This window comes from Lactuca serriola, chromosome 1 (assembly GCF_051521515.1).
Source record: "Lactuca serriola cultivar US96UC23 chromosome 1, Lser_US96UC23_V15, whole genome shotgun sequence".
NCBI classification, from domain to species: domain Eukaryota; kingdom Viridiplantae; phylum Streptophyta; class Magnoliopsida; order Asterales; family Asteraceae; genus Lactuca; species Lactuca serriola.
Genome location: NC_136408.1, coordinates 49,305,302 through 49,377,390, shown reverse-complemented (window position 1 = coordinate 49,377,390; position 72,089 = coordinate 49,305,302). Strand labels below are relative to the sequence as shown.

Here is a 72,089-nt window from a genome sequence, read left to right as displayed (position 1 = left end):
CAGTTCCGGACTTCGGTCTGATGCAGTTAGTTCTGGACTTCGGTCCGATGCAGAGGGCAAGACCCTGGTTAGTTTCCGGACTTTGGTCCGATGCAGAGGGCAAGGCCCTGGTTAGTTTCGGACTTCGGTCCGATGTAGTTTCCGGACTTCGGTCTGATGCAGTGGGCAAGGCCCAGTATGTGCTTTATATGTTATTGTATGGTATGTGGTAGTTTGGGGAGACTCTCTAAACTTCGTGCTTACAGTTTTCAGTTTTGGTTTCAGGTACTCAGTTTTCAAAAGAGGAGCTCGGGAAGATTGCAGTGCACACACCATTTGTTCAGCCTGGGATGTTTATACTATGATATAATTGACAGTTTTTATAATATTTTGAGATACATTGCTTATGATTTTTATATGAGGTTTATTGACTATGGTTTTTTATTATTAAATTAAACGAAATTTTCAGACTGTGTTTTTTGGATGTTTCAAACCAAAATCTAAATCCCCTAATGATTGTTTAAAGTGATAATGTAGGGTCTGAAAGGTGTTGCGTCTTGGGCTCGCTCTTTAGTCCATTTTATCTCTGGATTGGGCCTGTCCATCCGAGGGTTATATCTAGGGTTTTGTATTTATAGGTGCTTGCATGCATCTTAGTACGTAAGATTTAGAAGTCGATTATTTCAAAGATATTTTCTCTATCGTTTGTAACCCTAATAGCCTCTACAGCAGAAGTTCTTTATCGAGCTCTGCTGAGGCTTGAATCGATTGAATCATTCAACATATTTTAATTCATTCTTGTGCTTTATATTGCTGTTTTCGTTTTAGTGATTAACCTGTTAAAAGATCTAAACGATCAAAGAGTTTCTTAACTCTTCAATTGGTATCAGAGCAGGAGACTATGTAATTCATACACATCTCTTCTGTGAAAGAAGTGATTAGGGTTTATTCTGCATTTACTGATATTTATTGAGCCATCACTCCATAATTGACGTATCTCATTATTTATTCATCTTCACCTAATATTACATATTACAAGTCTGATCTTATAACAGGTTAAACGATCAAGCATGGACGATTCTCAATCCAATCCTATCAACATCTCAAACAGTATAGGATCTACAACCAAGATTCCAATTCTCTACACTCAAGATTATGAGGTTTGGGCGCATCACTTTGAAGACTACGTCATTGGATCTGAAGATAATGGGTATCTGATATGGGAAGCTATTGTGTCTGGACCATTTGCTCATTCAGGAACATCCAAAATTATTAAAACTCAAAAGGAGTATAATGATTTGTTGAAAGATGTGAAAGATGTTGCTCAGGACGAAAAGGAGAAGTTTCAGTGCAACATCAAGGCATTGAGACTAATTCGATTCGCTCTTCAATTTGACACGTTTAGATTGGTGAGTTCTTGCAGTACAACTAAAGAAATCTAGGATCGGCTGCGAGAGCTGTATTCCACAAATGAAGATCTGGAGCACTCAATTCAGACCCTACTTCTGTCTGAATTTGGAGAGTTCAAGCAAAATCCTAATGAGTCTGTTACGCAGACATTTGATCGCTTCAATCATCTTCTCAGCAAGATGATCAAACATGATATTGAAAGGAATCTCATCGAACAGAAGGTCACTTTTCTGAATGGTCTAAGATCCGAATGGAGAGCTGTTGTGTCAACGGTTAAAGCACACGAGCAGTTCAAATCGTACTCGCTAGCGAAACTGGTGGGGATTCTGAAATCCCAAGAAAAGATAGCGCTGCAAGAGAAAAGCATGGTATCAAATCTGGGGTCTCTGGCGCTTCTGTCTAAGGGAAAAAGTGTAGAAGAAGATGAAGATGATCTAAATTTGGGAGATCATGATCTGACAGTCGAAGACTATGCTATGATGGTGTCAAATCCTAGAAGGTTTATCAAGAAAAATTTTCCTTCCAACAAAAATCGTAATTGGCAGGGAAGCTATAGTTCCGAAAGAGTGAAAGATGAACCGAAGGTTGAGGAATTGAAAAAGGAAGCGAAAGGTGAAGCTGACTCTGGTGTTAGTTGCTTCTATTGTGGGGGAAAGAATCACTACGCAAAAGATTGCGTACTGAAGAAGATGGCAGAGAAAGATGAAGAGAAAGATGAAGAAGCAAGTCTTATGAAAAGACTGGAAGAGATAAAAAGGAAGAAGGCTGCTACTAATTCTTCTATGAATGCTCTTATTGTGCAGGGTTCGGCAGATGATAATGAGTTCGATGGCGTACAGGTGTTGTCGATCGATTCAGAAGACGATGAAGTGAGAAAGCCTTCTCATGGAAAGGCTTATGTTGCAAAAAGTGGTGAAACCGATGGAAGATGTCTGATGGTGACCAATGTATCTCAGATGAGGGGATATAACACTGATGGTGGAAATGAAGAAGCCAAGGAGCGAGAGGACTTATGCTTTACAACAAAACCTCTTAGTGTGCAGATCAGTGAACTTGATGAACTGATCAAGAAGGTACAATCTGTTTTTGTCTCATTTAAAATTCCACAAAAATCATATGAAAAGGAATTAAATAACTTGAATTCAAGAATTTCAAATCTAGATAGTCGTTTAACTCAAACACGGGTCACGTCTAACTGACCAAATAAGCAGGGTGTCATCCAAGAGTGAGGAGCGAAGGGTGTGGATAGAGCAGAAAGAGTTGGAGCTGATTAAGTCTAGGGATGAAAACATTTATTTGCAAAGAGACAATCTTAAATTGTTAAAACAAAGGAATGTTTTTTGTTTGATCGCCAAAAGGCTTTATGCTAACATTACTCAACTGCATCTAAATTGTGAAATATGGCAGAAGATACATCGCATGATTCTACCCTTCCTTGAGTTCAAGGAAGATGAAATCGATGCCGAAGCATACAACTGTGAAAGTGTTGTATCTTCCAATGATGTTAATCCTACTTACATGTATGGTCTGGACAAAATAGAAACTTTTATAAAGTCCAAAGACCATAAGGACATGCTCAAAAATCTTTTGGATGAAAATGATAAGTTGAAACTCAGGACCGAAACCATACAAAAATTCGACTGATTGAGTACCAATTTAAGTTCAGAAAACAAAATTGATGTTGAAAACGCATCTGAACTTAATGAGGACAATGATATGAGTGAAATTTCTGTAGATGACGAAGTCGACTGTTCTAGCGAACCCGAAAACCACAAAAACCTGATTTCTGAAAATTCTGTGGAATTCGCTCGTTTGTCCAAAACTAAGTCCCCAATCCTTAAAGAAAAATCCATTGTGTTTCAGAAGGTTAGAACTACTCCCAATCAGGTGTATAAGGTCACAGGAGTAACCGAACATCAAACAGCCGAACTCACTGCCATAGTGAATGAAGATAATGTAGATGGTTGTGATGAGTTTTTCTGGTCAGCACCTATAGACAATGTAGACGAAACGGTTGGTCTGTCGGAGCGAACATCCTGGAAGGCCAAAGGTAGATATGTGCCTGAACCATTGAATAAGCCTACCAACTTTGACGTACCAAGTACCAGTGGCACAAAAGAAACTCCTGTAGAAGAAGTCAGCTCCACAAGCAAAACCTCATCTATGAAGAGTGAATCGGTTGCTAAGAAGCTGAAACAAAAGGCTAATATCCACAAACAACCAAAACAGGTGAAAAATCAAAAGCAGCAGAGAAACCGGAGATACAAGAAAAATCTCTCAGAGCGAAAGCAGTTTTGGCGCTCTCAAAATCCTCACTACTCTTACCTTGATAAAGATTCTAAGTCAGAGAGAAAGACTTTCGGGCCATACGAAGAACAGAACCGAAAGGATAGGTTCGGTCCCGAAAGCAACAACAACCGAAAAGCTAGTTTCGGTCCGCCAAATAACAACAGGCAAAGACCTGATTTGTAGCACCTGGTTCCTGGTATGTAAATCTTATTGAGTATTTTCCTTCTTTTTAGCCTTGGACTCGGCGAGTCATAGGTCCGACTCGCCGAGTAAGGACGGGACCCGGGACATGTTTAAGTTGGCGACTCGGCGAGTCCATATTCTGGACTCGGCGAGTCACCGCTGTTGGATGAAACCCTAAGTTTCAGGGGTTGCACCCTATTTAAACGATGTTTTGTGCCTCATATCCGCCCCCATTGCGTCCAGAACACTCCCTCTCGAAGCTCTAACTTCTCTTTTGGTAATTTGGGTGATTTTGGTGCATTTCTTTGAAGTTTTGGAGAGAAGAAGAAGGTAGATCAAGAGGAGAGGAAGAAGATCCAAAATCTTTGTGCCATTTCAGAACTTTTAGAGGTATTGGACTCGAAACCCTCTCTGTCCCTTCATTATTATCTCATTGAGAGCTTGTGATAGCCATTTCAAGGCTTCTTCTAGTCTTGACGTTTGCGTAATGAGCTTATAGTGTTGAGGGACTTCGGATCTAGGCATGTTTGGGCTCTAAGGGCTCGGATCTGTAGCCTTTATGGACCCTCATTGCTTGAAAACCTTGGATCTACCATTTTAAGTACATTTTGAACCGTAAAATCCGTATTGGTGAATATCTACACGTAAAGTTGGAAACTTTACGTGTGATTCGTGTTCTGGGAGTCCAGATCTGTGAATGGCATGGACTGGAATCGAGCAAATCTGTGTATTTAGTGGGTGCATGGCAACGACTCGGCGAGTCGTTCATGTGACTCGGCGAGTCTGTTCGCGAGTCTCCGAGTTTGTCCCCTTTTCGTAGTGTCGAGTGAGCAGTGAATCACGGGGTGTGACTCAGTGAGTCGGAAGCTGAACTCATCTATGGAGGAACTCGGCGAGTCAATGCCCTGACTCGGCGAGTTCAAGGCAATCTCCTTAGATCAAGAACAGACTCGGCGAGTTATTCATACAACTCGGTGAGTCGCAGCATAAGTGTTCTTCGGATGAAGATGGACTCGGCGAGCTGTTCATACAACTCGGCGAGTCTTAGCATAAGTGTTCATCGGATGAAGATGAACTCGACAAGTTGTTCATACAAATCGGCGAGTAGGATGAAGGACTTGAATATCAATTTAGAAGGAGAACTCGTCGAGTTGTCGCCTAACTCGACGAGTAGAAACGAGATTCAGGACAATCGTTTGGGTAGGGACTCGGCGAGTTGGAAAGTCAACTCGGCGAGTCGGGTCAACTGAAAGTTGACTCTGACTTTGACTTAGGGCATGATCAGGGGTAAAATGGTCATTTTACCCAAAGGACAGTTAGCAGTGTTTGATTGATTATGTTGTGGGAATTGCAGCCGGAGGATTTCCGGAGCAGCAGCAGCAACAGTAGACAGTCAGTTCCCGATCAGATCAGCAGCTACTTCGAGGTGAGTTACCTTCCAGTAGCGGTGGGTCTACGGCCACAATGCCGGCCCACCAGTAGGAGTCGTATGTTAGATGATTGTCTTTGTGATATCATCTAGGTTTGCTACTACCTGATATGTTATATGCTAGCATGATATGTTATATGAGATAGAAGTAGAGATCGGTTGATAGGACCGAAGGGTAGTTCAGACACCCCAGAAATGTCTGACAGTACGTGATGATATGTTTGCATGCTGGCTTGTTATGTTATATGCGATAGAGGTAGTGGGAGGGGACTAGTCCCCGAGGATCGGTTGTTAGGACCGACGGGTAGTCAGCACCCCAGAATGGCTTGACATGGGTAGGACGACACCCCAGAATGGCCGCACGGGTAGTCGGCGCCCTAGAATGGCCTTACCGGGTAGTCAGGCACCCCAGAATAGCCTGACAGTAATTGTGTTATGTGTTTGCATGGTATGTGGTAGGTTGGGGGAACTTACTAAGCTTTGTGCTTACGGTTTTCAGTTTTGGTTTCAGGTACCTCTTCAGCTAGGGGAAAGGAGCCGGCGCGGTAGCAGCATGTCACACACACACACACACTCTCTTGTTTCCGCAGTTACAAGTTTATTCTGGGATTGATACTCTGATATTTGATTGATCGAATGTTGTGGTTTTCAACTTGGTTTTCGATGTGAAATGGTTTAATCAAACAATGTTTTAACTATTGATGCTTTTATGTAATGTTTTATAATGAAATTTTTGGACGTGAAAATTGGGTCGTTACATGATTTCAGTCCATCAAGCTTTTACAATAAAAGACCCAGTTTCAGACCACCAACCAACAACACCCAAAAATCCAACTTCGGCTCATCATCAAACGGCTACCGAAGGTCCAGGTTCGGTCCCTCAAATGAGCACAAATGAAAGGGTCATTTCGAACCTCAAGTCAGGAAAGACTCTCATTCTAATTTCTTTTCCTCTAATTCTTCTCGTTCTCAATCTTCTTCTAAGTCCAATTCAGTTCCTACACAAAATTCAAGATCATCAAGGGATTTGAAAGGAAAAAGGAAGAAGGAAGATTTCCTCAGCTAAGGAAGACCGAAAGCAGACTAAAGTCCAAACACCAGAATCTGAATCCAAAATGCCTGCAATTAATTCTAATAAAATCAAAGTGTTTACTATTAAAAGAAAATATGAAACAACCTTAATAAAACGAACATATCTTGTTGATGTTTCTCTTACTATTCCTGTTCCTGTGAAAGGCTCACGTGGACCCAAGAAACTTTGGTTTCCTAAATCTGCTTAATTTTTGCAGGTTATTAGTGACGAGCAGTTTGACGAAGAATGGTACATTGACAGTGGCTGCTCACGGCACATGACAAGAAGGAAGGAAGAGCTAAGGGAGTTTCAATCACTTCAAAATGGTGGCAATTTCAAGTTCGGTAACAACTCCTATGGAACAATAAAGGGTTATGGGATGATAAGCAATGGAGACTTCACAATAAGAAAGGTGGCGTATGTAGAAGGGTTGCAACATAATCTCATCAGTGTATCTCAACTGGTGGGAGGTACCGGTCTCAAAGTTTCATTCGACGACGAAGGTTCACAAATTATAAAGAAGAAATCCAACAAGGTCATTCTCAAATCAGATCGAAAAGGCGAAATGTTTCCTCTGAATCTCAGACCAATCAAAGGAAATCCAACCATATGTCTTTTGTCCAAAGCTCATTCAGACGAAAGTTGGTTGTGGCACCGAAGACTCTCACATATCAACTTCAAAGACATCAACAAGCTTGTCACCGACGGTCATGTTCGGGGTCTTCCATTGCTCAAGTTTGATCGAGAACACTTGTGCGCTGCATGCGAAATGGGGAAATAGAGTCGTCAAAGTCACCCATCGATTATAAACACAAAAGTTGTTGAACCACTTGAGTTGCTTCACATCGACTTATGTGGTCCATCATCAATCGAGAGCATTGGCGGTAGCAAGTATATTCTTGTTATTGTTGATGATTTCTCACGTTTTACATGGGTACTTTTTCTGAAGCACAAATCTGAGGCCACTCCTAAGCTGAAGATGTTTATCAAGCAGGTCGAAGTACAACTGAGAAAAGTCGTTCGAAACATTAGGAGCGACAATGGACTGGAATTCAAGAACAAAGAATTCGAAGACTTCTTGGCAGAAAAAGGAACCAGTCATAACTTCTCAGCCCCCTATACACCTCAATAGAATGGTATTGTCGAAAGGTGAAACCGATCCTTGTGTGAGGCGGCCGGAACTATGCTAAGTTTTGCTTCTCTTCCCTTATATTTATGGGCTGATGCTATTGCTGCAACATGTATTACGCAGAATAGGTCTTATCTCAACAAGTGTTTCTCTCTCACTCCTTATGAGATCATCAACAACAGGAAGCCGGATGTAAAATTCTTCCATGTGTTCGGTTCAAGGTGCTTCATCTTCAACTCCAAAGAATATCGCAACAAGTTTGATGTCAAAGTTGACGAAGGAATTTTTCTGGGATATTCTCTTACTTCAAAGGCATACAGGGTTTTAAATAAACGTTCTAGAAGAATTGAAGAAACCTATTATGTGACGTTCGATGACAATTACGTCAAGAAACTAAAAACTACTGAAGAAGCAATTGGAGAGATTTTCTCTCAAACAGGTCAAGTCACAGCTATGATTGCCAATTTATTTGATTAGTTCATAGACTTATTCGATGAACCGAAGAAAGCCACTCTCTCGGAAGCCAAGGCAGCAGACAACAAAATCGATCGTCTGAAGCAGATTATCGAAGATGCAGCCAAACAAATGGGAGAAGGAGAACCAGTTCGAAAGAACCTCCTCAGCACGACACTTCGGTTGAGGGGGAGAATCAATTCTCTTCAAATCAACAGGACTCACACTTTCAGGGGGGGAATCCAATCCCTGTAGCACCCGAAAGCCCAGCTACACCTGAAAGTCCTGTAGCACCCGAAAGCCCGGCTACATCCGAAAGTCCTGTAGTACCTGAAAGCCCGGCTACACCTGAAAGTTCAGTAGCACCCGAAGGTCCAAATCAACCTGAAGATCCAAATGATTCATCATCTGTCGAGGGGGAGAATTCTGATATGTTCTATGATGATGATATTTAATCAGAGTTGGAAGAAATGGTCAATGCTGAATTGGATCCATCCTATGATCCAAACTTTCCTCCACTCACCAAATGGACCAGAGATCATCCTGTATCTCAGATAGTGGGTAATGTGTCTGAAAAGGTCCTAACTCGATCTCAAGTGAAGGCAAAGAAAACCTCCCTATTCCCTAAAGTAGAGTTCTGCATGTATAATTCCTTCGTGTCCAAAGTTGAGCCAAAGACCGTCAATATTGCTCTTGATCATTCTGATTGGGTCCAGGCAATGCAGGATGAACTCAATGAGTTTGAAAGAAATAAGGCATGGCGTCTCATTCCAACACCGAAAGATGCCTCAGTAGTTGGTCTCAAATGGGTATTCATAAACAAAATGGATAAGGAGGGTAATGTGATTCGAAATAAAGCTCGTCTTGTGGTGAAAGGATACTGCCAGGAAGAAGGAATTGATTATGAAGAAACATTTGCTCCGGTAGCAAGGCTGGAATCTGTTCGAATATTTCTTGCCTATGCTGCTCACAAGAACTTCGAGGTCTACCAAATGGATGTGAAGTGCGCTTTTCTGAATGGGGAACTTGAAGAAACGGTTTACGCGGAGCAACCTCCTAGTTTTGTGAATGAAAAATATCCAAATCACTGCTACATTCTAGATAAGGCAATTTATGGTCTGAAACAAGCGCCTAGGGCATGGTATGAAACACTAACTAAGTTCTTGAAGATGTCTAAATTCAAACAAGGTTCGGTTGACCCAACCTTCTTTCGTAAAAAGGAAGGTAACCACCTTATGATAGTTCAGATCTATGTCGATGATATCATCTTTAGCTCAACGAATCCTAGCTTAACAGCTGAATTCAGAAAGCTGATGGAGACAAAATTTGAAATGAGCTCAATGGGTCCGATTAACTTTTTCCTTGGTTTAAACATTATACAGGGACCCGAAGGCATCTTTATCAACCAGGAAGCATATACCAAGACTCTTCTTGCTAAATTCGGCATGATGGGAGATTCAAAGATCAAAGTTCCTATGGCGTTCGGCACCAAGCTCACACTATCCTTGGAAAAACCGGGAGTCGACATAACGCTATACCGCCAAATGATTGGTTCCCTGATGTACCTCACAGCTAGCATGCCTGATATAATGTTTTCTGTGTGCTATTGTGCTAGGTTTCAAGCGAATCCCCATGAACCACACATGCTAGCAGTGAAAAACATTCTCCGATATCTGAAGCGAACCACCTCTCTCGGTCTCTGGTATCGCTCAAACTCAGGTTTCTTTGTTCAAGCCTACTCAGATGCAGACCTTGGAGGATGTGGTTTAGACAGGAAAAGCACTATAGGAGGCTGTCAATTCCTCGACGGGAAGTTGGTGAGCTGGCAATCTAAGAAACAAACATGTGTTTCTCTGTCTACAGCCGAAGCAGAATATATTGCAGCCGCTTCTTGTACATCTCAAGTGATTTGGATCCAAAGCCAACTCCGGGATTATGGACTCAATATGAAAAAGATCCCTCTATATTGTGACTCAGAAAGTGCAATTAGGATCTGTCATAACCCTGTGCAACATTCCAAAACCAAACACATTGCATTGAGGTATCACTTCATTAAAGATCACGTGGAAGACGGAAACGTAGAGATTCATTTTGTTCGAACTACTGATCAACTGGCTGACATCTTCACCAAAGCTCTTCCTGAAGCAAGTTTTAATAAAATTCTACAAGGGATAGGTATGATGGAATCGGAGTCCGTACCAAAAACTACTTCTCAAAACTAAAAGTTGGAAGCGAAATGAACCGAACGTTCGGTCTATTTCGGGTTCGGTTCACGTAGGTACCGAAATGAACTGAGAGCTCGGATTCGGTCCTATTCACTTGTCTTTGCTTATCACTCAAAGGTAGTTTCTTTGGTTGTAAACTTATTTGTACTCTTATTTCTCATTTATTTCTCACTTATTTCCCAATTCTTTTTCTTTTTCAAAATTTTTTTTGAAACTGAAATGAACCGAGCGTTCGGTCTATTTCGGGTTCGGTTCCAAAATCTTTTTTGTTTGTTTTTATTTTTGTTTTTCTCTTTGAATCAAAAACTCCAAAAAAATCTGTTCATTTTTTTTACCATTTGTGGATGATCAATGGGGCAGGTATTGTTCTCACACCTTTTACTAGTTAAGTGTCCCTAGAAGCATGCTGTTGTATGTTGTCCAAAGCCTCAACTGATTCTAAATAAATCCTTACTGACTTGGTATATACAAACCTCGTCTTCCCAATTAGGCTACTATATTTATTCTAATCATGAGCTACCTTACTCTCTTCTCACATGAGATAAGAGTTTTCTGTTTGGTCCTTATTTTAACAGCAGAGGTACTTTGGTTTCTTTACACCATCTCCAATATTTTTCTCCATCCTATTCGCTTCATACACGTAACCCTTGAGACTCTCAGAAATTACCACTGAGGTTTATGGTTACACAATTTCTGTGTTTATGATCTTAGCTTCGTGCCACTACGTGCTAAGTGAAACCCACAATTCAATACCTACTATGCATTGACGGTGAACAATTAAATTTGCTCTAGTTTTCACTAATGAATTAACGAATTCACCCAAGTGGTTGTACCTTGAAATCTCTAATTTTTCTTTTTGTGTGATTCTTATGAAATTGTTAAATCCCATAACACTTCTTCCCTTAGAATCCAGTTTAATTTTTTTTTGAGATTTCACCTAAAAGTTATTTTCAACATGTCACTTAAATTCTCTTCACACCTACTTGTTCAACAGGCCACATTGGTCTCACAAGTACTTCAATCGATTTTTGTCTTATGTCAAGATCAGGAATTCTGAACTGAAGCGAAAGCCTCCCAAATTAGCCTTATTAAAAGATGCCTTTCAACACTTCTTAATTAGTGTTTGATCGTAATTCAACGGGAAACTACACAAACACTTTAAGGTCTCTCTTGACTTTGAAGGAAGAGATTCGTGCCCAGGATCCACTGTTTTGTGTCTTTATTGACATCACAATTTGCCACATATGTGTTGCTTTATTTCTTATTCTTTGACACTCTATGCACGGAAATCTTTTTGATTTTCCATAAATCTGGTTTCGTTAATTACAAGCTATTTTTGGCTATGGGATTTAATCTTATAAAAGAGATGCGGTTAACAATGTTACACGTGGTTCTCTTGATCTATGACGATAGCTGATACTAAAAGGATAAGGTGCTGACTCAACCGAAAGTCTAATCGTTTTGATATTTCAAACGGCGCTTGATGGGAAGGCGTGTGAAGCGGAATCGTTTTTGACATTTCAAACGGCGCCTGATGGGAAGGCGTGTGAAACGGGACAGTCTTTCTCTCTCCTGTGTAATCATCGGGGTTCTAAACTGTCACGCGTCTATCACCTAAGGAAACGCTTCGTTCTTTCTTTGAAGATTTGGGAACATATTTTTCTCTCTCTTCTCACCACGGTATAAAAGGTAAATTCTACAGTCCATTACCTCTTTACTGCACCAAATATTCAGAGAGCAAGAAAAGATTACTTTCTCTTACTGTTCATCATCTTCCCCAACATCTTCTCTTCAATGGCGGACTCCTCTTCAGTTCATTCTACTTCTCACATTTTGCCAATCCGTCCTCAACAAAGCCCGATCATTGATCTTACCCCACAAGTTTACGATGCTTTCATGTTTCCAATCGTGGAATGTCTCAAGTATTCGCCACTGGTTCAAACACTTACCAAGGTCGAACCTGTTCCAATGGAGTGTCTGTCGCAAATCTTCTCCACAGCCCACTATGACAAGTCTGTCGATCGAATCTTCTTCGACATTCTTGATAACAAGTCCTCCATCTCCAAACATCGATTCTGTTCGCTTTTAGGGTTTGAACCTGATGAGTCTATGGTTAACCCTGAATCCATTCCCGTGGGACAGTTGTTTTCCATGTTTTACAACATGGGTTACACTGAAATTCTGACCACCGTTACAAAGTTCAAGAAATCATGCTTACCTCCTCAGTGGAATGGCTTCTTCACTGTGTTGTTTAAAGGGCTATCGGAACGAAGTGCAGGTTCAGATGGGGCGAGCCGCCTGTTTATGACAATTCTCTATGGGTTGTACCACGACATCAATCTTGATTATGGATCGGTTTTATGGCAGCAGCTGATTCAGAGCCTAGCGTCTACTTCTCGCCATTCAGAGATCTCTTATGCCAGATTCTGGACGCTGGTCATAAAGTGGGTGATGGACAAGTATCATGTCCCTATTGTTGCTGATTCTCCACTCTCCTTGATAGGGACTTTCCACACTACGAAGATCATAGTGTCTGATTCCTCCAAATTTCAGTTCGTTGGCTCAATTCCTGAGTCAATGTATGGGTGTGTTCCAAGCAACAGTCGCATCATCGGAACTTACAAGGAGTTTCGTCGCTCAGGTCCCAGAGAGCTCACTCCTGAAATGATTCAATCAATCCATGATGCTGATAGGCCTGCTCCCAGGGGAAAGAAACATGACAAGGGAAAAGACAAGAAGGTTGTCAAAGGAGCGAAAGGTCCTTCTCCAAAGAAACGCAAACCTTCCAAGGCAGCTCAATCCCCTCCACCAAAGAATAGGAAGACTCAACCCAGGCGTAAGGTTATTCTTGCATCCTCCTCCAGTGAATCTGAGGAAGAGAGTTCAGACTCAGAAGAGTCACTTCGAGGTACTTCTCCACGTTCGCCTACCCCTGAGGTACCTATTTCTTCTACACCTGTCTCTCCTCCCCCAATCTTCATCTCTATTTCCATTCCCCCCATAACCTCCACTACTCAAATACCACCTACCTCTATTCATATACCACCTCCCATTTTCACCGAAGCTACCACAACAACCACAGTTGGCGTTCGAACCAACGTATCTGATACGGGGGCTCCTACTACAGCACCCGAAACCACTCTCACTACCGAACATACATCCGCACCCGAACCTACTACCACAACTGAGCCTCCACCCTCGCCCTCATCTCCCGCTCACTCAGCAGAAAATGATGAACCTTTTCTTGGAGGAGTGGACATGACGTTTGACTCGGTCTATTACAGTCCGTATCAAATGCAAAGTGATGATGACGATGATGCTCCAGTCACCAAGAAGCATCTCAAGGAGCTTCATGAGAAAATCGATTCTCTCATTGCTTCCTCCTCCTCTTCCTCTCGATCTACTATCTCAGAGGCTGCTATTCAGGGGCTAGTTGATACGTTTACCAAGGCGCATGAAGCTTCTATCAACTCTGCCACCGCCGCTATCGACGTCTCTACCAAGGCGTGTGCTGCTGCGACCGAAAAAGTCGAAAAACTATTTGTTGATGCTAATTGTCTTTTGCAGTCTTTACAGGGAGCCGCTGACTCCAATGCAGAGAAGCTTGACTCTCTTGTCAACAAGCTGGCCACTTCAGTTGCCTCTGAACTGCAGTCCTTTGCCAGTCTTCGTCAGTCTCTCAACGATGACAACAAAGTGTTTCAGGTGACTGTTGAGGAGCGCCTGACTAAGCTGCAAGAAGACCTCGCTTCATAGAACTCAGTGATGGATGCTCTTGCTCGCAAGACCACTGCTCTCAAGGTCAAGAGTCTTCATCTTTTCCAATCTCAAAAGGAATTCGCATCTCTTCGATCTGAGCATGAGGTTATTTCATCGTGTGTTTCGGATGTCCACGCCGCCCTTTCCAACATCATCGAAGCACATGATCCTATCCTGAATTACTCAGTGAGGCGCACTCTCGCAGAGAAGCTTGCTCCTTCCCTTGCCCTACTAAGCAAAATTGAAGGGCTCCTTGAGTTCGTGGCCTATCCGAAACAAGGGGGAGAAGATGTCTCTCAACCGCCTCCCACTTCCACAGCAACTAAACAAACCGAACCTCCTCCAGCAGGTCAAGCCTCAGGTTCGGGTGTCAAAGACAAAGGAAAGAAGATTGCTGAAGACAGTGATGATGATGATAAAGAGACCATCGCTGATCTCTTAAAGAAACAAGGCCGGGATAAAGATGCTGACATGAGCGCTCGCGTTGCCAGAGAGTTTGAGGTGAATGAACGAAAAATGAAGGAGGATCATGATCTTCTTGAGAGTAGAAAAACTATTTTTCCTCCGTCGACTCTCGAGAAGCTTATAAAAGAAGAAATTGAAACTCCCAGCATCCTGTGGCTCGAACCAGTGATTTCCTTGGATCGAATCAATTCTGTCGATTCTCAGTTCGACATGCCACTGACCCGAAAAGCCTTCATCTTCCATGCGTTTGATAATGTTGCTGATGTCCCTCATCCTCATCCAAAGGTTGATAGGGAGCTTGTCGAATTCTATCTGAAGTCTGCTCAACCTCAGTATCAGACATGGAGTGCTCAGAAGATCGTCAACGTTTGGGTCCTCAAACCGTTTCGTGAGGGGAACTTCATGAACGTTCGGTTCAAAGTGTTGAGGGGTTCTGCTAAAACCGAACACGCTATATCACTTGCTGATCTTCCCAACCTGAATCCACATGATTGGATTATTTTGCATAACATCCTCCTCACCAACGAAGCTGAGTATGGTCCAATCATTGATCACTTCAAAAGAATGCTTGTATGCTACATTATGGAGGTTGCCAAGATGGATCAAGAGATCGCTAGCATCTTCAAGAAAAAGCCTACTATCTCTCCTGTGAGCTCTGCTAGTGATTTGAACATGATGCAGATGGGAAGAATCGACCCGAAGCGGAATTCTGTCATGTTTACAAGGAACGAAGGCCAAAAATGCCTGTTCGCCCTGGCAGATAAGCACCTTTACACCACTGCATGCTTGGAACATGTTCTAGGAATCATTCATCGTTGCAAACAGAATTCAGCAGATGACAAGAAGTATTTTGATGACATGATCCAGTGGTACATTCGCTTCAGACAGACCATCCTTGCCCTAATTCCACGTCTGTTTGAAACCACTAAGAAAGTTCCTGCAGCTGGTCCCAGCAAGCCGAAGTAGAAGTCTCGCTCCAATTGACGCAGAGGGGGAGAATGTAGGGTCTGAAAGGTGTTGCGTCTTGGGCTCGCTCTTTAGTCCATTTTGTCTCCGGATTGGGCCTGTCCATCCGAGAGTTATATCTAGGGTTTTGTATTTATAGGTGCTTGCATGCATCTTAGTACGTAAGATTTAGAAGTCGATTATTTCAAAGATATTATCTTTATCGTTTGTAACCCTAATAGCCTCTACAGCGGAAGTTCTTTATCGAGCTCTGCTGAGGCTTGAATCTATTGAATCATTCGACATATTTTGATTCATTCTTGTGCTTTATATTGATGTTTTCGTTTTAGTGATTAACCTGTTAAAAGATCTAAACGATCAAAGAGTTTCTTAACTCTTCAGATAATACATAATATTACCTTCTTCATCGCAACCTAACTCCTCCATCATATCATCAATGTCATGAACCTAGAACAAATCAATGTCGATCAAGTCCACAAATTTCTGTTGTCCTTGATGTATTTTCTCCATGAAATTTGGTAAAATACCCTCCATAGTGGAAACATGTACTAAAAACAGTTGGATTCCCACCTTCAAAAGAAAAAAAAACAACAAAAATTTCAAAACCGGGGTTGAAATAATCAAGAACAGAGCATAAAATAGTTGGACTTCCTTACTGTAACTGCGTTCCAAATCGATTTTATCCATTTGTGGTCGTACTCGCCACCCACTCGTCCTCACTTTTGACGGAAAACTAGGTTTTTTGCAAGAAGAGAAATGTTTTGATTGGGGATTGGGTATGCAACGTTTGGTTATATCAGATATGGTGCCATACACAGTCGATCATATACACATGACTTGAAATGACGAAAATACCCCTACGTGCTAGGTACGTGGGGCACCCAAACGAAGAAAACAAACAACTAATGTCGATAGAAAATTAATTTTAAAAAATAAGGACTGAACGTACAAATTGACACTTGGAATAAGGACGATTCATGTAATTTACTCTTAAAATTACTTATTTAAGTAGATCATGATTTATAGAAAGAAAAATCAAAACTTACATCAGCATCTTGTTTTGTTTAGAAGACGTTTTTTAAGTTCTGTAAGACATTGGGCCATGTCTTTTTTTGCATAACTCAAACCAAAGAATTAAGAAGGAGAAGATTTTGGATGTTCTTGAGGAGATTTTGAAGACATTTGTTCATCTCGGATGATTGTTACATGTTTGGTGCAATTAATCATTTCTTTTCCTTCTTATCCATGTTTGATTACGTTGTTATCTAATCAACATGGAAGTATTCCATTGATAATTAGTTTATTTTCAAGGTTTATGAACGTATGTTTTTAAATCTATGAATGTAATTTCTACTTAAATTTTAAGACTATTATGTGTGGGCAACATGTTATTACATGTTATTACACCTAAAGTGTCCACCCATCATCCTAGTCACAATTTGATGTTATAACACCTAAGGTGGAAATGGACAACACCAAATAAGATAGGATAACACCTATTATTTTATGTTTTTATTTTTATTTTTTCTGGAAGTTTTTAATTTCTATTATTCTAATTTTTTTTTATTTTTTTTATTTACTTCATATATTTCTAATTTGTTTTTTTTATTTATGCCATATATCTATAAAAAATTCATGCATACAAATTAATAAAACATAATTTCATTAAATAGTAAATTAAAAATACCATACAAACTTAAAAAAACATTACAAAGCAAAAAAAAAAAAAAAAACATTGACCAAAAAGCACACGATAGTCCTAAAAACACACAATAATTTAACAAAAAACATCAATAAACTATTCGTCGTCCAAGTATTTGCTCTCGATCTTTGCCTTCATCCTCTGTATCACTTCAGCTCGTCTCGGTGACATATTTTTTCGTTTGTCGTAAGAATTGCCAAATCCTTCGATATGCGATCTTGCTCGGCTTCTTGATGAAGGAACTCAAAATGCTGACGTTGCAATTCATATATTTTATTTGCGATTTCCGTGTGGGCGTCGAATTTTTGTTTCATTTCCGCGTGCTTTTGAAGCCGACTTTCATTCTCCTCCGCATGTCGTTGAGCGCGCTTCGCTTTGTCGCGCCCCATCGGTTGTCGTAGCAAAGAGATTTCTTTGATGTCGCGTTGAAGTCGATGTCCGTGCGTCCTTCGGAAACGTCAACCGAACCCGAACCACGAGACCTCTTTGATTGTTGTTCCGATGATGTTGGCGTTTTTATCCATTTTGAATCTTTCCTTACGATCTCCCAAATTTTTTTGTGCTCAAATACATGACCCATTTGCACGTGATATTCCTCCTCGCAACTCTAAACACATCGAACTCATTCGCACAACTTTGCCATTGCGAAGAAAGTTTGTTATAGATGGAATTGAATTTGGTGCACTTCCGGCAAATTTGAGTCCATTTGCCACTAAACATATCGTGATTGCGATATATGTCATTATTGTTTAAAATTGTGCGGAATTTGACAATTACGGCTTCCCAAAAAGCAACTCTCCTCATATCGTTTCTCAAAGTTGGTTGTTTTGAAGTCCCGCACCAAGCCACCGCCAACACATGCTCTTCCACCAGTGTCTACCATGTTGGAGGTGCTTAATTCCGTTTGCTCCGCCCCGACCACGACCTCTTTCCCTTTCTTTTTTGATCTCCCTTTTTTTCCTAAAGCATTCCGACTACCCCCGACTTGCGTCTCAATAGCCGTTTCTTGCGTGGGTGGGGGTTGTGTGGTTGTTTGTCGCATAAAAGACGAGGTATAGAATTGTAGTGGGGGTGATGCGGGATTGAAAAAGTTGACGGAATATGGAATTTGTGGTGAGTTTTGCATGTTGAGGAGGTTTATGTAGCCCTCGTATGCCGCAAAACCTATTGGAGTGGATGTGTTTGTGTTTAGAGGAGGAGTATTCGGGTTTGATCCATAGTTGGTTGATTTTTGTGTTTGTGTTTTGAGTGATTAAGAGAAATATATATATATATATATATATATATATATATATATATATATATATATATAGAGAGAGAGAGAGAGAGAGAGAGAAATAGATGTATAGGTAAAAAGAATGTGGTATATATATATATATATATATATATATATATATATATATATATATATATATAATGTAAAAAAATTTAATTAGTAATTTTTTTTATTGAAGTTACCGTTTTAAATGGTTTAATTTTGAATATTGTACCGTTTTTAAACGGTAAAAAGTTTGCTACCTTTGAATTTATGCACTTTACGCCCTGTTACCACAATAACGAATGATAACATAACGTGTAATAACGGGAGGGTGTGGCGGTGTTCGCCTGTTATGGCGCGGTTATGGTGATGCCATATCGGATAACGCCATAAGGGTGTTGCCCATACCCATCTATCTAGTGATTTTTTTTTAATTACTTTTACAAGTTTATTTGGCTAAAAATGGAGTTAGGTACGGATAAAATTTATGTATATAATCTAGAAAGAGCGCTTAATAGATTAGGTCGGCCAATTAAGTCGACTAAATATGTCAAAAATAATGCAGTTAAATAATTACAAATTGGAGAGGGTAGGGAGCCACAGCTTCCACGTACAAACCAACGTTTAGGTGACACCTGTTAACATCCTTGTTGGCATGACACCTGTGAACTTCTTGAGATCTTTTATCAAGAACTTCCTGAGCTTTAATATAAATAACTGCATCTGTGTTGTCAGTTGTCACTAAGCCAAACCACTACCAGTTTCCTACTGTTAACGCCCTTTTTTTCTTCTTTCTAACTTCCTATCTTATGCAGGAATAAATTAAGGCTACTAAAGCTATATTCTTCAGTCATTTTCAATGAAGATCTTTCATGGGTTTTCAACCATTTTCCTGACCCTGCTCGTTTTCACCATGAATGTGGAAGGAAGATATCTTTTCCACAAGAACCAAAACAAAGGGTCATCGTCTTTAAACTCTGTTTCATCATGTGTTTTTGACGTGAAGACTTATGGTGCCATTGGAAATGGTTCCACAGATGACACTCCTGCTTTCGTTGCTGCTTGGAAGGCAGCTTGTGCAGTAGAATCTGCTACTCTTTTAGTACCCTTCGGTTTCACTTTCATGATAACTTCCACACTATTCTCTGGACCTTGCAAACCAGGCCTTGTGTTTCAAGTAAGAAAATTCTATATATAGTTCGAAATGCATGATCGATGACAGAAAAGCATTCGCATATACATAACTAATTATTTAATTAACACTTGTTTATTTGAATTGAATGTGTTTTTGTATGTAAAAAGGTAGATGGGATCCTAACACCAGCTGTTGGACCAGATAACTGGCCAAAGAAAGATAGCAGAAGACAATGGCTTGTGTTCTATGAACTTGATAACATGAGTTTGACTGGAACTGGTACCATTGATGGCAATGGCCAACAATGGTGGGACCTCCCCTGCAAACCTCATCGGGTAATTAATGTTATACTGGGAAATTGAACATATTCCTGGATAATTATACTTAATTATACATGTACATGTATATATCAATATGATGTTTTAGCAATAAATGTGATTTCAGGGTTCTGGTGGAAAAACATTCCCTGGACCATGTGATAGCCCTACAGTAAGTACAAATATAATTTCCGGCTTCATTAATTGACATGTTGGGAAGATGCATGGATCAACATCTAACTAAATTTCTTGTCTGTATGTCAGTTAATTCGGTTCTTTATGAGCTCAAATTTGCGTTTGAGTGGACTACGAATACAAAATAGTCCAATGTTCCATGTGAAGTTTGATGGATGTGAAGGGGTAATGATAGATAAAGTGTTCATTTCTTCTCCTAAGCTTAGTCCGAACACCGATGGGATCCATATCCAGAACACAAAGTCTGTTGGCATTTACAACTCAACGATAGGCAATGGTATATATGGTGATTATAGCTTTGATCAGTTATATATGTTTAATTTTTATAATAAGTGTTTTGTTTTTATGACATACAATAATTGTTACAGGGGATGATTGCATTTCAATAGGACCGGGTTGTGTGAATGTTGATATAGACGGTGTTATCTGTGGACCTAGCCATGGGATCAGGTGGGTTATAGATGGCAACTCTTGATGTGGAAGTTTCAGCTGTATTATTTTGGAGAAGAAGTTTAAGGGTTAAATGCAAGAAATATGAATGCAATTTCAAAATTGATATAAGCTAGAGTCACTATATCCTAACCATAATCCTTTTTAAATTAGTACAGATATATACTTAACTAACTTTAATATCTAGTATATTTAAGTAATAAATATTAAAATTAGTTATTATCTTAATGAGATATTATTTGATTTCATATGATTTGTATGTATTGGATGTGCCATTTTTTTTTTGTTTTTTTCATTTTGGATGTGCCGTTTTTTATTTTGTTTTTTTCGTTAATACATTATTTTGAATGTTCACATGTTATTTCTTTTACATCTTTTAATTTCTTATTTATTTTGTTTCTTTTATTTTTATCATATTAAATATTATAGTTTTTCTTATATGAAATAAATATATAAATATTTTTTATTTAGACACAACGTAAAATTTTAACATCTCTTTTAATTTTATTATTGTCGACGATATTTTATCAAAACTCTCAAAAGTTAATATAGTTACTGGTTTTCTATAGTTTATAATTATGATTTTATTGCTATTATATATTTTAAAATTATAAATTATTAACTGTTATCTTTATTATTGGTTAATTAGGATATGAATCTTGTCCCTATAAGAGGCAGGCTTCAATATATATCTTATTATATTTATAATATATATCATACTTCTTCTATTTATTCTATACTTTGAGGAACTACCTAATTATGACGGTATCAGATACAAAATAATATTTAATGCTATAATTTGGTAGATGTTACAAAGGTCGAATGTTCATAATAAAAAGAAACTGAAAATATAATACTATATTTGGGTCATAGTACAATGTTGTAATAAATCAACTTAAATGAAAGTATGGTGCTATAATAAATATTTAAATGAAAGTAGGTGGATATATCTTTCTTTCAACCCACAATTCATTATTCCACGTTTCTAAAAAAAAATATCAAAAACATGATAAGCACCTCTAGGACTCAACAAATATCTAGACTAATCTCATTAAGTCCTTTATCTAAAACATGATAAATCTACTACTCACATCAACCTCTAAAGAATTAGTTGTGTAATTTTGCAGTATTGGAAGCCTCGGTGTTCGCAACTCTCAGGCATGTGTTTCCAACATAACAGTACGCAACGTGGTAATACGTGATTCCGACAACGGAGTGAGAATCAAGACATGGCAAGGTGGGGCCGGATCTGTAACAGGGATAGCTTTCGAGAACATTCAGATGGAGAATGTGAGGAATTGCGCCATTATAGACCAGTACTACTGTACAAACAAGAAATGTGTTAATCAAACGTCAGCTGTGTATGTTAGAGACATATCTTTCAGAAACATAAAGGGGACATACGATGTGAGAAGCCCTCCGATTCATTTTGCTTGCAGTGATAGTGTTGCTTGTGCCAATATAACAATGTCGGATGTGGAGCTGTTTCCGTTTGCAGGGGAATTGATTGATGATCCATTTTGTTGGAATGCTTATGGGGTACAGGAGACTCTGACAATCCCTCCGATTAATTGTTTACTGGATGGTATGCCACATTTGGCGTCAGAGGAAAACGTATATAGGTGCATTTGATGGACATTTGGATTGGGTGTAAGTTTTTCTGGGTATTGTAGTTGAGAATTATGCATAAAGTTAATTAATACTGTATAGAACCCGATAGCAATATATAAGTATAATTATATTGTTTAATTGTTTAAATACTATTATATTGATCGAAGTCAGAAGAAGTTATTTAAGAATTTCTCGATTATGGTATCTTTCTATACAAATTTAATCCCAGAAAGTTACGAGAAACTATCCTCCTTGGCGGTGTTTAATTACACCGTTTGGTTGATTCCCATGTTTGAAATAGGTGTGACTTATTTCAGTGTTTATTGTTAAACGTATTACAAAAATATAAATACATTACAATGCTAAAGAGCTAGAATAAAGTGAGCTAACTATACAATGGGCCACATTTTGATGCTAAAATGCCACATTTTGATGCTAAAATACATACATGTACAATACATGATACGTCTAACATGTATTGCATGTGTATGTACTTTAGCATTTAAGTTGGCCCATTGTATGGTTAGCCCATTTTATTCTATAGTCCTTTATAGTCCTTTAGCATTGTATTGTATTAATTGTGTAATATGTCTAGCATTTTTAACTTTGAATTTTTTTCTCAACAGATTGCATCTTGATCATGTGGGATTGATTGATATATGATTTGTTGAAAATAAATTTTATTGAGAGTGGAGATATAAGGTGCAATCGTTTAGAAAATTATTTAGCATGAATTATAGCCAACCAAAAGCTTGATTCTTATAAAAATGGAGGGTCTATTTACGTTTTTCTACTGCATAAAACAACACTCAGTTGCTTTGTGGTAGATCATTGGGGTTTAATGTGAACATGAATCCATTTTGAACTTATGTCGTATTTCAAATTATTGAGGAGATATTAATTTAATGTGAACATGGGCAGATGACTAAATTATGATGTTTGTACTATCTTATTCATGAATAAATTTAGGACATTGAGAAATTTTATTCAATATGAAAGTAGTCTTTGATTTAAAGTTACAAGTTTGGGTATATTTGGGATTAAAGAGGTGTCTATGATCAAGATTTTAAAACACATGCATGATAGTTTCCATCACCCTACTTCAACCCGAGCCTAAATTAGTGATTACCAAAGGCTTTTTAAAAATTTAAAATATCATATTTATCCATCAACGCAAAGTATAACAAAGAAATATAGTAATCAAACAATGTATCTAGTGGATTAAAAAAACAACAGAAGTAAACCGTAAACTGAATCCTTCTTCAAGCGATGATCATGTGTTGGAGAGAGGTGTTAGAAAACAGGGATACTTTGTGGACGCCGAAAGAAATTATGCGGATCAACTTTGGCCTTGATTCGAATCAACTTCTTGAAATTGTCCCTTTTCCAGTATCTCTCACCCCAAAGACTGGCTTCTTCATAATTAGAACTTCCAACACCAAAATCTAGATCATTGTAGTTGGAATATGCCTCTCTAGGGTTCTTCGACACATAAGGCGTGAATACCTCCTCCATGCTTTGCAGCCACGCTAACCTCCTAAGCGATGTAGGGGTTGTGCCGGAAGTTTGTCCGTTAAAATTGACAGTCTTGAGAATCTGTAACAACACCCCAGCTCTATGAGGATAAGGAATTGCTGTCTCTGAGTAATCAGCCATCCTTCCGCCAAAAGGATTGATCATGAAAAGTGCTGATCCGTCGTTTTGCATGAGCTTTCTCCATATCTTTCTTAGACCGCTCATGGGAATTGGTGTCCGAAGGAAGTCTGATTTACTTTTATTGTTCAATTTGAATATAGCAGACCGGTTCGTGTGGATCTCGGTTGGGATGGAACTTGGGAAGCCCCAAAACACAGAGGTCGACTGGATGCTTCTAATTTCTTCACATATCTCTCGTGTAACACCGAGCTCCGGAAATTTTTCGTCCAGCAACGGCAGCAATGTGTCCCTTGTACCCTGGTAAATTCCTTCAAACATAATTCGTATGGTTTTCTTGGTGGTGTTGCCAATATATTCAGCAAACACCTGAGTTCTTATATGTAGATTTCTATCAATAGTTGGCGCAACGTATTGATATTTGTGGAAAATTTCGGTCACCCCTTCTTCCGAAGTCTTATTCAATATAAAGACAGTTACTTTTTCTGGAACCGGAACCAACCTCAACTTCCATGCAAGGACGATTCCAAAACTGGAAGCACCGCCTCCTCGAATTGCCCAAAACAAATCTTTACCCATCGACTTCCTGTCCATGATATTTCCATTGACATTCATAAAGCGAACATCCAATACATTATCAGCAGCAGTACCATATTTCCTCACTAGGTTTCCGTAGCCTCCACCTCCCACGTACCCACCAACACCCACCGTAGGGCAAACACCTCCTGGGAAATACAAGGTGTCGGTTTTCTGAGAAATACTGTAATAGAGTTCACCAAGTGTAGCACCTGGCTGAACCCACGTGGTCCTGTTGACTACATCAATGTCTATAGACCTCATGTTGGTGAAATCAAGCATAACGAACGGAACATCAGCAGTGTACGAGAGGCCTTCGTAGTCATGGCCCCCACTCCTGATCCTCATCTCGTACCCATGTTTCTTTGCACAGAATAGAGCCGTTTGGATCAGTGTTTCATCCACAGGTGTAATGATGACCGATGGTTTAGGAGTGGAGGGTTTAAGGAACCTAGTGTTTTGCACTGCAACTTGCCAAATAGGAGTGAAAGAAGCATTGGCAGGGGTGAAAAGGAGTTGAGAGATGGAGGTGACGTTGTTGGAATTGGATTGTATGCATATTATGAAATTTTCGGTACTAGGTGTAGCATCCACAAGGGAAGACAAGTTTGCCCATGAATTAGAGAAGGAAAGAGTTAGAAACAAGAGGAAGACAGAAGAGCTCATTTGGAAATTCTTCATGTTTAATTTGGTGGGTTTGAGTATCTATGGCAGTGTCTTATTTATATAGAGTAGCCAGAGAGCATAGAGTTGACTGCAAAAAGTATTATAAAAATGGTGAATTTAAACGAGGTTAAAAACCCTAGTAAAAGCTTACTGGTCAGAATTTATCAAAAGTTTTTAAATGAAAAGTGATTTTGATCATAAGTGGCGTCTATAAACTAAAAGCTAAATAGATTTTCTCTTTGTATCTCTGTGTTTATATAAATCTACAGTAACGTAAGCATCCACAAAATAACATTCTTTAGTCAGCATGATTAATTGCTGATCTAAGCCAAGTTGAGTTGAATAAGCAAAATGCGACCTGGGATTGTGATTTCAGATGGAGTATTCAATTGCGCTCTCTCTATATGTGAGGCTTTCTGTGGACTACCAACATTCAAAATTAACTACAAGTTTGAAAAATTCAATATTAATAACCTTTGAACTTTGAACTGGACGGTATAGCCTTAAAGAAGAACGTGCCTTTTTTTACAATGCATCAAACCCAGGTCCTACACATGTGATAGATCCTTTCGTATACAAACATTGACTTAGGTTTCTAATAAACGAATCCTAGCTTTTAATATTTAACTTTTAATACTATTTCATATATACTAGTAAAAAAACAGGCACGGTTCGAATAAATTTAATGAACATATACTAATTTCAAAATTTTATGTTGTCTTCATCTTATTAAACAAAACAACAAATTAATACGCGTGACTAAAAGAAGTATGATATTCAAATCTATAAATATTTTACATTAAAAGATGGAAAGCGGGAAATTAAAATTTATAATAAATTACACAAATTATCCTTATGATTTAAAGTAATTTATATGTTTGGTCGTAGTTCAAACATTGACTTTCGTCCCTATCACATCAAAAAAAACTATATTACCCTTTATTATTATTATTTTTATTTTTTTAATTTCTTATTGTTTATTAAAAAAAAGTTTAAAACATGACGTGGGTCCCATCCCTAACCCGCCCATCATCTACACATCTTCAGATAAGCTTCAAACGAACAACACTTCACGCCTCATTTTCTTGCTCACTGTTCTCATCAGCCACCTTCACCGCCGAGCTCTTCTTCCTCCCTACTCATCTCTCTCTACTGGAAACCTCAACCACCAAGCCCTTCTTCCTCATCTTTCTCTTGATTTTTCCGGTACCAAAATCTCCGCCACATTCCGCCCAATCTTCTCCAGATACTCCGATTTCTTCTATTCTGTAATACCCAATTCCACCGCTAACAATCACCACTTTCTCCACCATCTTCTCCTCTATCTCCGACATCCAGTACAACACAAATCATCTAGAGGTAAAATGCACAGTGGAAAACAAAACACTGGTATATAAGTCGTCCCTCTCTGACCCTTGTGACGTAAACGGGTAAAACCTAATATCAAGTTGCAGATTAAACCCTGCATCTTCATTGTTTCTGGTTTCAAGTTGTAGATTTGTTATGTTGCAGGATTTCTGGTTTCAAACAATTGAATTTCTCTTTTTTTGACGATGATGAATACGGATTTTAGGTAAGATGAAGGAGGTTGGGCAGGGTCGACACATGAGGTGGTGGTGGACTGGTGGTTTGCTGGATTTGGGGGGTGGGATATGATGGTGGGACCAATCTATGTATTTCATTGTTTAATTATTTATTTGATTAATTACAAACATAAAAATAGCTGGTAAAGGGAAATTTAGTCATTTTAAATGTAATAGCACTCGCAACAAAATCAAATTAAAGGATGGTGGGAGTTTTTAAAAAAAAATTATAAATCAAATATGCAAATTACCTCAAACCACAATCACCATTTTCTGTAATATATTCTAAAACAAGTGCTGTTTAACTCATCAGAAATTTGTTAAGACTATTGAGTCAGTTTGACATGAATTATAAAGTCAACATTATTACAAAAGGTTCTAAATTTCTATCATTATCAAACATCAAATACACTAAATTGATAATTTGAATAATAATAATATGAAGCATAAACTAACATGAAACTTGGTTCAATAAGGCATAAGGAATTGAAATTTCAAATTTTGAGCCTTGACTACATTTCCATTTAAACTAGCCTCTTGACTCTTGTCTAACATATATGTTACAAGACATCTATCGCCATGTGACCCTACTGAAGCTCTTAGATTCCTGATCTCCCATGAAGAAGCTATCAAAAAAATCATGGGGTTGGCATGTTACTATCATAAAACAGAAAACTATATAAATTTCAAGGGAAAAAAAGTTTCTTATGATTAACCTTTATTTGTTCATGTTGAGATTTTGAAGGATGCTTCTTATGCATTATAGGAAACTGCAGATTGCTCCATCATATGTTCAATAGTTAAAAGAGAATCGTTTTCATATTCCCCAATATCTAACATAGAAAGGGTGAGTCATGGGTATATATGTAAATTTACTTTTTATATGTTCCATCTTGTCCACGAAACCTTTGTCTAGAGAAAATAAATCACGTTTATAGTGCCATCTATGAGAATAGCACATCAGTTTTCGACTGAGGGAGATAATAGAAGAGATGAGTTAAAGGCTAAAAGATATAAAGGAAACAAACACAAAAAACAATCGGAGAGTGACCCACCTAGTTAAGCATTTGGAAATTGGAATCATAAGACTCATAAACAACATCAGAATGGCCATTTAAAGAAGCATACCCAATATAGGGAGAGAATCGGCTTTGGCTCATACATACGAAATACAATGCAATAAATACTACAAGTATACAACAAACAATCAATAAATTATAAATTACAAAATACAATGCAATAAATACAAGTACTTAATATATATTGAAACATTCAAACATATATCCTTACTTTCCCATTATAGAAGATTTAAATTTCAAACAAATGTACCGCTAGAAAGAGTTAACATTATTTTTAAAATTTAAATAAAAAATTCCCTCATATGTAGCCCAAATATCCTCATATAAACCATCCAGTTTGTTTCCTCTGTGACAATATCGATCATCACCAACACCAACTTGCCGATGACTTCAAGATTGCTCAATCATTTGGTACGGTCATGATTACATTCATATTTTCACAAAAAATCAAAATCATTTACATGAAATTGTGATATAACATTGTTTTTCAGGCTCAGGTCTACAATTGAGTTCTATAAAAAAGATGGGGGCTCCACCATGGATGCAAACACACACACATTTTTATAGCTACAACCATTATCTCCTCATCTCTGTTCCCTTATATCTCTCATCCTCTTTGCTGCAAGCTCATTCAGGCTAAATCACATTTAGGTTTCTCTCACATTCTTTCCAGTCGCCCTTCTTTACTATCCCAAACTCTTGATCCCGACAATTCTTTATGGTGTTCCAGGCGAATTATGATTTTGAACGCATGTATAGCGAACAATATACATAACTTCTTCTTCCACCTTCAACCAAGTCAACCCTCGTGGGTGCATATTGTATGATTTGACCACCATCCACTGCCGTTAGTAACCACCATAAGTCAACATTGAACCACCGTTATCTCACCTTCAGAAGATTCAGATCGTTTTATCTCCCCATGTCTCCCACCTATATCATTTCATGAAACTTAAAGGTTTTATGTGGATTACTTACGGATTTTCTATAATTAGTTCTATGTGGGTTACTTGCCCTGCTATGGATTTGCTATTTGTTTCCATCTCTTCTATTGTATTTGTCCAAACGATACTATTTCGTCAATTAAACGACTTTCCTTTTTTATTCCCCCAATCACGCACTATTATCTACCTCTTATTTGCTATCAAGGCTTCCACACTTTCTCTGCTCTATAAACCCTAGAACGTAGATGGATGAAATTGACCGCTATTAGTTTATAGATTTTTCTAAAGGCAAGATCGTATAGACAATTGCTTAATTTTTAATCATACAATTTATGTTGTTTAATTAGCTTTTACAGGGTTGTGAACGGTTGAAATCAAATGCAAGTACAACGAATAGCTCACCGTGAAACTCATAGTAGGTTAGAAGATTTAAGGTAATACCCACTTCCTTCTTTTCCATAGTCAAGCCATCCCTGGAAAAAACACCCCTCGTCACTCCTCGAAAACCCTACCCCTTTCTCTCAAATAAACCCCTTTACATCATCATGTAGCAGATGACAATGAGATTAGTTTTGGTTTTCAGTCATCTCTTCATTGTTGGTTTTAGATCAATTTTAATAAACTTAAAAAATGATATTTTGAATGTTTTTGATGACACGGGAGGTAGGGATTTTGTTTGATTTGCAAAAGAAGACCAGTTGATGCTTTCATTTCCATGGTTTATCGATATGTTCAATCAAATAAAAGACCATATGATGGTCACTCTTTCATTTTTGCCGTTATTCCATTGTTGTAGATGTAAATTATTCAACATAATCTTATGTAGCCTCTAAACTTCACAATGAAAGGCTTACTTAATGGAACATACTTTTTTGGGTCACAAGCTCTTGTGATTCCATCTTCTGTGAGATATTTAAGATAGTCATGTCTATATGCTAAATATTATAATGATCAACTTTTGCCCTAAATGAAAATTTAAATGCTAAATTTTGATGTATTCAAGGTTTATAGTTGGTTATTCAGGTGTTGCTGGTGCTGGTCAAGAACGTCCCAGATATAGGAAATTAGTCCATATTAGGTACGACCATCACCAAACCAAATATCATGTTCTATAAGTGCATTTTCTAATATTGGGGTTTTATTTATTCTGGTTCCTTCTATGTTTTTGCTTATTATTTTTTGTAATTTCCATGTAAAGAAAACAAGTCTCAATTTTTCGTTCATGTGAAGTACATGACATTTTGGCTTTTGCTGATTCTATGAACCTTTAGTATTCTCATTTCACCTCCATGACATTTTTAGATATTGATGATTTATCAATTGTATATGGTTTTGTAGGGAATAAGGTTGGTGAAGTATAGTGAGATTAGATAAATCTCCTTTGAAGGTTAGTGTTTCATGTTCAAAGTGTATGCCCGAGTTTTGTACTTTATAAAAAATTATATATCTATGTAATATATGGTATATATGCCAGTTTCCCTCAAATATTGGATTCTGAAGGTCCATAATTAAATTTAAATTAATAAGTAAAGATAAAGATGATTTTCTCTTTATTTGTCATTGTTATTTATATGCAACTATCAGAAACGTCCTCTAAGTTATCTTCAAGATCGACAAAAAAATTCAAAGTTGATTTGACTTCCAATTTGGATCATTTTTTCAGTCTTATTAATTAGAGTTGTCCGATCTACAACAAATATCAAATAAGAAGTCGGAATTTAACTGCAGATGATTAAACAAACAAGTTAGTTGATGGAGAAAAAACAAAACAATACTTACTGTTTTAAATGCATTATTTTACAAAATAGTCATTTTTTCTTTTGTATTTTTTCACATACAATCATTGGGTGTACAATGAAAATAGTGTGAAATCACTATGAGTTGACACTACTAGAAAAAGGCCTTTTACGACGCTCATTGCGCGTCATAAAACGCTCAGACGACGCGCAAATGCGCGTCAAGAAAGGCCCTGTCATAAAGAGAGACGACGCGCTTTTACGACGCGTAATTATGACACGCCATGCGTATCATTAAAGCCGCTGTCAAGAAATGCCATGTCATAAATGAAGATGACACACATTTTTGCGTATCATAATTTTTATTTTTATTTTAAAAAAAATTATTTATAGATTTACTAATTTTCAAATTAAATTTGCATTTCTTGTCTCATAATAGAAAATAAAATACAATCCATTGCACAAAAGTTCATGTCATACAAAATACAAAATAAAATACAATAAATAAGAAAGATAATTCGTTGCACTAAAATGTCAAATACAAATAATCATCGCTTAACTATATAACCTAATACTACATTGCTATTAAGGGACATCATCATAACTCACTGAAGGTCTTGGAACAATGTTCTCATCATCAACTCTTACACCAACCTTGCTTTAGTAGATAACTTTCACACAATCAATATTGAAATAGATGTTGCCCGGGCCACCATAGATGCTGCCCAAACTTCCCTGACCAAAACCCAAAACCAAACAAACACCATATCAGACACAATATTTAAATCAAAAATAAAAATATAACGAATAGAACCTTGAAAATCATAAAACAAAAACTTAAAATTTACATGAATTAACCTTACAAAAACTTAAAATTTACATGAATTAATCTTTTGTTTTATGTTTTTTTTTTCCTATTTCACTTTTATATTATTTTTTTTCGAAAATCTTTCTCAATCTAACAATCTATTCTTGCATTACAAAGGTTTTACTCCAAAATGGGTTTTAAGCTCTTCACAACAAAAATATTTATAGAAAATTATGATTTTCACAATAATATGAATAAGTCACATTATATATATATATTAAAAAAATCCCCATCTAGAAAGAATAGTTTGCAGGATAATTTTTCTATGGTGGGGATCATACAAAAACATAATAGTTTGCAGGATAATTTTTCTATGGTGGGGATCATACAAAAACATATTTCACAGTAGTATTGCAATGTTGATTGGTTCTAATGGTTAATAAACAAAAGACCTGGAAATGGGACCTTATCGAATTACTTATATTACTTAATTTGATAATGATAATTTTTTTATCTTTAAAGAACATCATGATCACACTCACAACTGCAATCAAATTACTGCTAAAGAGGCTTCTGAATTTCACAGCACCGCAACATCATGGGAACTAAACCCCAAGGGCAAAATGGTCAAGTTCAAATTTTGAACCAATTATAGTAGTGTAGTTCCAATTTATTTCTTATTTGAACCTTATACATTCATAAAAATATTATTGTACGTTACTTTTTTGTAGTCGATTCAGAAGATGTGATCCAATATATATTGCTATATTAGACAAAAAAAAAAAAGTACATTGACATAGTTAGAGATGAAAGTGGGTCCAAACCAGGCCTAAATGGACCCGGACCCAAAAACCGGAAATTAAGGATTCGTAGACCTCATAACCTGACCGGGTAAAATGGATATAGACCTTTGAATCGGATTTTGGTACTTGAAACTGATTTTGGGTTTAGTGTCAAATATAACACATGCGTTATTTTTCAGGATATGAAGTAACCCCAATCCATATCCCACCTCTGTTTATACATTAGAAGCTAATAAACTTGCACATACAAGGAAATAGACAAGGGTGAAAGGTTATGGATGTCTAATATACTAACTTGCAGCCTATTTAAAGTTTTTTCTGCATGTGCGTCTTAGTGGCTATATCCTTTCTTTTGGTTCATCCCATGTATTTTGTGTATTTTCAAGTTTTCAAAAGCTCATCCATGTCGGTTTAATTAGTCTCATGTATTCTTCATCTGTTGATGATGCTTAGGTGACAGAAAGAAGGCTTCATCGTAGAACTGTTATCAAACCAACTTCGGCTATTAAAACAGGTTTTGATTCTTAAATCCGGTTTATCCAGACTTGAAGTCCCCAAAACCGTTCTAACCAATTCTGGTTCGGTCTGATTTTCCGGTTTTAAATTTCATCCCTAGCCATAGTAGACATTAAGATAAAATAATAATAATAAATAAAAAAAAATGAAAGTAAGATGCTATATGAGACAAAACATTTGAAAGGACATTGCTATTTCTTGCATTTAGTGCAATCATCGACTAAATACAATATTTAAAAATGTAATTACATCTATTTGCCTAATATAAGATCTTTAATTTCAGTTTTTTATTTTCTTTGATTATTTTTTATCTTATTTTATATGAGTACTTTAAAAGTACAATGACATAATTGTGTATGTATGTATGTATGTATGTATGTATGTGCATGTGTGATTATTAGTGATTGTGTCTTTGTGAATATGTCCATGTAACTATGTGTGTGTGACTAAATGTGTTTGTAACTGTTTGTGATTATGTATGTATGAATATGTCCATGTGACTATGTATGTGTGACTAAATAGTAAAGACTTTGGTGTGATCCAGTTTAGGAATCCAAAAGATCATGAAAACTAAAAACACCAACAAATCCACTTCATATATTATCCAATTGGTAAAAATAAGGTTTTTTTTTAATATGTTATCATAAATCAGAAATGATATATTTTCGACACAATGAAGCTAACATATGAAAACACATATCCAACATACACAAAAGCCACAAATACATTAAAGAATACATTGTTCGTCGAAATGAATGAATCATTGAACTGAATAAATGTTTAGTGATACTTGTCAATACATTGTGTCTTATTATTAATATGATATGTTTCTTAAATCAAAATAATTGTTGAATTGAAACTAATGGTTCGCCGAAAAAAAAATTAATTGTCGAAAAAACTATTTGTTGTCCGCCGCTTTGTGTGTATATATATATATATATATATATATATATATATATATATATATGTTTAGGTTCTATGGAAAACAAAAAACCCTAAAAATCATAAAAATGCATAAAAAAATACTTAGAGATCACAATTTTTTTTTTAAATTTATAAATGAAAAAATCACAGCTTTTTCTTCAAATTTGCTTAATTGTTTTTTGAAAAAACCAAAAAAAAAATCAAATTTTTGTTTTTTTTTTCAGCGATTTTTATAAAAAAAAAAAACCTACGATTTTTTCATATATAAACTCAAAAAAAAAGTTTTGTGATCTCTAAGTACTTTTTTTATGTATTTTTATGATTTTTAGGGTTTTTTTTGTTTTTCATATAACACTTCCATATATATATATATATATATATATATATATATATATATATATATATATATATATATATATATATATATATATGTGTGTGTGTGTGTGTGTGTGTGTGTGTTAAATAAAAGGAATCGGTGTTTTAATATGGTTTATTCTATTCAAAACTTGAAATTAATATAAAAAGAATACATTATCATCTTTTAGACTCAATTTTAAATTATTTTAATGATGTAAGATAACATCGTGTGCAACTTAAAATAAACAATTTAGTTAAGAATGTATACATAATTACATTTTGTAATCGTTTGAAGAATTTTGCCATATATTCACATTTTGTATATTAGTTGGCGTATCCTAAAACAAAATCATAGCTACGCCACTGCCGGTCAATACATCCCACCTGAAAATTTATTTTTTAGTCAGCATAAAAAAGATATTATAACCCATGAAAAGACATGAATTTATCAACATATTTATATCTTCTATGTCTATCAATATTCAAAATCACCTCAAAAATAGTACCGAGAGTTGCATCCATAACACCAACAACCTTCAAAAGTATTATTTTGTTGTGTGACTAACATTATATAAAAATAATCAATACATATAACTAATACCAAATTTAAATTCATATTGGAATTCATTTATCTGTATAAATATCTAATCAAGGTAATATATTTGGGATAAAAACTTATAAATTTATCACCATATGGTTAGACACATACAAGAATTTGACACCTGGAATTCAATATATGGTCAAAGAATCCAATTTAATTCCATATAATATATAAAACAAAGTAAGAGCAAAAAGGGGATTAAAAAAAGATTGTACCTTTGACTGTCTACTCATGTGTTCAATGACATCAACGACATCACCTCCTTCCATGAACTTATTAGGCCAGAGGGAATAGTGTAACAAAAGCTGCACTCATTTCACTGCCACGTAGGCAACATGTCATCCTTTACCACAAATATATGTTTTCATGTTACACCCAAGGAGTGGTGGCACACTTGATTTTTTTTTTTCATTTTAATTGAATAAAAACTATATTTTTAATAAAAAAAAACATTCATTTCATTACTTCAAAATAAAAATAACATTACATTCCATTGCCTAAAAAAATCCTAAAAACTTCCAAAAAAAAACTAGAAATTTTCAACCTACAAACATAAAAAAACATACATCAAACGATTAAAAATAAAACACACTACATGAAGTCGTCCTCCGAGAATTCGTCTTTTGGGTCATCATCGGGATCCAAGTTGAGGTTAATGTGTTGAATCCCGTAAATGTGTTCCACCAAGTCCATACGAAGATTGTGACATGTTTCATTGCAATAAACCTGTGACATCCCCAAATTCACGGTCATTTTAAAAATTTTATTTATTATTATTTGAAAATCAGATTATTCATTTTTAAAGAATAAATACATTATCAAAGCATTCCCGAGGAAATGTATTTTATTCATTTTAAAACATTAGGATGTCATCGTGAATACATAAACATAAGCATAAACAGACCTTACATTCGTTTATACTAGTGATTTACATCTCTTTTAATCTCTCAGTGCAATGTGTCTTCGTATCGATACATGTGACACAAATAAACTGAGTGAGTCAGACTGGGAAACCTAGTGAGTACATAGAGATTTAAATCTCACAATGTTATATCATACATATATATTTTAGAACTAAAAAATATATACAATTTCGCCATATATAAGCAAATTTACCCCACCACGTCGATCCTCACAACGATACGATCTATGCTATCGGATCTAAAACTAACCTATTTACCTAATCCATACTCCTGGATTGGGTATGTTTGATCCATACTCCCGGTTCAATAACTGTGCCCATTCCATACTCTCGGACTAAGGACAATTAACTATGTCTTAATCCATACTCCTGGATTAATAACAAATAATTATGTCCTATCCATACTCTCAGACTAAGGACAACTGACTGAGTCTAATCCATACTCTTGGATCAATGACAAATTTTAAAGTTGTTCCCTCCATGTATATCTCACTTGTACTTACAAGGAGATACTACCCAATACCCCTCTTAATTTATTTAGGTCTACTCTGGATCCCAAATCATCATATGTTTATCATATATGCTCTTAACATGTATTTCAGGCAATATCAAATATTTCACACATAAACATATAATTCAATACTTTAATCAATACTTGTGTTAAAATCAAGTTCATGAAAGCGAATATGCACTCACTTTAGTAGCGTGATTGGATAGAATCTAACTAGAAACAGTGAGCGGTTTGTGATCGTTGGGCTCAGAACGCGGAATGCCTTCAGCAAACGAGAGATAGATAGATAGATAGATAGATAGATAGAGAGAGAGAGAGATAAGAATTTGATGTAAGGAAGCTTAGGGTCGAACTTGCTATTTATAGGGTACCAAAAACATGTCCACGTCATGGAGTCTTATTTCCACATCGTGGAACATGGCTGAATCACTTCGTTGGCTTGCTATCTGCGTTCTAGCTTCGAAAGGTGTTCGAATGACATTTCCACGTCATGGCCTTTATTTCCACGTCGTGGAATCTTAACACATCACTCCCGTAGGCTTAGCATGTGTTTTTCTAGCCTCGATTAGTGTCCTTGACCAATTCCACATCGTGTACCTTATTTCCACGTCGTGGAATTGAGGCTGATTAGGGTTTCTGCCATGTGTCATGCCCTTAGACTGCTACATCTTTGGAAGGTCATAACGTTTGCATATGAACTCCGTTTTTGACGTTATTTATATCCACGTGTAGGTGGAGACGTTCTCTACAACTTTTATTTAGACCACTAAGGCTAAAAAGTAGTTTATCATAAACTCACTTTTTACGATTCCCGGTGTCGTGTTGGTTTTGTCGCGAAACTTCGACAGGTCATAACTTCTTCGTTATAACTCGAATTTCAACATTATTTATATGTACGAAAACCTTGTAACATATACTAAAAATTAGTTAAGATTATTTATTCTAAATAATCCTCTATTAAAAAGTCATTTTTTACGTTTATCATCTCTAAATTGACTAGCCCAAATTTGCGGATGCTACAATTATCTCCCCCCTTAGGATGATTACATCCCGAAATCATCAGCAAAACGGGGTTTGTATAATGACTCCATAAATTATCTCTTCATGCTAGGTAATAACCGTAACTTCTATGTTCCTTTGAACGAGTATCTAACTTTTGGACTTCTTGACTGCAGGCGATGCTCAATCTTGCACCCGCTCTCTATCGCATGTTGGACTTTCAGTCGTAACCTTTGACTTACATAATCTTTATTGAAGACTCCTTCTTCTTCTTAAAAGACTTAAGATAAGTTCTTTCCTTCATTTATCGTAACAGACTGATGTGTCATTTTATAATAACCTCTCATCGTATGATGCAACGCTTAGACTCAGGTCTTTTAGAGTCAAATTACAGAAAGAAAGATACCTTCCTTCATGATCTAATGTGATATAATCACATTCTAGTGTGTAGTACTTCTAACTACAAGCTCTTACAACGATCACGATACTTCTATTGGTCGCTTCGATTTTCTTTTACTTCAATCCCCTGATTTAAGTCGGATGTGACATCGATCTTGGTTCTCTAAACCATGTAACATACTCCTATTTGTCGGAATCGATTTGATATGACTACTAGGTTCGGAATATCAATCATCTTCTTAGTTATTACTGAAACAATGGTAACGACGGACATGAATAAAACAGAATCAATTAATAGCGCCTTGGTAACCTTGTGACTTTCCCTGATCCAAGTGTGAGTCTTGTGCTTCCGGTAGTATAGGCCTCTACTACCATTTACACCTACTCATACTCGTCCCAAGTATTATCTCATAGTTTTTTTTAAGTCACCACACAAGAATTTCACATAGTTATTTAACACATCGGATAACATAACTAAGGTTTATATTATTTTTTGAAAAGATTAAATAGACTTTCAAGTTCATCCTACACTAGGCCTCTTATAATAGTCTACACCACATGATTCTATTTATATGGCTACTTATTATCCTGATCTTCGGATATATCCTCACTCCTGATCTCTTGCATTGTCACATGCTTCATCAAGGATCATCTGGAATGCTCTTGCCTTTGGCTTTGGTGGTATGTTTGGCTTCGTAGCTCCTTCCCTGTTTGGGCAGTCTTGCTTGAAGTGTCCCTCTTCACCACATTTAAAGTAGACTTCTTTCTTGGCCGTGCATTCACCGGCATAGTGACCAGTCTTTCCACAGTTAAAACAAGTGACTTCTCCGTCACATTTCCCGAAGTGTTTCTTTTTATACTTCTTGCATCATCTTGCTTCACCTCCCCGTCCTCCTTCGAACTTCTTCGAACCAAAATTCGAGAATTTTCTCTTCTCATTGGACCTTGAAGATCCTTCAAACTTCCTCTTTTCGCCAACCTCAACCTTGCTGGTGGCTCTTCCCTTTATCATTTCCTCAATAGACTTGGCAGCCCAGATAGCTGCCTCCAGAGTAGGTGCCTGACGTACTGAAACTGCGTATTCCCATGGAAGTCCTTTTACGTACATGTCGATTTTTCTCAGCTCGTCTGAAACTCCATTTTATCTGTGAAGTTATTGGTGTATTCATCGATGGACATGCCTTCCTTCTTCAATGTCAGGAATTGGTTCTCTAGCTCAAGCACATTTTGGGCCGAGTAGTACTCGCGCTTGAAGTGCACTAAGAACTTTGCCCAAGTTAGTGGTAGGGGCTCATTGGGACTTATGGTCTTCCCAGAGTGTTCCACCAGCGAACAACACCACCTCTGAATTGACGCACTGCAAATGTGGTTTGTAGCTTGCCTTTGCAACCACATGTCATGAAGGCTAATTCCATCTCCGAAATCCAATCCATTACTTTGATGGGATCCTCCTTTCCAGTGAAAGTTGACGGCTTGCAAGTCGTAAAGTCTTTGTACTTGCATCCGCTTCTCTCGACTTCGTCCTCTTGGTCATTCCTCCTAACCACAGGTGGTTCAGCTTGACCAACAGTCATACTGTAGTTCCCTTCCTCCAACTGTCCGTCATTCAATTCTGGTTGTTCAACAGGCATCGTAGGTTCATACCTATTTTTCAACAACATCTGCCTCATATCTTCCCTCTGTTCGGCCATCATAACCCGAATCATGGCTTGTACTCCGACCATTGTGATTGGCTCAGGTGCAGCTGCTACTACAAGCACTTGCTCAATCACTTGGGGTTGAGGCTGCTGATTGCAATTTACATTGGCATTTCCAATTCCACTTCAGGTTCTTGCCATTTCGATCTATACACTAAATCAGACGTTCGGTGTGCAGTGACAAGAATTTACATAGGAAGGCTTTATTTACGATAGATGTATAAATCTCCTTATCACTCCAAAAAGTTACATGCCAGTTCTAATATCATAATTAAACGTTTAGCAATCTAAACACATAAAATTTTCAGATCTGGTCGGCAATAGACCATGGATTCGATCAAATAATAGTATCATAAAGCATATAATGCTATAACATAAATCATTTAGCACATAAAAGCAATTTAAGCATCTAATCCTAAAGTAAACTAGTGATTGTGTCAATTCAAGTGTACTACCTAAAATATAATAGACACACTACTCACGATCATCACTTAGCATTCTAAGTTTAAGTCTAGAAATTTCCTAAAATTTCTAGTTCGTTTAAACTAATGCTCTGATACCGACTGTGACATCCCCAAATTCACGGTCATTTTAAAAATTTTATTTATGTTTATTTGAAAATCAGAGTATTCATTTTTAAAGAATAATGTTGTGGAATTTGTTCCCAGAAAAACATGATAAATACATTATCAAAGCATTCCCGAGGAAATGTATTTTATTCATTTTAAAACATTGGGATGTCATCGTGAATACATAAACATAAGCATAAACAAACCTTACATTCATTTACACTAGTGATTTACATTTCCTTTAATCTCTCAATGCAATGTGTCTTCATATCGATACCTGGGATACAAATAAACTGAGTGGGTCAGATTGGGAAACCTGGTGAGTAAATAGAAATTTCAATCCCATAATGTTATATCATATATATATATATATATATATATATATATATATATATATATTAGACCTAAAAAATATATACAGTTTTGCCATATATAAGTAAATTTACCCCACCACGTCGATCCTCACAACGATATGATCTATACTCTCGGATCTAAAACTAACCTCTTTACCTAATCCATATTCCCAGATTGGGTATGTTTGATCCATACTCCCGGTTCAATAATTATGTCCATTCCATACTCTCGGACTAGGGACAATTAAGTATGTCTTAATCCATACTCCCAGATTAATAACAAATAACTATGTCCTATCCATACTCTCGGACTAAGGACAACTGACTAAGTCTAATCCATACTCTTGGATCAATGACAAGTTTTAAAGTTGTTCCCTCCATGTATATCTCACTTGTACTTACAAGGAGATACTACCCAATATCCCTCTTAATTTATTTAGGTCTACTCTGTTTCCTAAATCATCATATATTTATCATATATGCTCTTAACACATATTTCAGACAATATCAAATATTTCACACATAAACATATAATTCAATACTTTAATCAATACTTGTGTTAAAATCATGTTCATAAAAGGGATTATGCACTCACTTTAGTAGCGTGATTGGATAGAATCTAACTAGAAACGGTCGGTGGTTCGTGATCGTCGGGCTCGGAACACGGAACGCCTTCAGCAAACGAGAGAGAGAGAGAGAGAGAGAAGAATTTGGTGTAAGGAAGCTTAAGGTCGAACTTGCTATTTATAGGGTGCCAAAAACATGTCCACATCGTGGAGTCTTATATCCACGTCGTGGAACATGGCTGGATCACTTCGTAGGCTTGCCATCCGCGTTTTAGCTTCGAAAGGTGTCCGGATGACATTTCCACGTCTGGCCTTTATTTTCACGTCGTGGAATCTTAACACATCACTCCCATAGGCTTAGCATGTATTTTTCTAGCCTCGATTAGTGTCCTTGACCAATTCCACATCGTGGACCTTATTTCTACGTCGTGGAATTGAGGCTGATTAGGGTTTTTGCCACGTGTCATGCCCTTAGACTGCTACATCTTTGGAAGGTCATAAATTTTGTATATGAACTCCGTTTTTGACGTTATTTTTATCCACGCATAGTTGGAAATATACTATACAACTTTTATTTAGACCCCTAAGTCTAAAAAGTAGTTTATCATGAACTCACTTTTTACGATTCCCGGTGTCGTGTTGGTTTTGTCGCGAAACTTCGACAGGTCATAACTTCTTCGTTATAACTCAGATTTCAGCATTCTTTATATGTACGTAAACCTTGTGACATATACTAAAACTTAGTTAAGATTATTTATTCTAAATAATCGTTTATCAAAAAGACATTTTTTACGCTTATCGTCTCTAAATTGACTAGCCCGAATCTGCGGGCGCTACAGAACCTCTGCTTTCTCTTCAGTGTACTCGTCACCCCAAATTTCTATTTCTTGTGTCACGGGAATGGTTTTCTCTTCATCATACCCACACATCGCTCTTCCTTCATTTTTGATAATCATACTGTGCAGTATTATACATGCATACATGACTTCATGCATTTTTTCCTCGTTGAAAAAATTGTTGATTTTTTTTATATAAACCAACGTTTCTTGGTAGCTCTAAAAGCCCGCTCGACATCCTTCCTAGCTTTTTCTTGAGCTTTCTTGAATTTTTTCTGACGAGTATCATTCGGACACGTAAACGATTTAACAAAAACTACATACTCGGGATAGATCCCATCAACTAGATAATAACCATATTTATATGGTGTTCCATACAATTGGAAAGAAGAATCTGGTGCAGATTCATATTATATGTTGTTAAATATATGTGAGTGATTAAGAACATTACTGTCGTTAAGGGATCCATGAGAACCAAAAAAAGAATGTCAAATCCACTGATCCTGTGATGTCATCGCTTTAAGTATAACCGTCGGATGCCCATGATCACCTTCTGTAAATTGTAAATGCAATATTGTTTCCAAAGCATGAAGCCTGCAACTAGCATACAATTGACATAAACAACATAAAATTGAGTTATAGAATTACCTGTTTGTTGTAGCTTGTAGTTTTGGCTTTTAAGAACTTAGCACCTCAAATGGTTCACAAACACCATGAACAAATGGAGGACTTTTGAGAGAGAATGTGGAGCACTAAAATTCAGCTATGTTTCTCTAAGAATACATGTGCAACCAATTTTAGGCAAAATGGGTGTCATATATATAATGTAGGAATCCAAGAGTCATGGGTAAACCCTAATCCATACACTTGGGTTATGATCCATATTTCATGTGGGCTAACTCTTCATGAATACTTACATAAACTTATCTCATCATGGATCAATACCCCAAACTATATATATATATATATATATATATATATATATATATATATATATATATATATATATATATCACTGATTTACATAATCAGTCCCCTTTAATTTAATTAGTCTTATTTGATCACTAAATCGATTCCAAATTAATTCTTGATCAATACTAATTAAATAACATGATTTCGTATTAATATATTAGAACTTATAATATATTAATAAATCATAAATAACCTTGTAACAACCCAATTTTCACGTCCAAAAAATTTCATTTTAATTAATTAATTCAATTAAAACATTCGTAGGAAAATATTGTCAAATCATAACATCTCATAAAACTATGTATAATGTCTGAAAACCCAAATCGTAAAATAGTGATAATGTCAGAGTACAATCCCAAGGAATTTCATAGTGCGGAATCTGAGATGTGTGTATGATGTGCAGCTACCGCGCCAGCTACTTCCCCTTCGCTGAAGAGGTACGTGAAACAAAACTGAAAACTGTAAGCCAGAAGTTTAGTGAGTTCCCCCATAGTACCACATACCATACAATATACTGTCAGACAATTCTGGGGAACCTGACTTACCCAGGTCAAACCATTCTGGGGTGTTTGACGTACCCAGGTCAAGCCATTCTAGGGTGCTTGACGCACCCGTCGGTCTATTTCACCCGACTATCGGGAACTATTTCACCCCTACTACTACCACATAAACACATATCATAACATAATATACTGTCAGACAATTCTGGGGTGTCTGACTTACCCAGGTCAAGCCATTCTGGGGTGCTTGACGTACCCATCGGTCTATTTCACCCGATTACCGGGGACTATTCACCTCTGACTACTACTACTCCTACCACATAAGCACATATCATGATAACACATAAAAATAACAGGTAGCACCAAACCTAGATGAATATCACAAATACAATCTTCTAACATACAACTCCTACTAGTGGGCCGACATTGTGACCTAGACCCACCACTACTGGAAGGTAACTCACCTCGTAAGGTTGACTGCTGGAAACTGCTCAGCAACTGTCTGACTGCTGCTCCGGTAATCCTCCGGCTATAGTCCCCACAAAACACTCAGTTAGAATCTGATATCTACTCTTAGGGTAAAATGAGTATTTTACCCCTAACCAAGTCCAAGTCAAAGTCAACTTCCAGTTGACCTGACTCGCCGATTTGGGCCACCAACTCGTCGAGTCCCAAACTATTTACCCGTCTTTATCCACGACTCTACTCGTTGAGTTTAGAAACGACTCGACGAGTTCCCCTTCTATATGAACCTTCATCCGACTCCCCGAGTTGTATGAACAACTCGTCGAGTTTACCTTCATCTAATAAACAAGTCATGTCCTTGACTCACCGAGTTGTATGAACAACTCTTCGGGTTTATCTTCAACTATAAGGAGATTACGTTGGACTCGCCGAGTCTGTCCTAGCACTCGTCGAGTCCCATGAACTCCAGGTCTAAGGCTAAGTCCAATACGTTGGGTCACTCCCTTAAACCCTCTAAGAACCCTTCTAGCGCCCAACTGGGTTCCTTCAAACCCTAATAGAAAAGGGAAGTCTCGCCTCGGACTCACCGAGTCCTAAGAACGACTCGTCGAGTCGAGCATGACCAAGTCTTATTTCTCAATTTACAGCGTACAACTCTCGACCAAAAGATAGATCTAAGTTCCTTCAATCGTTCTAGCACGTAAAGTTACAAACTTTACGTGCATGAATGGGACTTTGAGCTCAAAAGGACATAAGATAAGCCCTCATGATGCATGGGACCTTACATGGGTGCAAAAGCAGCCCCTAACTGCCTTGTGACTCCCTTAATGACCTGATTCTGAAGCCTCAACCCCCAACCATGCTTGCAATCATGGTTGGTCACCAAAATAGCTTATAAAAGCCCTAAATCTCCCCCAAAAGTGATCTATTAAATGAAAGAGCAAGATAACAATTTTATACCTCCAATGAACTGTGGATGATGCACAAACTTGGGTTCCCCTGGTCTCCATTTGTTTCCTCAAGTCTTTCACATTCCTCCTTATGGGGAGTTCTAGAAGCATTGGGGACGAAAGGGAGGCCGAATAAGTGGTTTAAATAGGGTGCAAACCCTCAAACTAGGGTTTTTTCCGGACAGTGCCTACTCGCCGAGTCCGGACGCCGAATCGTCGAGTAGGTCATTAAACTTCTACGTCTAAGACGCTCCAACTCGATGAGTTGGACCTCAACTCGCCGAGTCCAAGACCAAAATGCAAGGTACTTGAATGAAATAGATACCAGGAATCAGGTGCTACAAACCTCTTCTCAAAAGTCCATCTTATCAAATTGATCTAGTGAAGTTAACCCAAATGGACCATGCTACTCTCGGGTCAAGTACATACCAATTATAGTTATGGGCTTAGACACCTAATCCAACAGTCCCCCACTTGCATAAGTCTAATAACTATTATTGCAAGTATGACTTAAAACCCGAATAGAAAACGTAGCTCTTAAAAGTCGCTGTCGAACTCTGACCTAGTCAATGACGCGTCCATTAGATAAGGAATCATATATTCCTCCATTCTAGATATCGTATGGACATGAGACATGGATTATAATCATTCTCTCTGTCCATTTGTTGTTTCCCGATTTTCGATTTATGACGACTGACTAATTGAACAAATCACATCAGTCCAGGCTTGGCCAAGTGCTTTGGGTTGTCATCACTAAATCATCGAGGGGCCCACAAGTATTGTTTTTATCCCTATAAAGGTAAAAGGAATGGATAAACTTCAACTCATATTCTTGCTCTATCTATTCATCAAATCACACACAACAATATGTTTTATAACACCAAGTTACTGGTGCGTTTACATATTATCAATGTACAACCGACTTGTAAACTGCAACTCATATCTCTCCGTTTCAACAATATAATATATTATCGTCTCACCAATCACTCGTGATAAAATCCATGAAGTGATTTTGATGAGCGTGGGTTTAATCCAATACTCGAATATTATTCCTGGAGTACTCATGAACACTGCAACAAACTTGTGCTTTTTCTAAAACACCTAGACAATCTACAGTCAGATTCATGACAGTCTTGCCAAAATACCCACTTCCAAACTATAATCGACTGTGGGTGGTTTGAATAATCTTATTATTCGGGAAGTCAAAACATACAAAGTGAAACACAAGGATAATCGAATCCAATATGGTCTCAGAACTTATGAATATAAATAAAACACCTTTTATTTAATCATCATATAGATTACACATTATTACTTGTATAGTGTTTCGATTTATCAACTTAATACTTGAATTAAAATAATAGTTATGCCTTGCTCCAAGCATGCACACTATGTTTGTCTATGGTCCTTACTTTGTGAAATAGATCAATCGAACACATCTTTAATGAAACTCATTTCACAATTCCAAATCTTTATTGCAAGTGTAAGAATTCCAAATTCTTGTCACTGCTAGAACGTGTTAGATTCTAAACTATCATGCAATGATTCTTTTGTAATGTCTAGGTACAAAAAGTCACAGAGACTTGACCAACAATATTACAAAACTTTTCACTGGAAATTGTTACAAGACAATTCTAAGGAAGCAAAGTCTCAAATTCAAAAGACATTCATTTGAACATCCTTCTTGCATAAAAGTTTCTAACTTTCTCATATATTCTTAATATCCAACTCCCATTATGAAAAAAAACACTTCCATATTTGCCATATGACAACTCATTATTAATAGAATCCTGTCTAATCATAATAATGTCAATATGGTCCATCAATTACTATACTTCCAACCGTCCTTAAGCGACCAATCCTTGACGCACATTAGATTGTCATTAACAATTGTTTAACCACTTTAGTGGTATCCGGTTCTATTCCTTTTTACCTCTTAATGCCCCAGGCATTTGGAAAATTAGAACACAAGAATATTATAACATATGCAATCGATCCTATACCCGAAGCATATGGGACACGATTCATAATGTCTTACATAAAGACCTGATATTTGATCAGTCTTTTGGTATAATATTTCCATATATTGAATTTCCAATGTTGAAGCATTTCAACATGATACTTATATATATATCCTTGACTAAATTTGACTAAAATCTTACAATATAAGCTTTTAGATTTGAAATGAAGTATGAATTCATGTCCCTTAATTATAGCAAAACAACTTTTCAAACTTTGCAACTTTGCGAATTGAAACTTTTATTTTCTATAATTAACATTGCTAACTCGCAACACTTACTGTAATTGATTATGCTCCCACTAGCATAATAATTATATCCTTATTAGCATAACACTTATGCTCCCACTAGCTTTGACATGTACTCAGAAATCAGTTGGACTTCTAGATATCAATACTTATTGACTTTCATCACCAAAGTTTAGATTTCTGATACGAGATGATTCGATAAGACTTTATCTAGGCTTCTCAGAATCATATACCTTTCCTTAGATGGCTCGCATGTGTGTCTTAACAAATTTAGAACTTACAACAATGAGTCTCAAATGTTTAGACCTTTTGCCATTTCTCACAATTCGAACTATGAAGAGGGATGCCGTAATCATAATCGATTTTGAGAATGCAAATATCACAACTGCTATCTCCTTAAAATCTACTTAGTGAAAGCGTTTCCTTACAATCATTTTCATGAAGCGGAGAGAACCTTATGACACTTGGATTTTATGGTGTATGTGTTCCTATCCATGTGAATTTGTCATAACCATAATCATAAGATAAGATTAGTGACAAATCCAAACTCATATGGACTGAACATGTTTAATCTTAATTTCTTGCCACCTAGCAGCACAAGGGCCTACCATTGCTTCGAAGTAGTTATGCACAAAACTGAGTACTCTTAGAATTCACATGCATAGTCAACTTTAACCGGAATGGGCATAGAAACAAGAATATGTCAACACGATAGGTTACAAACCTCAAGTTGTGTGCTAGTGATAAACAATAGGTTCATTCTTGATTAGTTCTTGAAACTTTTCAAGATCTTTAAGACTCACATTGACCTCTTGACATATAAGATTCTCTTTCAAGAAACATTACTTGACAAACAAATATTCAAGAGTTAGTGCAAATCTTTTTCAAGACAAACATTTCACACAATTGGTCTTAGTTGGTCTTTGTCTTATCCAACACATCACAACTTACCAAGTTCAAATGTGCAGGAGTAAGAAAACATATTTTCTATTCCACATTTGATGAGTGTGTTATAAACCTTCTTAAGATCATTTCACTCAATGTATAATCTTGGAGTATGACTCTAAGACTTGATATTGGAACGAAGTATGACTCACCTTTTGATTTAACCATTTCAACAATTCATGATTCCTCTTCTTAGTTATACAAATGCACTAAGATTTCCTTAGAGGATCAATTGTGATATGGTTCCATTATCATTAAGATGATCATAAAATACGATACTCAAGTACTCTCCCTTCCTTTCAGATTGGAGAAACTTTTATCTTTCTGCCTAATTTGATTCTTCTTATTCGTTCTGCCACACATTGAAACTTTTCCAATGATTGAATTATACTTAATCTTGTAAGTATAACCATGTTTACTAAATTTTTAGTAAATCATAACGAATATTCTTATCGTTCTTTGTGGTGGACCTGACCAGCGCACAACCAAGTGTACCTGATCCCCTAGTCCTTCACTTGACTAACATATACATGTGAACAATAAATTAGTCTTAATTTTTCAAAGACGAAAATTCTCATTCATCACACAATACAAGTTGCATGATTCTAAGTTTCTATCCATGTGAAACTTGGGTGATGAGAATCTTTACTTATTTGGTAAATTTTGACTCTACTACAAACGAAAGAATCAAATCCATTTTCCAATATTGCTATCAATGGAAACATATAAACAACAATTTTCACAAAAGCCATTGTAAGGAGACTTAAAATAAAATAAAATAAAATTTTTATTTATTTATAAAATGCGGAAAAAAAACTTTTCCTTAGAATGCAATTACAAATGAAAACTATGTTACAAAATATTTCCTAAGCAATCTATCATAACTCCTAAGTAGTAGCTCAAAAATCCGATCCACGACCAGATTCAGCTTGCTCTTCCTTTAAGCTTCCTTTGTTGTCTTCGATCCTACAAAACATAAAAATGTAATTTCATTACATAATGTATTAAGAATCTCCAAATAAGAACTTAATAGAGTTAGATAGTGGACTTTCCTGAATCAAAGTCAAACTTTTTGACTTTACCATCATTGTGGTCCTTTAGGCAGATACGGAAGCTTCGCAACCAATGCCCCTTCTTTTGGAAATAGAAACATATGGACTCTTTGGGAATAGTACACGAGACTATCTCAGACTTAGCCTTTCTCTTTATCTTTTGGTCAAATGACTTGACCATGGCCGATCCTTTTCCATTGGGAAGAGAAAATTTTTCTGGACTTCCAATGTTACCATCATCAATGTTCATGGAAGTTTGAGGAGTAGATCTTCCAATCAAGTTTGCTTTACCATTGTGCCAAATCATTGCTGATTCAGCCGTAATTAGCAGATAGGTAAGATGGATAAGGTCATGTCATGACCATAGTTGGGAAGACCATAGTACGCTAGCATGATGAGATTGCAATTTAATGATGTCATTGCGTATAGGCATACGTAAATATTTTGGACCATAAAAATGAATAATAGTTTTGCAAAAATAGTGTAGACTATCTCGTGCAGGTAGGACATCATGTATGACCGTCGAATGCCCATGATCACCTCGGGTAAATTAACCATGGTGTGAGGTAGGGCAATTTTCCCATGCCCAATATAGACAATCCAAACTTCCTAACATTCCAGGAAAGCCATGTACGCTAGCATGATGAGATTGCAATTTCATGATGTCATTGCGTATAAGCTTAGTAAATATTTTGGACCATAAAACTGAATAATAGTTTTGCAAAAATAGTATAGACTATCTCATGAAGTCGTCCTCCGAGAACTCGTCTTCCAGTTCATCCTCGGGATCCAAGTTGAGGTTAATGTGTTGAATCCCATAAATGTGTTTCACCAAGTCCATACGAAGATTGTGAAATATGTCATTGCAATGAACCTCTGCTCTCTTTTCAATGTACTCGTCACCCCAAATTTCTATTGCTTGTGTCGCGGGAATGGTTTTCTCTTCATCATACTCACAGATCTCTCTTCCTTCATTTACGATAATCATACTATGCAGTATTATACATGCATACATGACTTCATGCATTTTTTCTCGCTGAAAAAAATTGTTGGTTTTTTCATATAAACCAACGTTTTTTAAGAGCTCCAAAAGCCCGCTCGACATCCTTCCTAGCTCTTTCTTGAATTTTTTCCGATAAGTATCATCCGGACACGTAAACGATTTAACAAAAACTGCATACTCATGATAGATCTCATCAACTAGATAATAATCTTATTTATGTGGTGTTCCATGCAATTGGAAAGAAGAATACGGTGCGGTTTCATTTTATATGTTGTTAAATATATGTGAACGATTAAGAACGTTAATGTCGTTAAGAGGTTCAGGAGAACCAAAAAAAGAATTTCTAATCCACTGATTCTGTGATGTCACCGTTTCAAGTATGACCGTCATGCCCATGATCACCTCGGGTAAATTGACCATGGTGTGAGGTAGGACAATTTTCCCATGCCCAATATAGAAAATCTAAACTTCCTAACATTCTAGGAAAGCCATGTACGCTAGCATGATGAGATTGCAATTTCATTATGTCATTGCGTATAGGCTTACGTAAATATTTTGGACCATAAAACAGAATAATAGTTTTGCAAAAATAGTGTAGACTATCTCGTGCAGTCCTAGCTGATATCCTAAAACTCTCGTCTAACTCATCAGGAGGGATGCCAGATGCTAATTAACGAAGTGCAGCTATGCATTTTTATAAAAGGATTCAACCGGGTGTACCTCATCAGACTGTTGCTCGAAAAAATTACACTTCCTCGTTAGATCTTCGACTATACGTTCGTACAAAAGTTTGAACATTTTGAAACGCCTTCTGAAGTAGTATCCTTGCAAAGTGACATTTTCTTGAAAGTAGTCTTGTATCAAACGTTGGTTTTTATCTTTACGATTTCTACAAATAAATCTTCGGGTTCTGCGTTCAGCACTGTCGGATGCGTTACTATATGTCACTCTATATGTTTGTTCTGCAAATTTAGAAGCAGTGACAAAAACGTTGAACATAACATCAAATTCTTCAGAAGAATCAGACGAAGACATTTTTTTATTTTTTTGAGAGGTGATGTAGTAGAAAGATAAAAAAAATGTGAAGGTTTGAAAGATTTATATAGAAGTTAAAGGTCAAAAGATAAAAAAAATTAAAAATAAACAAATTATTACTGTTTGCAGCAGTAAAAAGGCGTGACCAATCAAAACCATGCGAGAAGTGCTCTCTCCCACAGCCGCACTGCGGCCTCATTCGCTGCCATACCGCACCCAAGGGGTGGTGTTTGTGCTTATGTGGCATAAGGAGTGCAGCCTCAGCCGCGACCACTCCGCCTGGTCTTAGCCTTTGATGTCTACCTAAGTTTGATGATCTTATGACAAGTGACTCTCTGCACCTATAAACAAAGAGTAGATCATAAATTTTTTACGATGAAAGTATTGTAATTTATTATAAATATGTGGAAATGGTATATTTAGTATCTCACCATGTATTATAAAAAATAACCTTTTATTTTTATGAAAGAATTAAAGTTTTTCAATGGGACTTGAGACTTTCATGGTTGCAGGAGGAATGTTGTTTGATTAAAAAACAACCATATGTTGTAACCATGAGGCAATTGGCAACATGAATTAGAATATAATTCATTTTTCAAAATAATCATCTTAAAACTAAAAGTTGGTGTTCATACAAGCTAAAACTTTCAATTGTGTTTCTAATGTTAATCAAGTAAATGATCAACACCTATCCCATGTCAATTTGGTGATTGGGAAAAGATTTAAAATTTCCCTTATATCATTATATCAGTTTAAATTGAATTTTAAAGCATAACTTAGGTGAATGGTTAGCACATTAAACCTGATATAAAAATAGACATTAGAATCACTTTTAGATTCAGGAAACAAAAGGTAGAATAAAAATTATTTAGAGCCACAAAATGCAATAGTTTCACTTGCATGTTCTATGATAGCAGGAGAAAGTTAAAAAAAATCTAAAATATAAAAGATTAAAAAATACCTCTCACTTCACTGATATTTCACCAATAAGGTAAATAATGCTGTAACTCTACAAACCAATATTAGACGTGGAAAGCTGAATCAAAACTTTGGAAGGAAAAAGCAGTGTAGTATACAACGATTGATGAGAGGTGATTACCAACTTCATCCCAGGCAAGGCACAATCACAAATGGTCTTGTATTACATGAACTAGAAATGGAAAGACCGAATATTCTTCATTACTGAATCTAATTACATCCCTTTTCTATATATACAGCAAGAGTAAAACAGGAAATAGAATAACTTGTATTGTAAAATTACTAATCTGCCCTTCTCATTCTCTAATATTCCCCCTCAAGATGTATCTGAAGAATAAATACTCTTGAGAAACATCTTGGATATAAAAGGTATAATCTTCGTAGAAGGCAACGGTTTTGTGAACATATCAGCTAGTTGAAAAGCTTATCGAATTGGCATGAGTTTAATAGATTTGTCAAGCACTTTCTCACGAACGAAATGGCAATCTATCTTGATATGCTTAGTACGTTCATGAAACATGGGATTAGTTGCAATCTTGACAGCAGCATCATTACCACAAAACATCAATACAGGGGCATTATGGGAAATATTGAAGTCTTTTAGCAACTGTTTTAGCCATATCAATTCACACGAAGTAGATGCCATAGCCCTGTACTCTGCTTTTGCAGAGGAACGAGAAACAGTGGGTTGTTTCTTGGATCGCCATGAGATCAATGAATCTCCTAAGAATACACAAAACCCAGATATGGATCTTCTGGTGTCTAAACATCGACCCCAATCTGAATCACAAAAAGCCTTCAATTGAAAATTTGATTGTTTGGAAAATAAAACACCTTGACCAGGACTTTGTTTTAGATAGCGTAGAAGATGTTTAGCTGCATTCATGTGAATATCTCTTGGATTCGACATAAACTGGGACAATTGTTGTACTGCAAAAGCAATATCTAGACGAGTTATGTTGAGATAAATGAGTCTTCCAATTAGACGTCTGTAAGAAGTAGGATCATCCAAAAGAATGCCATCAAATTCATTCAAAGTTTTCCTTGGATCCATTGGAGTATTAACTGGTTTGGAACCCAATAATCCAGCATCATCAATTAGTTGTAATGTATAATTTCTTTGGGACAAAAAATTCCTTTAGATGATTTTGCTACTTCCAATCCCAAAAAGTAACCCAAATTGCCTAAGTCCTTGAGTTTAAAAACATGACTTAATTGTAACTTGAGCTTGGCAATTTCAATGGAAAACGAACCCGTGATGATAATGTCATCAACATACACCAACAAAGCAACATAATTCTCATTTTGACCTTTGTGAAATAGTGAATAATCTGATTTGGATTGAGTAAAACCCACTGAAAGCATGAAATGAGAAAACTTCTCAAATCATTGTCGTGAAGCCTGTTTCAACCCATAGATAGATTTGTGAAGTTTACACACAAGCTTAGACTTTGAACTTGTTGGTAATTGTTCCCCTTGAAGATGAATACCAGGTGGAATATCCATGTAGACTTCCTCATGCAATGTGCCATTAAGAAATGCATTATTAACGTCCAGTTGGACTAAATCCCATGACTTTGCAGCAGCTATAGCAAGAAGCATCTTTACAGTGACAAGCTTGGCCACCGGTGAATAAGTATCAAAAAAATCAACCCCTTCTTGCTGTGTAAAGCCCTTAGCCACCAAACGAGCTTTATGTCTTTCCACTTGACCATTTGATCCACATTTGACTTTATATACCCAATGACATCCAACTGAATTTTTACCAGGAGGTAAGGGCATAATGGTCCAAGTGTTATTTGCTTTCATAGCAGCCAATTCAGATGACATGGCATCTCTCCATTCTTTAAAATGACTTGCTTTAGCATATGAAGATGGCTCAACATTAGCTGAAACATTCATAACAAAAGCTTTTTGTGTAGAAGAAAGCTTTTCATAAGAAACATAATCTTGGATAGGATAAGAGCAATGTGTATTTTGAACTGCATTACAGTGAAAATCTCGAAGATATGATGGCTGTCTTTGTGGTCGAGTTGACCTTCTAAGAATTGGTTGAACCTCTGTAACAATTGGCTCATTATCTTGATTATCAGGTGTGTGAGTGGTAACATTTGGAACTTGGAGATTTTCAATACTTTCATCTGAAAGAACTAATGGCACCACAATATGAGAAAAAGGATCATTAGACTTGATCACAGAACCATCTTGAAAAGGAAACAAATCTTCATGAAAAACAGCATCACGAGAATAAAACATCTTATTAGATGTTAAATTTAAGAATTTGTATGCTTTCATCTCTGGTGGATACCCCATAAAAACACATGTTGTGGCTCTAGGGCTGAATTTTGTTCTTTGTGCAGTAAGAGTAGATACATATGCAAGACAACCAAAGGTTCGAAGATGTGAATATTCTGGTTGTTTACCATACAATCTGAAATATGGTGATTGATTCTTGAGTAACTCAGAAGGTGTTCTATTGATAAGATAACAAGCTGTAAGAACACATTCATGCCAAAATTGATCTGGTATTGTAGCTTGAAACATTAGAGCCCTTGCAACATTTAATAAATGTTGGTGTTTGCGTTCAACAACTGCATTTTGTTCAGGTCTAGCAACACATGAATGTTGATGTAAAATGCCCTTCTCATGAAAGAAAGATTGAAAATCCAATTCTTTTGCATTATCTGAACGAAATTTCTTTATGCTCTTATTGAATTGATTAAAAATCATGTTGTAGAATCTTGGAATAACTTGTTGAACATCTGACTTGTTTTTAATGAGAAAAATCCATGTATATCTAGTGTAGTCATCCACAATTGTTACAAAATAACGAAATCCTTGAGGACTAGGTATATGAAACGGACCCCATATATCACAATGGATCAAATCAAACGATTCATTACACATATGATTCATAGAAACAAATGGTAATTTCTTCTGTTTAGCAAGAGGACAAACTGAACAATGAAATTGAAAAGAATTTTTAACAGCTACATGACCCAATTGATCTTTAACAGATACAATTCGTTTATTTAAAGGATGGCCTAATCTTTTATGCCATATATCTAATGAAACTGCATTAATATTTTGATTTGTACATGCTCCAACTTGGTTCAAGATGTACAAATCATGTACTTTGTCAGCCTTGCCAATCATCTTCTTGAGCTGAGTATCCTGAATGAAAGCATGATCACAAGTAAACTGGATCATCAATTGATGTGCCTTTGTAAGAGAGCTCACCGATATCAGGTTGAGATTGAAATTTGGAACATATAAAACATCTTTGAGAACAAATAGATGATCAATTTTAACATTCCCAATAATGTGAACAAGAACCATTTTATTTGGCAAAGTCACAGTATAATTGTTGACCTTTCTTTTGTTAAAGACCATGTCAAGATTATGACAAATATGTTGAGTAGCACCAGAATCTATAACCCAAACTTGAGAGTGATTACCATTATGAACAGATAGAGAAAAGAATTTACCTATAGTAGTCTCCTCATTTGGATTAACAGATATCATGTGACTTGAAAGAGCAGACATCAAGTGTTGGCACTGAGCTGGAGTGAATCCTTGAAACATATCATTTAAGGATTGATTAGTTTGACTTTCACCATGGTCAACAGCAGCAGCAGCATGATTGACTTTTCCTTTTGATTTGTATCCAGGTGGATAACCATGTATTTTGTAACACTTATCAATTGTATGCCCTTGAATCTTGCAATTAGAACAAAAAGGACGATCTCTGCGAACATTGATTGAAACTTGCTTGCGATTATTCGATTTAGCAAGAAATGCCATTGAATTGTTGTTTTGAGTATCATTAGAAATTGATTTCTGTTTCTCTTCTTGAGCCACCAATGAGAAAACACGGTTGATAGCTGGTAATGGATCCATTAACAATATTTGTCCCCTAGTATGAGAAAACGAATCATTTAATCCCATTAAGAAATTCATCACATGTTCTGTTTTGAAATATTCCTCTATCTTCTTGACACCTTCACAATCACATTTTCCACAAGAACAACGAGGCCGATAATTGGACAATTCTTCTGATAGAGATTTGAGTTTGGTGAAATAATCGATTATGAGGTGATAATCGACTGTATGGAAGGGGTTCCTTTAAAAATTAGCTTCTTTTGTTTTTATAACTTTTTCAGTCATTTCTATATAACCTTTTTACAACGGTTTTAATCAAGGTTTTAAGAAGCTTATCATGACATGTCATGACTGCAATGCTTATAATCATCGTCAATTTTTAAGAAAATGTCATTTTAAGTAATATATGTATATAAAAATAAATAATAGTAGAAAATACATATAAAAATATTAATTTATACAAAATTATCTCCTTAAGACGTTACAAACGACGTGACTTGCGAATGTTCGTAAAAGCTTGAGACTTTACGTTATCGTCAAAGTCACGTCTCTCACAACATTTGTGTATAACTTTTTTATTTTTTACAATCTTGCAATTTTTTACAATGTTTTATATGCACGTGCTTTAAGTGTTTTACATTGTTTTTAAAAATTGTAAAAATATTGTAAAAATGTTTTCATGTCAATATCTTACTATGTTTTTTTTATAATTATTTTTACAAATGTTTTATATATAGAATTGTGGTCACGTCGATATCTTACTATGTTTGCTAATCCACAACTAAAATTTAATTAATATCTATATTTTCTTTTTGAACCGGCAAAATATAAATATATAATCTACTTTTAAACTAAAACCTAAATTCCACCTTCGACTTAAATATAAATATAAATATATGACGGAACTTGAACCTTCGACTTCAAAAAGGTAAAGACACCACATGATACCGCTGGACTAGAAATCTATATACAAATGGAAGTAAAAAACCACATAAATGCACTACGTTTTAAAAGGTTGTGAAAAAGCATTGCAAAAAAGTTGTAAAAATGTTTTAAAAGTTTGTACAAAAAGCTATAAATTTATTAAAAAGTTCAAGAAAAGGTCATAAAAAGGATAATTTGTAAAGAAAAATTAAATTTGGGTGAATTTTTCAAAGAATATAGTTTGGACGAAAATTGTAACAAATTTTAGAACTTGGCCAAAAGGTATAAAATGGTGAATGATCCGTTTATAACATGTAATATATATATATATATATATATATATATATATATATATATATATATATATATATATATATATATATATATATATATATTATAACCCGTGGAAACCACGGTTATAAAATTTATTAAACTTTTTTTAGTAAAAACTTAAAATTATTTATCAATTATTTTAAATAAATTATTTTAAATATATTAGTAATTAAAAGATTTTTTTAGTTATATACAATTATAATCATTGATTTAAATAAATATGTGAAATATATCATTTTATAATTTGTATTAATTTTTATTCTATTGTTATTAATTTAACTTAATTAGGGTGAAGAGTTCAAATTTTAAAATTTGAAATGGAAAATCATTATGTTGACAAGTGACAGACATTAATTACAATGAATAATAGGATGACACATGGTAAAAAAAAGAATAAAATATGCATTAATTAGGAAGCTAATAAGATGACACATGTCAAATGGAGAATAAAACTATTCTTTTATTAGAATAGAGATATAAGGTTAGGTTATTTTGTTTTCACTATCTATTGTGTGTATGTATGATTGATTCTGGACCAATCATTTTAGTTATTTTAAGAAAATAATTAATGCATATTACATGTTGAAGATATAATGAATATTAATTATATCTTCAGCATTTAATATGCATTAATTACTTTTTTAAAATAACTAAAATGATTGGTCCATAATTAATCATACATACACACAATAAATAGTAAAAACATTTGAACCTAACTCTCTCTCTCTCTCTATATATATATATATATATATATATATATATATATATGTATATATATATATATATATATATATATATATATATATGTGTGTGTGTGTGTGTGTGTTACCTTTTTATACAGTACATTTGATTTATTGGCAATTCTAATACATTCTAACTAGTTTGTTCTCTAAAATTAGTGATCACCCTATAACAAATATCTACTCAATAGAAACTCTATTACTGTTTAGCATTGACGATAAAAAATTTAAATTTCAAAACCCCCAGATAAAAGATTATATAACGTTCAACTTGTTCCAACAATTCTAGTAATATTACATCTTTTTTTATTTGTTCCAAGCTTCCATCATTTTGTCCATTCCAGCAACAACATTTTTTCTAGTCCTCTGTCCAAAGAAAAATGTGACATAATATGGTTTAGTGGTTAACTACTACTTAGTAACAATAAGTGACCATATCAAGAATCGAACAAAATATAAAAATTAAAAATAAAAATAAAATAAAAAAATTGTTTGCTAATACTCAGTTTAAACTAGTGGTCAAACCATTCAAAGTTCAAAGCATTCATGAATTTTAAAGATGAAATTATATTTCCGTGAAAGTGACAACCATAGCAACCCATTTCATATCAATATTTATATAATATACATAGACTATTTTCTTAGACTAAATTCAAACAATATATAGCAACCTAATTTCATTTTTGATATAAAATAAATATTATGAAATACGATATTGAAAGACACGAAAAAGACCATCAATTGTATTCTACATTCAAGGTTTATGGTAGAACAGTCAAACAGTCGTATAACGATTGACATCCCATGTGTGCATTGGGAGAAGTTAATGTGAATCGTTCAGATCATGCGGTTTATCATTTTTTAATCAGTCATCCTCATGGTGTAATACCGGATTAAATGAATTGTCACCATAATACAATTCGGAAAAATCAAAAGAAAAACTATGAGTAGGAATTGCAAAATATAACTTTTAAACAACTAAATACAAACAAAGTCTATCAGTTCAAAGTTGCAAAGCACACACTATAACAACATACGAAATTTCTGCTTAGAAAAAATAAATATTACCAAGTTTTCCGGATAATTGCACTACTTTTTCAAATGCAGATATGTTGCAAATTTTACATTTTGTTCACCAACAAAACCTCCATTATTAAGTTGGCGATAATCATCGTTGAATATTGTACGTACACTCACAAATATCTAAATTAAAAAGACAAAATTTAGCATTTTTTTTTTTCAAACTGTGTGAAGATCTTAAAGTGAATATATATATATATATATATATATATATATATATATATATATATATATATATATATATATATATATATATAGGGGATAGGGAATATACATTACAGCCCCACCTAAGCTTAGGTACTAAACCTCTAAAATATGTCGTTTTAACATGCTAAATATACCCAATTTGGTTTCACTTGGTAAATATATATCATTCTCCATAACATTTATTTCTTTCATTATCGTTTTATCATCTCCGTTTTCCTTCCTCAATTATCGTTTATTACTTCATCCAAGTGAACATTACTAAACACTAAACCTAAACCTAAACCCTAAATTTAAACCCTAAACACTAAAGCTAAACCCTAAACCCTAAACCCTAAACCTTAACCCTAAACCATAAACCCTAAACTCTAAACCCTAAACCCTATTGTGTCGATCTTGAATTTACATCTTGAAGTATTAATCGTGAATCCATTAACCGTAATCTTTATATAGTAAAACAATGTATTTTCAAGAGGTTTAGTACCTAAGCTTAGGTGGGGCTGTAATGTATATTCCATTTTCCTATATATATATTTGCATACCTTTCCATAAACATATATAATTAATTATGGTGTTGTTGTATCTATATTTTTTACATAAAATTTCTTCACTGTATTTTTCTTTTTTGTTTTTTGTTGTGTTTAAACTCATTTTGATTTGACATAATTTATTTATTTTTTTGTTGTTTTTATTTTGTCTTTTTTTTCGTGTGTGTTTTTGTTTTGTTGTTTATTAATAACTATTAGACCCTGTGGTTTTTCATATTTGCAATTTTAATTCCTATGTAACGCGTATGGGCCCTTTGATTTGCAAAACTTGCATTGTTGGTCCCGGAGCAATATAAAATGACATTTTTACCCTTTTAATATCTTTTATTTTTTCTTTTAAGTTTCACCAAAAAAAAAATTAAAAAGAACCCCAACCTACCCATACCCCCAAATCCTCTCGACTCTCTCATTCATTTCTTATATACCTAACTTAATGTGTGCTAGTATCTGTATACTGTTGAAGAAAACGAGGGAAGAAGAAATCGAGCGTCAAACCAAAATTGGTTTGAAGGTTAGTGGTAACGAGCTGGACTGATCAGAAATGGGTGTTGAGATAGTATGGGCATCTAAATGGGTACCAATCGAGTTTGATGACAATGCCAACCATGGTGGCGACGAAAAAAAGCTCATAAAAGGTGTTAATGATGGGTCTGAGAACCAACACGACATCACCTTCCCAATGCTGAGACACTAGTACAAAAATGACCTACGATCACATTTTCCGAAAAACGATCTGTCACACTTTTTATTAAAAGTGTGGCCAAAGGTCATGAAAAAAATTTACAAACTGTTTTTGGATACATTTAAATTAGTTTGTGTGACCATTGTATAGATAATCAAAACTTTAACCACACTTAATTATACAAAATGTGACAAATATTAGTCACACTCGAACATTGAAACCATAGGTCACAATCAGCCACAGGTATCAATTAAGATTGTCATACTTTTTTTTATTAGAGACAGTAGATAAACATATTGTGACATTAGACAGTTATATATGTGTATATAACCTGGTGCGTTTTTAGACACATAACAGACAAAGTAACTAAAAGTTGATACATATGGTCACACTAAATATTTATGTGTCCATAAGGCGGTTTTGTACTAGTTGTACTTAGTTAATGCAAGAAAAAAAAACAAGTTAATATTGGTTGTTTATAGTCATATACCTTTTATTATTTTGTCAAAATATGATGAAGTGGCTTTGAGAAGAAACAAATATTGTGAGTATAAGTAGCGTTTAGTTATGATTACAACTATTATATGTGTCTATGTGTTTTCAAATAAGGATAATTTTTGAATAAATTAAACTCAAGTTTCTATAGTTTCTATTATATGTGTCTGTCAGTTTTCAAATGAGGGTAAATTTTGAATAAATTAAACTCAAGTTTAATTCCTGTTTGACTTTGACCGGGTCAAAATCGGATACCCGTTTTATTTGTTGAAGCTCCATACCGATCCATAAAACAAAACAGTTAGGGCTTTTATCCCGATTCTTTCGTTTTGATCGGGTATACGAAGGAAAGGGGATACAAACGCATAGCAGTGAACGAAGTCGATGGAGGCTCAACCGATGAGGGAGAGAGGGGTGTATATCGGCGGGAAGTGGTGGATTTGGACAACCGATTTCCGGCGAGTCCCTTTTGGGTCTACGCCTCGTCGCCGGCAGTAGAGAACCGAAGGAGAGGAGGAGGAGCTCGGCTGTGGTGATCTAAGAGTAAGGTGGAGAGGGATAGATGATCCCCGACGGCCTTCGTCTTCGTGTCTGATCGGGAACGAATGGGACGAAGGAAACAGATGGTCAACGATTGATGACTCGTTGGTGGTTGTGGGAGCGTGAGGAGGAGGAAAAACAGCGAGGCTGTCGTGGCCTTGGTGGGTCTGCTTGACGGAAAGGAAAAAGGAGTGTGAGGCTTCGGTTAGCGAGAGGGAATGATTCCGATGGAAAAAGTGGGGGATGCGGTGGCGTCCAAGCGGAGAAGGTGGTGCAATGGGTGGGTCGTCGGTCCCATTCACAATTTTCCTTTTCCTTTTCTATTTTTATACTTTTCTGAGTCTCCATGAGGCATTGTAAGGCGTTAATGTGCCAATTTTATATATAATTCATATTTTTGTATGCCTGTGGCAATTTTATATATAATTCATTTTTTTATATGTGTTTCAACTATTATTTATTTTTATACACTTATATGAGTAAATGCGGCGTTTTGATAAAGTTTGGCGGCACATACAAGCCTTGAAGCATGACGTGCCATGATGGAGCGCCATGATGGAGCCATGGCGAGCTTTTTAAAACCTTGATTTTTATTTAGACCGTAATCAATGGAGCTTGACCAACAGGGTTAGATGGGCATTATGTTTAAACAACTTATAAATATTTTTTCATGATAATAACTTTGATCCTCGTGTTCAATTCTCGACGTCGGGAAATTTTTCTGATAGTGCCGATCGATAGATTTTTATTCTAGTATTCTAAAAACCCGAACGGAAATTTTTTTCGAGTTGTTGAACTCCGGGAATTTACGTTTAAAGTTTCGCGATTAATAAATCTGAAAACATCTAATTTTTTTAGCTTTTATGAAATGTTTTTATTAAAAATATTTCGAATATGAAATTAAATATTAGGCTATAGGCTGAGTCCAAAAATGTTTTCAAAAATACCGTTTGAGGTGTGCAAATCCCTCAACGAATAGAAACGGTTTTAGTGGTTTTAAGAAAATCAGTATTATACTGGTTTTGGATTCTTAAAACGATCGTATCTTTTGCAAACGAACTCTGTTTTGGACGTTCCTTATATTTTTGGAATCAAGGAAAGACATACTGCGAGACTAGAGTGTTTGTATTATTCACAACGGCTTAATATGGAATTTCAGTTTTTCAAACGTATTAATTAGCGTTGTTGTTTAAGCGGTTTGATACGGTTTGCAGTTTACATATTTGGAAGTAACGTATCATCTAACATCATAAAATAATTGAAATAATATTATATATTTTACTTTAGATGCACTAAAACTCAATAAGTCAGATAATCACGAGATTCACGATTATATATATGTGTGTGCGTTCAGGTTCATTTGAGACCATTCTAATTTTGTGAGACCGTGAGACCAAATCTAAAAAAAAATTTAAAATGCAAAATAAATGGAAAAATCCAAAAATTCTTTTTTTAAATATTATTTTCGGAACTTGAATTAACTAAGAAAAATTAAAAAAAAAATCCTATTTTTTTTTAACAATACGTGAAATATTCTAATAGAATATTACACTGACATATTCTAAAAAATAATTTTAAAATGCAAAATAAATGAAAAAATCTAAAAATTCTTTTTTTAAATATTATTTTCGGAACTTGAATTAACTAAAAAAAATAAAAAATAATAAAAAAAATCTTGTTTTTTTTTTTGAAAAATACGTGAAATATTCTAATAGAATATTACACTGTATATATTCTAAAAAATAATTTTAAAATGCAAAATAAATGGAAAAATTAAAAAATTCTTTTTTTAAATATTATTTTCGGAACTTGAATTAACTAAAAAAAATAAAAAAAAACGTCTCACGGTCTCACAAAATTAGGTCGTCTCACATGAACCTAACTCTCTCTCTCTCTCTCTCTATATATATATATATATATATATATATATATATATATATATATATATATATATATATACTGACATATTCCGTTTTTTTTGAAAAATACGTGAAATATTCTAATAGAATATTACACTGACATATTCTGAAAAATAATTTTAAAATGCAGAATAAATGGAAAAATCTAAAAATTCTTTTTTTAAATATTATTTTCGGAACTTGAATTAACTAAAAAAATAATAAATAAATAAAAATAAATTCCATTTTTTTTTGAAAAATACGTGAAATATTGTAATAGAATATTACACTGACATATTCTAAAAAATAATTTTAAAATGCAGCATAAATGGAAAAATCTAAAAATTCTTTTTTTAAATATTATTTTCGGAACTTGAATTAACTAAAAAAAATAAAAAAATAAATTCAATTTTTTTTGAAAAATACGTGAAATATTCTAATAAAATATTACACTGTACATATTCTAATAGAATATTACACTGTACATATTCTAAAAAATAATTTTAAGATGCAAAATAAATGGAAAAATCCAAAAATTCTTTTTTTAAATATTATTTTCGGAACTTGAGTTAACTAAAAAAAATAAAAAATAAATAAAAAATTGCGTCTCACGGTCTCACAAAATATAGGTGGTCTCAAATGAACCTAACCCTATATATATATATATATATATATATATATATATATATATATATATATATATATATATATATATATAGGTGGTCTCACGGTCTCACAAAATATAGGTGGTCTCAAATGAACCTAACCCTATATATATATATATATATATATATATATATATATATATATATATATATATATATATATATATATATATATATATGTATGTATGTATAGGTACTAGGTTAAAACCCGTATAAACCACGAGTAACAAAGAAAAATACTATTGATAATTTAAAACGGCAATGATAAATCAAAGATTTATAAGATTTTATTAAATTACAAAGGTAGAAGTTTTATCTATAAGTTTTTAGTGATTAATTGAAATTAATATATATATTGTTCTGAACATCCGATCTATGTTCTGTATGTGTAAGCATTTAATAAAATTATAATTTTATACCATACAATATATATATATTTGAATAGAATGAAAAAAATCATGGAAATAAGAGTATTATATGACAAATTAAAGATAATAAATTTAAAGGTATGATTTCCAATATTAAGGTATGATTTCCAATATTAGTCAAATATAGTCTTTAACCTTACTAACAATTCTTTATGAAACAAAATTGAAATAGTCACACTCATGTATATTAGCGAAATACAAATTATATTTTCAGTAACATAGATTTAAAAAAAAGTAAGTGCATTTAGGGGTGTGCATTAAACCGCATACACCGCACCGCATAATGCGGTTTTGGACGCTCGTGGTGCGGTTTGCGGTTTGTAGTTTTCATAAACCGCACTATGCGGTGTGGTTTGCGGTTTATAGTTACCAAACCGCACTGCAACATACCATATATATATATATATATACACACACACACACACACACATACACACAACATGCTAGATGTTTACCACTTTTAATACCCTTAATAATGTTTATGAGATTTCGATTGATAAACATGAGTCAAAATGGGAAACCAACTATATCAAAAACATGTGTTTATAGTACCATAAATTCATATTATAATTTTAAAATATTGTAAAGTATTTTGATGTTATGCATAAAGAAGATGCTTATACAGACAATTAATCTTTTATTCATAGAATATAAAGCACCACACACTTATTATGTTTAAAACTAAATTTAATATTTATGTTTATGAAACCGTATAAACCGCACAAAAACCGCAAAACCGCCTGTATCAAACCGCACCGCGAACACCCCTAAGTGCATTAATAAGTTACAACAATAATATTGAAAATGAAAAACATGAAGTTACAATTCATATCTATACAAAGACTTCTTTGTATACAACATTGCTATAAATGGATTTAAAAACTATAAACTTTCGATTACCATACCAAATATGTCAAAGTTAGGATTTTTCGATTGTACATTGCTATAAGTGGACTTAAAACTATAAACTTTACATGACCTAACCAAATATGTTAAAATCAGATATAATTCTATAACATGACAAATAAAAATGACAAAAAATAGCAGCATGCTTTGATAAGAATACATAAATGACCATCTAAAGTTGTCAAATTAGTAAAAGTTCAAACAAAACAACAAACAATACTTTTAATGAGAAAAAAATGAAAACGAACATGGGATGCAAAGTTGTATCATCAAATGGCCAAAATTGTATAATATGTACTCGGTCTTTTGGTCTCCAATTTATCATTATATCATGCTTTTTTAGTCTCCTAATTAGCATCCTGTAAAAATAATCATCATCTAGAATGAAGCTCAATAATTCAGATTTATATCATGGTTTGGAACGATTATCTCCTATTTTAGCATTTAAGATAAGACCATGAATACACACACACCAAAAATTAGAAACTCGAGAACAAATAGACCTAGATACTTTATAATTTAAAAATTAGAATATTATCATAGCAAAAACAATCTTAGATTTGGTGATTGCACACAAAAAGTCAAATAACTAAATGTTAAAATACCAAAACATCTAAGAAAAAAAATGAAGCAAATAGGAAACCAAAACGTAAAGAAATTGAAGAAGAATGTAGAATTGGATGATTGATCAAAAAAATTCAAATTTCACTGGTTTTTTTTTTTCTAAAAATTGACCTTCAATGATTATTTTTCGAACATAATTATGCAAAATATAGAAATGTAGATAAAATAAATCTCAAGACTTTTATTAGTAATGAGCTTGGTGAATGGCTGATTGATCAAAAAAATTCTGAAAGCACAAATACCCTCAATAAGGGACACTAACTTTCAGATGATAGATTGTCTATTTTATTCCATGAACCTTCATATCTATATAATAACCACACAAATTTCCAAAACATTAAAAAAACCTACAGATCGATGCACACGAAAGAAAAGAGAAACATATTTTAGTATATCAATTATCATGGACATTTTATCAAACACCTAGATTGCAATATCAAAATATCATAAACCATTTAAATGAAAACATATCAATTCTTAAATCAGGATAGCCAAAAAATAAAATGAATCAGGGTTCTCACCACTTGTAGATGTTTCGGTCTAACAACTTCCAGTTGCATCGGTTGAATAATCCAAAGAGGATGAAGCCTTAATAGTGAAATAATTCGAATAAAAAGTGTACCATATGATGGATTTGGGCACACCAATGGAATCAACACATGTGTTTTCCATTTGTGGTAGTCTCCAGCTCGACCACTACGACATCCAACCACCTGGTCATCACCATCGTTGAGCCTATACAAAAGAAGCATAAGCCCCAAATATGAGAGTGATGGTGGGAGAGAGACTAAAGATGAGGTGTTAAATTGAGAAAGCCAAAGAAAAAGAAGGGAAGCAGTGCCTGGCTAATTAAATTTTTCTTGAACCCAAAATCAAACCCTGATATCCGTTTATTATCGAATGCTCCTTGAAAACACAAAAATGCTGGTAATTTGAAAGTTGATTTCATGGAAGAGAAGCTATCGGACCTGAACATGGTGATGAATCCAAATATTTCAGTCGCTCTCTCTATCTCTGCTTTTCTATCGAACATTGGTGTGGAAGTGGTGGAGCGGTTGATTCAATATTGTAAAGCCTAAATCCAAGAAAGTTTGTGACGATTAGGGTTTACATCAACAGATATGGAGTAGTCACTTCCTGATTTAATGGGATTACCCTTGATGAGCGGTATGATTTGCTGATTTTATGGATTGATGAATATACGGGATGGACTGCAAGAGGGTAGAACACGAATTTCACATAGATGATTTGAGCGGGAAAATTAGCTGGGGATGGGCTTAGCAATTGCCATGTGGCAAAAATTTACTTATTTATTAGATTAGGAGATATGTCATAAACAAATAATGACTTTAAAAGTATTCCTTTCATTCTTGCAAGAAAAATACAAATATAAGAAAATAAAGAGTCTTTAGTTGTTAGGTGTAGGTGTTGGTGGACATGCTTAGAGGGGTATGATTACCCCACAAATCTGGCAGTGTTGTATGTATCTATCTATTCTTGTTATAGCAGCGTACTACTTCCATTCAATTGATTTTTCTTATAATTTTTTTATTTATCTTTGCAGTTTTTTAACAATATTTTGCAGAATTTTTGTTGTTTTAATAGCTTTACTAGTGTAGTTTTTTTTTTTACTAAATTAGTCTAATGGACTCGACTAAAATGGGCCTAAAAAGGCCAAGCCGTCAAACCAAACCGGAGCCGACCGTTAGATATTATTCCATACGGATCATGGTCTATGGATTATTGGACAAGGCCTAGGAATGAAGGCTTTATGCTCTATGGCTTAACACTTAAATATTATGGATTATGCCCTATGAAATGATGGTCATGGCTTATCCATATATATATATACCTACAGCAACACCTACATCCCCATCATGCCTTTACACCCACCCTATATTTATCTCAACCATACCTCCACACCCACACCAACCCTTCCACCCAACCATACCACCTATATGTCCACCAAACACCCATACTCATGTGCCTACCAACCCTCAACATATATAACCTACAACACTCATAACTAGACACATGCACTTAACCTACCCACCCTGGCACCTACCTTCATGCTCATACTCACATGCTCATCCCAACGACACCCTACATCTATGCTACCGCCATGCACCCCCACCCTCACCCTTATATTTCTACTCATATCCCTAAACACCCATAGCTATACTATTCTCACAAGCTCACATCGACGTATACCTCAACCCCGGTAACTAGACTTTCGTTTTACAAGTCAAGCCACTAATAGCAAAATAAATATATTTATATTGTCATTAAAAATTTATAAATATTTACTAAATACATAGGTTTTAAAATTATGATTACATTACAAAATAATTAAATTTAAGGTAATAATAATAATATGTATTATAAAAAAAATAATATAATTAACAAAAACATTTATTAAAATATTGAATTTTTTTTCTAAATTTAAGATATATAAATTTAGGAATTCCCTCTCATATATCTAAAATATTTGAATTTCCCTCACAAAGACAAATTTTGAATGACCTAATTCTATTAACCTTATTTCACTCGACACCTCTCAAATCTCCGTAACCCTAATAATCTAGTAACCACCCACCATACTTCGTCTTCGCTTTCGGCCACTACCATCTCCAACAACGCAACACTCACATTGCACCATCATCATTGGCCACCAACGCCATTATACATGTAAAAACCCTATAACGACCGCACCTCTATTTTTCATCGCCCTTCACCCTCCGTTTATGCCTCTCCCTAATGTGCTACCGAAGCACTTAGTTCTTCACTCAATCAGCAATCATACTCGTTGAGTATCCGATCGATGAGGGTTAGTAGTGAGTTGTTCTGCAATTAATCTGCAAGACTGCAACCACGTTGATTTCCACAATTAGATAATAATCTTTCTACTTGTAATTTGATTTCAATTTCATTATAAATCAATGAATTGCATTCGATCTACTCAAGTCCTTCTCTATCGTTGCCACTTGCTAATAGAGTCTGACAGTCTGAGACATAGAACAAGTCTGACAGTATTAAGCCCTCCGACTATACCTCGTTGCCTCCGCCTGCAACAGTTCCGCCTACAGCTTCGCTTCCAGGTTGGTTTGGCCCTTGCTCATCTTGTTTCCCTGTAACATCCGAAAAATACAACCCAAAATTTTTGTTTTAATATTACTAAAAACCATAACATCAAATGTTATATAATAAAACCATGAATCGTATGTCTCAAAATGCCATCGTAAATGTATCAATTCAAAATTGAAGTCAATAACATATCAAGATATCTGAATAAAACTCCCAGGATAAAACTGCAACTGTGGTGTGTGCCATGCCATCAACCCGAGCTCTGCCCCTTGCTAGCGGAAGTACCTGAAACCAAACTAAAATTGTAAGCACAAAGCTTAGTGAGCTCCTCCAAACTACCACATACCATACAATAACACATAAAGCACATACTGGACCTTGCCCACTGCATCAGACCGAAATCCGAAAACTGCATCGGACCGAGGTCCAGAAACTGCATCGGACCGAAGTCTAGAACTAACCAGGGCCTTGCCCTCTGCATTGGACCAAAGTCCGGAAACTACATCGGACTGAAGTCCGGAAACTGACTGAACATAGCATAGCATAAACATAACTACTAGCATAAACACACATATACTGCATACTGCATTGGACCGAAGTCCGGAACACATAACACAAAGACATGATTGAATCACGAAGAAATCAAGCACACTGAACTACTGCATCGGACCGAAGTCCGGAACTACAACTAATTAGACTGGTCGGCATTATGGTCGTAGACCCGTTCCTACTGGAAGGAAAACTCACCTCGGAGAACTGACTGCTGAAATCCCGTGTCATAACCAGGAATTATGATGCTTTGTAAACGTTGAACGATGATAACAAAGTGATTGAAACTTGATAACATGTATGATGTTTATGCAATGACAACAAAATTTCCATCAAACACTCTATACAACATTCAAATAGTCAACAAAAGGTTGGAAACCCTAGAAATCCCGGTTTAAGTCCAATATGGACTAGGATTTCCTTATTGGGCCTAATGGGCCAATAAACTTCCAATTTGACTATTTTGGGCTTAGAACCCCTAAATGGGCCCTAATTTGACCCACTTTCATAAAACTTAACATTTTGGGCCATAAGGAATCCAAAATGAATTAGTTTACCTTAATGGGCCTTGTTGGGCCATAATAAATCTAATTAGCCCTAATGGGCCATGAATCCATTCTTTTATACTAAAATGGGCCGTGAGTTTCCCAAAAGGCCCAATGGGCTGAAAAATAATTATTGGGCCTCATAAATTCGAACCAAGGGAAGGATTTGGACCAAGCTACTTCATTCTTTCTCCCAGCCTAAGTTCTCGGCCCAACACAAACAAAAAAAGAGATTAATTAGAATTATTAAATCTTGACACATCATTATTACTTAAAGGGTATCAATGCTTAATACATCACATACATCTAAGGCATCTCATGTTCCCATGTAACTTACCTCTTCCCTTCCTTCTCTCTTCTTACCATTGGCCGAGAGGAGACACACACACACACACATCTCAAAAATTCTCTCCATTTCTCTCAAAGATCATCTCCCTTCTTCTTTAAAGAAAATCTCGAAATTTTAGCTTGGATTTAAGGATCTTCTTCAAGTGTTGTCAATCTTTGGTAAGTTGTTGATTATATCCATAACCTAGTTTCTCTGCTTCATCAAAACTTCTTCCTAACTCATACAATTTTCGTGATCTACACCTTAGAAGCTTCTTAAGTTCGAAATCAACCCAAGAAAGCTTGTTAGGGTCGATAATAACATCAAACTCTTCCATTTCTTTCTTCAAACTGAAACAACAAGCAAAGGTGAGTTCATACCCCTCTATTTCGGTTTTCATATGTTTTATGGGGGAGAATACAAGTAAAATGTGTAGATCTATGTGTATGTGTATGTTATGTGTGATTTTATGTGTTTATGTGGTAAATATGTGCCAAAAAGGAAAGAAATCTCGAGATCTATGACTCAAGTAGGGAATTATACGTGATCTAGGATGTATTACATGTAACAAGTCAAGAAAAATTATCATCTAAGGTTATAATAAGCATGTTACAACATAAAACTCATTTTTTGGACTATTTTTGTCAAATAAACAAAAGTTGGGTTAAAGGTTGTCATTCACGGTTTTTATAAGGACCAAAAGGGTCAAAACAGTTAAAATAGAAGCTTTTATGAATATTATGCTCTTCAAAGGACTAGAAATGTAAATTATAGTCCATTGGGCCAAACTTGGGCTTTTCGGCCCATAGGCCCAAAATGCGAAAAAATAGTTTTAAGGGACTGAAATGGTAACTTTCTCAAAATAGTGGGTAAAAAGCTAAATAAATCTATTTCAGGGGTTAAAATGACCCTTTTTGCCAAAAAGGATCAAAAAATGCAAAGTTTTTGGATTTTGGGTCAAATTTGTAAAAATTGTGAAAGTTTTGGACTATAAGTGAAAATCTTTTTGCTAAAGGGGCTGAAACTGCCAAAAAGTAAACTTTGGGCAGAAAACGTCATTTAAATAAGTCTTTAAGCCAAAATGTCAAGAAAAATAGTTTAAGGACCTAAAATGTCATTTCTCTATAAAAAGGGACTAAAATTGTCATTTTTATTAAAGAAGGGCTGAATAGGTCAAAACCATATGTTTGAGTTAATTATTTTATTATTAAGATTTTTGGGTCAAAAATATCAAGTTATAACTTATGAATTTAGAATGAAAAATATACATATATTTTCATAATCTAAATATCGTTATAAAACGATCAACAGATGCCTTTACGATACAACAAATTTCAAACAAAACCCCCAACAATTATACTATATACTTAAAACAAGTAAATATTCAAACTGTTGGTCTTGAAAGCTTCAAATCATGCTTATTCGACATCCGTGACCCATTAAACATGACTTTTGGGCCTAACAAACATTAATATATGTTATTTGGGCCTCCTGTGACCCAATTACATGCTTAAGGGACCCTCAATGGCAACTACATATTGTTGGGCCTTAATGGCCCACTAGTATTGCTAATAAGGTCCAAATAAATCATATGCGAAACAAACGTGATTAGTAGGACCTCGTGGTCCTCTTCTCCTCGATTGTTAGGCTTACCGTCTATTCTAGTAAAAAAAAACAGGTCGTTAACCAAGGTTAATCAAATTCATTTTGATTAAGTGAGTAATAACAGGCGACACCAATAAGTGTCGGTCGTAGTCTGTAGTTATAATCAAAGTCTCCTGGAGGGAGAGCGAGAGTTTGTATATAGATCTATATGGGGGTGACTCCCCCACACCTCAGTTGTTCGCTACAGTTAGGCTTGGCCAGTCTGGGGTGACAAAATCTTAAGATCAATTCCGGCTTTCAATAGAATGCCAAGAAAGACGAAGTAGTCATTATCATGCATGGTTATAACGACTCACATAATAAATCTAATGCTATCTAAGTAATCAAGGGAATTCATAATCATTCGTTGTGACGGTATAATAATTCGAAACAATCATATTATTTTATCGGAAAACATCGGGTTCTCGGGGAAATCAACACTATTCACTTGTATTTTCAATAACTATAATAAAATACTTCTTATTTATACACACTTTTGAAATCATTCATGCATAAACCTATGGATCTTCACACTTTTGTATAAACAATTGTCGTTTAAGAAAATATCGAATTTTCTGGGATTTTATAAACTGCATAAAACATTTTCATATCAACCTTGCTTATGAACTCACCAACATTCCATATGTTGACATTTTCAAAATAACTTGTATTTTCAGGTAACAGATAAACTGAAGAACG

General features: G+C 35.3%; 1 protein-coding gene, 1 long non-coding RNA gene and 1 pseudogene across 3 annotated transcripts; 2 read left to right on the top strand and 1 right to left on the bottom strand.

Moving 5' to 3' along the window:
* Window positions 1–19,055: 19,055 nt before the first annotated feature.
* On the top strand, window positions 19,056–22,215 carry LOC145087690 (polygalacturonase At1g48100-like). Its single transcript, XM_079025719.1, has 6 exons — window positions 19,056–19,496; window positions 19,622–19,789; window positions 19,899–19,943; window positions 20,036–20,243; window positions 20,335–20,416; window positions 21,544–22,215. Exons 1-6 carry the CDS (start codon window positions 19,179–19,181, stop codon window positions 22,046–22,048), a joined length of 1,326 nt encoding a protein of 441 aa, XP_078881845.1. The 5' UTR covers window positions 19,056–19,178; the 3' UTR covers window positions 22,049–22,215.
* Window positions 22,216–23,163: 948 nt separating this feature from the next.
* On the bottom strand, window positions 23,164–24,942 carry LOC145068513 (tetrahydroberberine oxidase pseudogene; annotated as a pseudogene).
* A 3,149-nt stretch (window positions 24,943–28,091) lies between these two features.
* LOC145087680 (uncharacterized) lies at window positions 28,092–31,055 on the top strand. 2 transcript variants are annotated; one of them, XR_013700860.1, is made up of 3 exons: window positions 28,092–28,962; window positions 29,540–29,606; window positions 29,867–31,055. It is a non-coding gene; the product is annotated as an uncharacterized LOC145087680 (long non-coding RNA). The 2 variants fall into 2 exon arrangements; XR_013700861.1 differs by having other exon boundaries at window positions 28,093–28,962; window positions 29,552–29,606.
* The last annotated feature ends 41,034 nt before the right edge of the window (window positions 31,056–72,089 follow it).

What these genes read in the sequence shown, in the direction of transcription:
- LOC145087690 (XM_079025719.1), top strand. Translation starts at nt 19,179, where the DNA reads ATGAAGATCTTTCATGGGTTTTCAACCATTTTCCTGACCCTGCTCGTT. An exon ending in AACCAGGCCTTGTGTTTCAA is followed by an intron (nt 19,497 to 19,621) that starts GTAAGAAAATTC and finishes GTATGTAAAAAG; the next exon opens with GTAGATGGGATCCTAACACC. An exon ending in TCCCCTGCAAACCTCATCGG is followed by an intron (nt 19,790 to 19,898) that starts GTAATTAATGTT and finishes ATGTGATTTCAG; the next exon opens with GGTTCTGGTGGAAAAACATT.